This window comes from Myodes glareolus, chromosome 27 (genome assembly GCF_982192425.1).
Source record: "Myodes glareolus chromosome 27, mMyoGla1.1, whole genome shotgun sequence".
In the NCBI taxonomy this organism is placed as follows: Eukaryota; Metazoa; Chordata; class Mammalia; order Rodentia; family Cricetidae; genus Myodes; species Myodes glareolus.
Window position 1 is genome coordinate 22,366,645 of NC_142052.1, and position 72,089 is coordinate 22,438,733.

Here is a 72,089-nt window from a genome sequence, read left to right on the forward strand (position 1 = left end):
CTGTCCAATAATGTGCCATTTACTTTTTTGCCTCTGTGATATAATTTACTGATATCTGGAAATAGAGAATTTCAACATAGAAAAGTCTCCAGTAGATTTCACCTATAAGGGACATTTTATGATTAATGATTTAAGTGGGAACACACAGACCACAGTGAATTATGACACTGTTGGGCAGGCTAAGCAAGACAGCAGGAGCAAGGCACTAAGCAACTTTTCTATTCTTTAGTTAGTGCTATCATTTCCTCAATGATGGATTGTGATTCAGAAATTGAAGTCAAATAAGTCCTTTCCTACTAAAGCTGCTCTGAACATTGTGGCTGATTTACAACAATAGAAAACAAACTGGCACAAGTAGAAGTGAAATCAGAATCACATTCCAAGCAATTTGGCAGCCATAACAGAAATACAGAAGGAAGAAATATGAATAACTTCAATGTTGAATAGTCACATTTTGTTTCCTAAGTGTACTAACTTTGATTACTAGGCTTTGGAGTAAAGAGGGCACACAGAACTCAAAGGATCTCAACTGAATCGAGCTGTTTCCTTGATGATTATGTAGTTAAGAGCTGCAATATTGGGGAACATAAGAAGTTTCTCCTTGACTATCCACTTTTCAACAGTTACCTACTTTTCTTTTAGTTTTCCCTACACTTTCTTTCTTTCTTCCTCATTCTGTCATTTCTTTCATTTTATGTATGCATGAAACTTTTCAAATATAAAAAAAACCTTAAGAGAAATATACAATAAATAGTTGTGTTGGTTCATTCATAGTGACTATGGCTAAGATACCCATGAGAACAACTCAAACATAGAAAGAGACCAATGGATCATTAGGTCCAGTATGATCATGTCAGTGCAGAAATACAACCCCATCATGAAAAAAATAAGAGATGGTTCATTCTAGAGAAAAATATGATCAATTTCCTAGGTACAGGTTTACCACATTCCCTGCTGCAGAAATGTAAGTTTTATGAAGTTTTGTAGAAACAGAATAAAGGATATACATTAAAATACTTTTTAAATACTTTGGTGAAACTGTTGTTATGAGTAATGTGTGCTAGAGAATACTTTGGAGACCTCTGTTATAGGTCATTTGATTGGTAGAAATAAGGGTTTGTAAACTAGTACATTCCAAAGATTTCTATTTACAATTAAAGGATGTTAAGTAAGACATAATGGTGTGTAAAGAATGTCATGGTTGTTTAGGAATTTCTCAATTGGTTTATATATTTGAATACTTAGTTCTACCAGGGATTGGCACTGAATGAAAGGCAATAGATGTGATGTTGTTAGAGTGGGTGTGGCCTTGTTAGAGGAAGTATGTCACTAGTGGTTGGCTTTGAGTTTTAAGAGCTGAAGCCAGACCCAAGCTCTCTATTTTCCTTCTGGCTGAAGATCTGGAAATAGAAATCTCAACAACTTCTGTAGCACCCTGGCTACCTGTGTGCTTCCATTCTTCCCACCATGACAATAATAGACTAAATCTCTGAAACTGTAAACAACTCACAATTAAATGTACTTTCAAAAAATTTTATAAAAGAGTTCCCATGGATCTTGTGTCTCTACACAAAATAGAACACAAAGACAAATGGCTATTAAAGGTGCTAAACAATCAAATAATCAAATGTAAAGATAATCAACTGTAAAGTAGAATTATGGTCTGATCCTATATCATTCACATTGCTCCACAGTTATTGAAGTACTAATAAATTAATTAGTCTTGTGGAAGGCCCAGTACAGGTCTAGATTTCTTCTGGGTACAACTGTTCACAGTTGCTTAGTCCTGTGCCTTGGGACAAAAATCACAGTGGCTGGATCAGGCTGTTGGAAATTGCTTTATGACATGGCAACCAGAAAGCAGAAGGAATACAGAAAAGACCAGGGAAATATATAACTTTCAAGTCACATCTCCAGTGATCTATTCTTCCACCTAGACTAAAATGATCCCACAATCCCCAAATGGTGCCACCATCTGGGAAACCAGTCATTGAACATATAAACTATGAAGAAATTTTATGTTCAAAATGTAACAATGGCAATATACTCCTAAACACCACATATAGACTTCATAATTGATAGGTATTTAAGGTTTGTCTTCTCATATATCTGATTATCTAATATCTAAACATCTGTTCACATTGTTAAAGACCTGTGTGCAAGAATTGGGTACTTGATTTTGTATTCCCAGTATCCATATAAAATATCAAGTTGTGGATGGTTATGCTTGTGATCCCAGCTAAGGTAAGATGTAGAAAAGAATATCCCTGGGATTTGTTGATTAAATAGAGTAGGAGAATCAGAGATCCTGTTAGATCCTGTCTCAAAATAGGATATAGATAAATATATAGAGAGAGACAGAGACAGAACTGACACAGAGAGATAGGCATAGAGAAAGAGACAGATTGAGGAAGCCCATTCATAACAACTTCCGGACTTCACATGTTATACAGCACTTGGGGGCCCAGACTCTAGGTTATATGGAATTATATCAAATACTAAACCACAATCAAACAGTGAGGACAAAAAACCTGAAATTGAGTGGGGCTGAGAAGACAGTCGAACTTGTCTTGTGAGCTTAAGGAACTCAATTTGAGGACCAGAATCCATGCTGAAGAGAAAAAGAAAAAAAAAAAGTATGGTCACAAGGACTTTCAACACAGTCCTGTGACTTGGAGAACAATGGGTATCTAGGGCTTTTTTGGCAGCTAGCCTAGTCTACTTGTAAAGTTATAAAGCAATCACAGACCCCATCTCAAAAAAAAAATAACAAATATGTTTGGGAAAAACAGAGAAATCACACCAGAGTTTCTCCTCTGTTTTCCACACATATATACACACATACACAATTGCACACATACATACATCTTCACAAATATGTATACACACTCATGCACATACACACATAGATATACACTGGCACATACAAATATATACATGCAAATCACTATTAACTTTGCTTGTGTAGCTTTCCAAATGTTTATTTATGCTAGTTTATATTTGTAATATGAACATTCCCAGGTATTGGGTAGGTTTTACATAAAAGTGAAGTCATAGTTTTATGAGTAGCCAGGTTTTGAATATTTGGTAAGCCAAATCCCATTTCCAAGTAATTCTCTTGTATACTCTAGAGATTTGTCACTCATATTGGTTTAATAAAACACTGACTAGCCAGAAGATGGGCATGAGGCAGAGGGAGCATGACATGAATGTCCTATGCTGATAAATGTTCTACCGGTGGAGGATACTAAATGGGGAATATGGGTTAACTTAAAATGTAAGAGCAAGTTACTAATAACTATGATCTTTTGGGTAAGCATTTTCGTTCTTAAAATCTTTAAAGCCTCTGTGTGGTAACTTTGAGCTGGCAGTTAGGAAAAAAATGTCTGTTCACAAATGGCATTCCAATGTGTAGCCAAATTTTCATATAAAATCTGAAATAACTTGGAAAAAAATTCAAAAGACCCAAAAAACATAGTCAAATGCAGCATCTTTGTAACGGCCTTTTCTTTGATGGGCAATGTTTGCTAGCAGTGACCAGAGGCTTGCCTCCTTCATGAAGTCCAACGGCTTCATGACTCAGCATTAGCAACAAATCTAGCAGCTCTCTTAAGAGATCCCAAGTTTACTGTTTGTGTGTCTTCTATCTCTATCTGACCTGAGGGCACAGGTCAGGCACTTGCTGACCACTCTCCCAGTACTTCTGTAAATCTAAGAATGTGTGGAGCCCTGATTTTATTCTCTAGGACAGACACCCACAGGTGTCAAGGTCATTTGTTTGTGGCTCCAGCCCACTTCTTTTCTGTTATTCTACATGGCTGCCTCTTGAGTAGTTTCTGGCAGCATTACTGGGAATTACCTCCAACTCCTTCCCAGAAATGTCCTTTCTTAGTCTGTACACTGATCTACTTGGCTAAGATGCAGTAGACCCTATAGAAATTTGCCACAAACTTCTTGACCCAAATACGATTGCTGACTGGTACTTTGGAATACTATTTTCCTATTTTTAATTCTGTGACAAATTTATTGATAGTTCAGAATGATGCTTTAGTTAAATGCATGATGGTTAATTGTGGTCTATAAACAAAATTCAGAATAAGAGAAATTTCTGATCACAAAAGTGATGTTATTTTTACTATAGCCACTAGGTGGTGCCACCAATAAATTGAAAACAATGTGGTTGTTCTTGCTGTCCTTTGAGGTACATGAATACTGTACAAACATGAGAACAATGTACAACTGTTGAGAATAAGAATCTCATGAACACTGACAAGTTAAAGCTAAAAAATGTAGTTTTAATTTCATTCACATATTCCAAGCCATATGAAACAAATTTTTGCTTAGAACGGGATGGTGGTTGTGGATGGGACAGCAGTGAGTGGAAGGGAGTCTCCAGCTTCTGGCTTATGAATTCGTGAATGTTCTGTGAGGAATCTGACTGCCTGTATAGATATAGCACTTCAACAGAGGTTAAACAAGAAAATCCACAAAATTAGGTCTATATACTTAACTGACACTAAAGCATCATTTCTGTATCTTCTCTTAGAGACTCTTGTACTGATACATCCACAGTGAGGCTGGAGGAACACCATCACCTGCAGTGTATATAGATCCCACAAGTCTGGTTAGAAGACCAGGTCTCTACACTGTGAGGATGAGCTAGTCTGTTTCCTACCAGGCACCCTATTTACCTGGGCACCTTACTGAGGAATTAACACACCTAAATGCCTCAATAACTAACAACCCAGGCTGCAGGACTCACCTGTTCCACCCTTGGAAGTGAGTATGTATGTTATGTTTTGGTCTTGAGAAAGTCTGTATCCTCTCTCTGGCATTCAGTCAGCGTGCATAATTGACTCTACTCAGTCATAGCCTTCTCTTACTTATGAGAGTCTGTCAGTAAAGTGCTCAGAGGCAATGAAGAGGTGTATGAGTCAGCTCCAGCAGGCTTGAGGCTCTCTGTATATGTTAAGCCACCGGAGGATGGGCAGAGACTGACAACTCCTCAACTTCTATCCATCAACACTGTAATACACTAGAGTGCTTCCCCAAGTAAACTCTAGACCCAAATAATTGCATGTCAGCATTAGGTTTTACTACAGTGCAGATTTGTCCCCAAGCCAACTATCTCCACTTCAAGTTGTGTCATTCTCACAAATAGCACACGTGATTTTCATTTTAAAAGATTTATTTTATTTATATGTGTCTGCTTGTTTGTGCATATGTGCAGGTACCAGCAGAACGCAGAAGAGAGTGTTGAAAGTCCCTGCAGCTGGAATTACAAGCAGTTGTAGGCCACCTGATGTGTCTGTAGGGAACCAAAGTCCAGTCCTCTGAAAGAGTAGCAAATATTCTTAACCTCTGAGCCATGTCTCCAGCCACTTATGTTCATTCTGAAACTCAACCTTGGAGGCTACCCTGTGTGGCAAGCCTGGGAGTCTCCGCACAGCTCCTCTGAACCATTCTCACCACTGAGCCCAAAATGAGGGACTCTTCCTGGATTCTGAAATGAAAAGTCATGCCTTTCTCATGAGGTACTACAACTCCTGACAAAATCAAGCATCTAGGTTCTAAGTTTGCTGGGAAAAAAAAGTCTCATTTGTTGATAAAACAGTAGAAAATGCCACCGTCCCATTCTATTTTTTTGTTTATTCAAGTATCTGAAAACACTCTTTCCACTTCCTCCCCTCCTCCCAATACCCTCCTGCTCCCCCCACTCCCTCTCCTCCTCCCTCACCATTCCCAAGAGCAGTCAGGGTTTCCTGTCCTGTGGGGAATCCAAGTTCCTCCCCACTCCCTCCGGGTCCAGGAAGGTGAGCATCAAACAGGCCAGGATCCCAAAAAGCCAGTCCATGCAGATGAAACAAGACCCAGTGCCATTGTCAATGGCTTCTCAGTCTTCATTTGGACCTCGGGGGCTCAGTCAGCCCCCATGTCAGTCACATTCAGAGAATCCGGTTTGATCACATGCTCGTTCAGTCCCAGTCCAGCTGGCCTTGGTGAGCTCTCATTCGATCAGTCCCCTTGTATCAGTGGGTGAACGCACCCTTCGTGGTCCTGACTTCCAGTGCTCCAATGTAGGTCTCCGTCTGTATCGCCATCCATCGTCGGAATAAGGCCCCCTCTGATTTTGCTTTCCTTGCTCACGATCTCCCTCCCTCTGCTTCTCATTTGGACCTAGGGAGTTAAGTCCACTGATCCAATATGTGTCTCTGTCTCTATCTCCATCCATCGCCATAGGAAGGTTCTGTGGTGACATGCAAAATATTCGTCAGTATGGTTATGGGCCGAGGTCAGATCAGGCACCCTCTCCTCTGCTGCCCAGAGTACAATCTGGGGACCTCTCCTTGGGCCTGGGAACCCCTCCAGAATCAAGTCTCGTGCAAACCCTAAAATGGCTCCCTCAGTTGAGATATAAACTTCCCTGCTCCCATAACCATCCTTCCTCCCTCTCCCCTCCCATTTCCCCAAGCCATCCCCAATCCTCCACCTCTCCCCTCTCCCTAACCATCTTCCCCTACTTCCACTCCCACCCCCCCCCCCCCCCCCCCGTGCAGACGAGTTTACCTGGCAATCTTGCCGAGTTCTAATACTCAGGAGGATAACTATATGATTTTCTTCAGGTTCACCTACTTATTTAGCTTCTCTAGGATCACAAATTATAGACTCACAGACCTTTAACTATGGCTAGAATCCACTTATGAGTGAATACATGCCATATTCTCTGGGATATATCTCTGGGATGAAGCCTACTTGATCATAATGGATAATTTTTCTAATGTGTTTTTGGATTCGGTTTGCCAGTACTTTATTGAGAATTTTCGCTTCGATGTTCATGAGTGAGATTGGCCTGTAATTCTCTTTCTTGGTTGTGTCTTTGTGTGGTTTTGGTATCATGGTAACTGTAGCTTCAAAAGAGGAGTTTGGCAATGATTCTTCTGTTTCTATATTGTGGAATACATTAAGGAGTATAGGTGTTAGCTCTTCCTGGAAGTTCTGTTAGAATTCTGCATTGAAACCATCTGGTGCTGGGCTTTTTTTGGTAGGGAGATTTTTGATAACAGCTTCTAATTCTTCACGACTAACAGGTCTATTTAGATTTTTCACCTGATCTTGGATCCACTTTGGTATATGGTACTTATCTAAAAAGATGCCCATTTCTTTTACATTTTCCAGCTTTGTGGCATATAGACTTTTGTAGTAAGATCTAATGATTCTGTGAATTTCCTCTGTGTCTGTGATTATGCCCCCCTTTTCATCTGATCTTATTAATTTGCATGTTCTCTCTCTGCTGTTTGATTAGTTTGGGTAGGGGTTTGTCGATCTTGTTGATTTTCTCCAAGAACCAGCTTTTTGTTTGATTGGTTCCTTGGATTGTTTTCTGTATTTCTATTTTGTTGATTTCAGCCCTCAGTTTGATTATTTCCAGTCTTCTGCTCCTCCTGGGTGAATCAGCTTCTTTTTTTTCTAGTGCTGTTTCAAGTGTGCTGTTAAGTCTCCAGTATGTGCTTTCTCCGTTTTCTTTAATTGGGCACTTAGTGCTATGAACTTTCCTCTTAGCACTGCTTTCATAGTGTCCCATAGGTGGAGTATGTTGTGTCTTTATTTTCATTAAATTCAAGGAAGACTTTAATTTCTTTCTTTATTTCTTCCTTGACCCCTTGGTTATTTAATAGTTGACAGTTCAACTTCCATGAGTTTGATGGCTTCCTGGGGGTAGCATTGTTGTTGAATACTAACTTTAATCCATGGTGATCTGACAAGACACAGGTGGTTACTAATATTTTTTTGTATGTTTGGAAATTTGCTTTGTTACCAAGTATGTGGTCAATTTTTGAGAAGGTTCCATGAGCTGCAGAGAAAAAGGTATATTCTTTCCTATTTGGGTGGAATGTTCTGTAGATATCTGTTAAGTCCATTTGATTCAATACCTCCAATAATTCTCTTAGTTCTTTGTTGGGTTTCTGTCTGATTGATCTGTCCATTGGGGAGAGAGGTGTGTTGAAGTCTCCTACTATTAGTGTGTGTGGTTTGATGACTGCCTTGATTTCTAGAAGTGTTTCTTTTACATAAGTGGGTGCCTTTATATTAGGGGCATAGATATTCAGGATTGAGACTTCCTCCTGATGAATTGTTCCTGTTATGGGTATGAAATATCCATCTCTATCTCTTCTGATAGATTTTAGTTTGAAGTCAACTTTGTTAGATATTAGAATGGCCACACCTGCTTGTTTCTTAGGTGTGTTTGCTTGGAAAACCTTTTCCCAGTCCTTTACTCTGAGTAAAGTATGTCTGTCTTTGTGGTTGAGGTGTGTTTCTTGTAAACAGAAGAATGTTGCATCCTGTTTTCATATCCAATATCTAAGTCTGTGCCTTTTTATAGGTGAATTAAGTCCATTGATATTAAGTGATATTAATGACCAGTGGTTGTTGACTCCGGTCATTTTTTTGGGTAGTAGAGTGTATGTGTTTTCCTTCTTTGAGTTGTACTTGTGAAGGGTCGCTAGATGTCTGAGTTATTGTAGGCAGTATTGGGAACGTTGGATTCCTTGGGTTGTGATTTGCCTTCTAATACTTTCTGTAAGGCTGGATTTGTAGCTACATATTGCTTAAATTTGTTTTTATCCTAGAATATTTTGTTTTCTTTGTTGATAGCGAACGATAGCTTGGCTGGGTATAGTAGTCTGGGCTTGCATTCATGGTCTCTTATTTTCTGCAGTACCTCTATCCAGGACCTTCTGGCTTTCATGGTTTCCATAGAGAAGTCTGGTGTAAGTCTGATAGGTTTACCTTTATAAGTTATTTGATCTTTATCCTTTGCAGCTCTTAATATTTTCTTTAATTTGACTGTTTTGTGTTTTGATTATTATATGGCGAGGTTATGGTTTTTTTTGATCCAGTCTATTTGGTGTTCTGTATGCTTCTTGAACCTTCATAGGGATATCGTTCTTTAGGTTGGGGAAGTTTTCTTCTATAATTTTGTTGAATATGTTTTCTGGACCCTTGATCTGCAATTCTTCTCCTTCTTCAATTCCTATTATTCTTAGATTTGTTTTTTTTATTATGTCCCACAGTTCCTGAATGTTTTGTGGTGAGAATTTGTTGGATTTGCTGTTTTCTTTGGTCAGAGTGTTTAATTTCTCTATGGTGTCTTCAGAGTCTGAGATTCTTTCTGCTATCTCTTGTATTCTGTTGGTTATGCTTGTTTCTGAAGTCTCAGTTCATTTACCTAGATTTTCTATAGCTAGCCGGCCCTCGGTTTGTGATTTCTTCATTGACTCCATTTCAGTTTTCAAATCTTGAACTGTTTCCATTACCTGTTTGATTGTTTTTTCTTGGTTTCCCAGAATTTCATTTACGGATTTACTCATTTCTTCAAACTTTTTGGTAAATTTCTCTTCCATTTCTTTACTCATTTCCTCAATCTTTTTGTTATACTTATCTTCCATTTCTTTATGGCAGATTTTCACCTCCTGTTTAAATTCCTCTATTATTTTCATAAAGATCCGCTTAGAGTCGATTTCTTCTATTTCTTCTGGACTAGGGTGTTCAATTCTTCTAGTTTCGTGCTCCCTGGATTCTGGCGAGATCATGTTGCCTTTCAGGTTGTTGGAGGAATTCTTGCATTGGTGCCTGCCCATCTCCTCCTCTCTGGATGAAACTCCTCAGCACTTTCTGGATAGAACTCCTCAACACTCTCTGGGTAGGACTTCTCAGCACTCTCTGGATAAAGCTCCTCAGCACTCTCTGGGTAGAACTCCTCAGCACTGCAACAGGGCTAGCTGGTCTTCCCAGGACCCAGGAGACTAAAGGGCAGCAGCAGTGGGGGCAGGAAGGGGTCCTGTGGAACACCGAAGACCCTGCCGCAGAAGCTGAGGGGGGAGGGGCTGTGCTCTCTTCCAAGACAGGCTGGCCGCCCAGGCGAGCACCCATTCACCTCTCTGGGTAGAACTCCTCAGCACTGCAACAGGGCTAGCTGGTCTTCCCTGCCACTTTCCCATTCTTGTCCTCAAGAATAATCCTGAGTCATTTAACTTCAGCAAGGACCAGAGTAGGTGTTGAGGCTGAACAGATAAGAACAACCCACAAAAAAAGGCAGCTGCCAGAACTGTTTCCTACAGAGTGGCCTCATGGGAATCTCCTATATCTATGTCAATAGGTATAATGACTAGATCCCATCTCAGACCCTGTCCAGTTCTCTATGATTCCTCAACAAAGGTCCAAGGATCTCCACTTTTCTCTTCTTGTTGCTTGGGATAGCCATCAATTACTCCACCCTTTGTGGAATTCTTCCCGCCTAAAAACAACCCATGGAATGGAATGGAAAGGACAGAAAGAGACTAAAAATTGATGCATTGCCTATTAACTAAAATCATGAATTGTGACAAAATTTTCCCAACCTGCTAAACTACCAAAATACTTAGTAGTATCTTTCCTAGGAATAAAATGAGCCTAAATTTCTTTTTTTAAAAAAATATTTATTTATTTATTTATTATGTATACAATATTCTGTCTGTGTATATGCCTGCAGGCCAGAAGAGGGGACCAGACCCCATTACAGGTGGTTGTGAGCCACTATGTGGTTGCTGGGAATTGAACTCAGAACCTTTGGAAGAACAGGCAGTGCTCTTAACCTCTGAGCCATCTCTCCAGCCCCCAAGCCTAAATTTCTAAGAGCAAAAACTTTCATTCTCACACCCCAAACCCTGCACAAAAGAAACTCTCTAAAATTATGAGCAGTGACTATATACACTGATTATACTTTTAATTTTTTAATAATTATTTTTATTTTGTATGTATGAGTGTTCTTCCTGCATGTATGTATATGCACTATGTGCATGCCTGGTATCCATGGAGATCAAAAATGATGTCAGATCCCCAGAAACTGGAGTTAGAGACAGTTGTAAACTGCCATGTGGGTGCTGATAACTGAATATGGGTCTTCTACAAGGACAACCAGAACTCTGAACTGCTGAGCCATCTCTCTACCCTGAAGCTTACTTTTAAAGCAAATACTATAGAGTTTTATAGAAAGCATGATCTTTGTGAATTGTCCTTTAAATAAATGTTTTTAAAAGAAAATATAATTGCATTTGCTCTCAACTATCTTGATGTATCTAAAGGCTGTCAAATGTCTTAAATGCACAACAGTGGTTCACACAGGCATCAGTTCTAGAAGTCAATTCTGTAATTGACAACTTAATGACAATTTTGTTGGCTGTGAGACAGCAAGTAAATACTTGGAAGGCAGCTGTGCCAAACTCTATATGATGTATGCCTCAAGAAATGCATGTCTGAATGACAATCAGACAGTGGGCTCTACTGTGTGACTACCAATGGTGGTAGAAGGAGCATGGCTTGCTTGTTTGGGATTGGGAAAGATATAGCACCTAACTGAGGTCTCCTATCGGTGAGGATCCATCTAAAGTCTACCTCTTTTCCTCACTGCATACTTCCTGCTGAATGTGCATACATGCTCTTAAGAAAATATGTAACAGGATTATGATATGGCATTTTCACAATTCTTTAAAAAATCTAACCATTGAATCATTGTCCAATGAAGAAAGTTAAAAGTACCTTAATTAATCTCAGTGATTGGATATATCAATTTCTATGTAGGAAATTCTTAACACAATACCAAACCATTTCATAATATCTCTATACTGCCATCTAAAATTTTTTATAGAGTCTCAGAATTTCATAGTATTAGCAAACAGTTATTTTATTGAAACACAGTCAAAATCTAGCCAGGTAGTTCTTAATAACAATCTAAAATTAATTAAATTTAATTAAAAATTAAAAAGTTTTAATCTTATAACTCTAGCAATATATAACTGAACATTTACATTCAAATGTGTAGAAAACAATTCATTTCATACTGAAAAACACTGTAACAAAACTTGGAGTGCACGGTGGCAAGCTAGCCCTCCTTTGCCAATTCTACAGTTGTTGTAAATTCAACTCTGTAAACACACTCAGCAAATCACCACACTGGGGAGAGGTCAGGTGTTCTGACATGCTGTTATAGTTTTTGATAGATGAGGGAACCAATTCTTAGACTATTACATAAAAATAGATCTTAAAGACACTCTTATGTACACACAAACATAATGCTAACCTGTCACAGACAGTGTCAAATCTATACACTGGACTTGTTGGCATCATCCTACACATTGATAACTTACTAGCAAAATAAACAAACAGCTGTCAAACGTACCTGAGATGGTCTGTTCCATCTGTAAGGATAGAGTGCTGCTCTGAGGCAACTAGCTGCTCACTGCTGCTTCTCAAAGGCAAAGACCAAGTAGATACTTGTAGCTTCCCATTTCGACTTTCTTAAAGATCCCAGAGGTAACCTTACATGACTGTTCTTCATATACTCGGCAACATGTGCATAATCTCCGACCTTTTTACAGGCCGGTTTAGAGGTATCATTTGCAGAGTATTGCTCAAGGGCCTGCATTCATTTTAAGAGCAGTGTGTTTTCATTGTTCTTAATCTTTTCTTCACAGAACTCTTGAAATTTTTTAAAAATATATTTATTAGCTTCATATTGTACTTCTTTGCCATTTCAGTTAGCAATGGAAAATAGACCAAGAATTCAGGGACATCCACAACACCTTCCAAGTTGAAGTCGTATTTGCAGCCAAATGAAGAATAACTTCGATTCTTCTGGAATTTCACAGTGTATACTTCATTTCCAAATGATTCTGTTTCTGAAGCTTCAAGGTGTCTTATCAGTTCAAAGCTATTGGGGGTGGTACCAATAAAATAGCCCCCAGGGTTAAGCCTTCCACAAGCATTTCTAAGCATCATATCAGCTTGCTCCAAGGACTCAAAGGAGTAATGGCAAGCAAACTGGCAACTGCAAATGTCAAAACGCATTTCTGGATCATGGAATTTTTCAACCAAAAGTTCCTTTGAGCAGTCAGCAGTTATAAGTTCTGCCTTAAAAATATATTCATTGTCACGACAACGTTTCATGTCTTCATAACGCTGTTGACACTGTTTCATAAAAACATCAGCAATATCAGCACACACCAACCTGCTAATTCTCCCCTCCTCCACTTGATCAAATCTCCTCCTTTTCCACATCCTAGGTCCAAAACAGTAAGTCACAGACAATCCCACACCAGTTTGGAATTATGATTAATAGAATGGTTATTTATTCAAAGGGGAAAAAACTTACAGATTACCGTCCCAGACAACTGCCCCTCCGCGCGAACAGGAAAGGAGTCCAGGAACCGGACGTGGAGCCGGAAGCCAAAGAGGGAGTGGAGGACAGCAGTTGCTTTTTTTTAAAGAGAGAGAGACCACGCCCCAATGGGCTGGTAACTCAGCGGCGATTGGCTGAAGGAGCGGAAGGAACTCCCACAGCATGTCATGATTTTTACTTTGCTGTGCCTTTTCTAAAAATTCCCCAATAAGGATACTTTTAATTCAATTATTAAAGATTCTTAGGTAAAAATTGCAACTCTGACAGCAGTTCTCCAAACTCACATCCTCCAGCTTTTTTGGCTTTTCTGCAATATCTTTGGAGTGTCGTTTTCTCTTTCCCTGGGTGGTCCCTCCAGAGAAAGGCTCGTCTTTAGAAACATTACCCCCTTCTTGTTTCCCTTTTGTTGAAACACCTCCGTCATCCCCAGAGCAATTTACTCGTTTTCAACATCGAGTTTTCTTTTCTTGGATGGGGAGTCCTCCACACAACTCGAATCTTCCTTCATGAGATCACCTTCCAACTCTCCTGAGTTTTGGTTTCTCTACTTGCTGGCACGTAGGAGTCTTCTCAGAAAGCCTTGGCCCAGATGCAGCCATGGTTTCATTAACACTTGAGGAGATTCTGTTTCAGAATCTATGGACACTTTTGCCTTGTCAAAAGACATCTTTTCATTATTTTTCTGTTTTTGCAGAGCTTTCCATTTCAGGTTACTTGAACTGACAGCAAAACCACACAGACATTCTAGGATGTTCATCTTAAATCTATAAAATAGCAGTTCTTTTGTTAGGAAAATACCATTTTATCCAGTTATATTTGGGTCAAATTAGTGTGTCTTCTGTAATTTGGTTCCATAATAAGTTCTATTCTTTATCCAGATTCTGAATTTCCTGGTCTGTGGATGTGAGAAATGATTAGTCGGGACATTTATCAATTACTACATTATTTTTTTTTCTGTTTGTTCCAACAAATAAAACTTACCTGGAGATTAGAGGTGGGGGGGTGTTAACCACTGTCAACCAGAGAATCTGGCAGGAAGGGGCTCATGTCTTTAAATCCAGCATTTGAGAAATGAAGACAGGAATATAAAGTGGGTGGGGACAGAATCTCATCCCCCATTTGGTCCAAGTATTTGGAGAGCTGGAAAGTGAATTTGGCTGATGGATTGCTTCTCTGTTCTGTCAGATTTTCCCCAATATCTTACTCTGGAATTTTATTCATAACACTAATTAAGATCATGCTTCAATCAATGCAGTTAAATGCTTATTTTTAATGTGGCTGCTCGATTACTTCTATGATCTCTCAGTTTTACCCCAATACTTGACTCTGGAATTTTTCTAACAATACTATTTCCAATTACACTTCAATCAATCAACTTAACTACTTATTTCTAATATGGACTACTTTCAAAAGAGGGAAGTTTTTTATGTTTCTTCTTGTCTATGCCTTTTTCTGGTGGGACTACATATGCTTTAAATTTGGCCATTGAACTCAATTTTTACAAAGGAATGCACTCATTTACTGGTCTATTTTCCTTCTCACTGCCCAGTTAAGGCCCAGCCTTGAAGCAGTTGCAGGTCTTTATGTCACTGGACAGCAGAAGCAGGATTATGAGTTCAATGGAATTCTCAGCTGCCTCGTGTAAGACAAACCTAACCTACAGGAGACAGTGTACTAAACAGACATAAATAATCAATATAACTTTGAGAAAACAAGAAAAAATCTTAATGACCTGAAAGCAATGGGGAACAGAAAGAAATAAGAGATTAGAGCAAGGATAAGTTTAAAGAAAATCAAATTTAAAAATTGGAACTCTGTAACATGATGGGGCTGGCTTGTTGGGGTATCTGTACCATCCAGTACCCCACAGCCAGCAAGCCCCAAAGAAAAATCACACACAGGACTCCATAAGATTATAAACTGATTGGCCCATTAGCTCAGGCTTCTAGTTAACTCTTATAGCTTATATTAACCCACTATTCTGATCTATGTTAGCCATATGGCTTGGTACCTTTTTCAGCTGTCAGCTCACATATTGCTTCTTCGGTGATCTGGGCAGGAGTGGAGGAATGGGCCTCTTCCTTCCTAACCTTCTTCTGTTCTCATTGCCTAGCCTCTACTTCCTGTCTGGTTGACCTGCCTATACTTCCTGCCTGGCCAATCAGCGTTTTATTAAAATACATGATTGACAGAATACAGATAATTCTCCTGCACCAAAACTCATAATTGTTTTTTTTTAAAAAAAAAAACAATATAACTGAGAAAAGCACATAGCTATACTGACTTTGCAAAAGAGAAAATCATTCCCTGGCAGAGGGGATGGCAATAATAAGATATTAATTTACTCTGTTCTTATATGTAATGTTAGCTGCTGAGACCTGTCACCAGAAATATTCAGTTACAGCTAATGGATATATCAATGAGAACAAGATTGAACATATCTGCATATGAGAGTACATTCTTAGAAATTCCATATAAATTGGTTCAATTAACCTTCCCACATTTTATACAGAAATCTGCCCTGACTTAATTTACATGACATGCAAAATACACACTGGGAAATAACAGAATCATGTGTCCATCTAAAATCATATATTATTTTATAATGATGACTCCACAACTGTTTGCCAAGGTTTCCTCTATTGTGTACACAGTAAACTGCTTCAACTATTAAGGTTTGAAGGCAGAAACCATGCTTCACACACAAATGCTTTTTCTATTACTAAAAGGGAAAGTTGACTACATGACTCAAATTTTTAATTTTATAACTGAGTAGTGATTGAGTTGTTTAATTTAAGAATTTGGTTGGTTTAATCATGAGAAGAACAAGGTTATTTTCCTGGGGAAGAATGGAGTCGGATCAAGGCTACATGATCCACCATAAGAACTTTTGGTTCAGGGCTGGAGAGATGGCTCAGTGGTTAAGAGCATTGCCTGCTGTTCCAAAGGTCCTGAGTTCAATTCCCAGCAACCCCATGGTGGCTCACAACCATCTGTTATGAGGTCTGGTGCCCTCTTCTGTCCTGCAGGCATACATGCAGAAAGAATATTGTATACATAATAAATAAAAATAAATATAAAAAAACAAAAAAGTTTCAGAATTTAAAAAAAAGAACTTTTGGTTCAGAAACATTTTTCTAGAAACTGGAGTTACTGATGTTTTAGAATTAATATGACTTCCTCTGCATTAATCATTCTATAAACTTAAAAGTTTAATAAACAAAATCTCTGTAATAACAACATGCTTCTGGGGTGGTTAATTTTAAATGAGGAGCCAACCTGGAACAGATTTTTCATTCCACATAGACTGTCATCTTGAAGTTTCTTTTGTGTTTAGTCCCAAGATTATACTGTGAACAATTTAAAAAAAGTTTAGAGAACCCAGGCGGTAGTATTGCATGCCTTAATCCCAGCACTTGGTAGGCAGAGGCAGGTGGATCTTGGTGACTTCAAAGCCAGTCTGGTTTATAAGAGCTAGTTTCAGGACAGGATTCAAAACTACAAAGAAATCCCATCATGAAAAACAAAACAAAACAAAACAAAAACAAGTAAAAAAAAATGGGACAGGAGAAGGCATGTCTAACCACTTAGGTAGATGGAGATTTAAAAAGCAAAACTATCTTGTTGTAATGTCCCTTGAATTTCATGGGACAGATACTGCTTTGCAAACAAATTTCAACTACTTGACTGTCTACTTTCTTCTTTGCTTCTAGATATCTACTATGGAGTTTCATTGAGTACAATGTAAAGTGAATATACTGTCCAAAATTGTTCAAACATGTAGATATACTATTCTATACATTATTCATGTGCTTCAGTTTTAGCTATCACTGTATTTTAAATTAACAACTTTGTACACATGTCGAATCCAATATATGTATTGTTAGGGAGATCAAACAACATCTATGATCTTAAAAAGACACCTGGTGTATTTTAATTGCCCACTAACTCTCCTTGAATATATACCATGGATATTCACTTTTTTTAAGATTCTGTTGGGTTAATCCAAGGTACTCAAAGAAGTGGGTAGATTAAAAGAATATTGTTATTTCTGCAATGAAGTAAGCAGAAAAGCTGAAGCATAGGTTTTCTGGGAGCTATAAGTCTTTCTGAAGATAAATATTGACTTGAACATTCATATTCTAATAAATGTGTTAATTATGAGATTCTACTCCTTCAGGGTTCATATTAGAGTTCATGGTAGGTCACATTTAATAAGGTCCATAAACTCTTAGTGAGTAGAGGGTTCTGGGTAACCAGGTCTTTAATAATTCTTATTTTGGGATAAAAGGGAAAAGCTATGCCTTATGGTTATGGCAAGCACAGGTAGAATAAGAACTGTTTCAAGACATATCAAGAAGATGAGAAACTGTATTTTCAGTGCTTAATTTCTGAGCTTTACTCTTCCATCAATCTTTTCAAACATAAAACACATAATCATATAACCATAAAAATAGCAACAACACACACACACATACAATTCTATAGTCACAAATTGTGCAGAATACCTAATTACAGTGTAGCTAAATAACACAAAAGAACAGCAATGTGTGAAAAGCTTTTGTTTTGCATGAATGTTCATGCTGAATTTAGCTTCTTTATTCAGTTGTTGTAGGAGAGTGAATAGCTGTGTAGATGACTTTAAATGGAATTCTATTTCCATATGTTTCTTAAAGTAAAATTTTCTAAGCATAACTCTATGCTATTTTAAGCCAATATAGCATTGTGGGCAGTTTCCTTTACATTTATATATGTTCCACACTTTTTTCTTATAATATACCTGTACCAGAAGAATGGGAACCTATTTCTATAATAACAGGAAATACAAAGTTTGAGTGAAACCGTGACCTGCTGCATCATGTAATTTGGTCTGACTACCACTATATTTCAGGTAAAATGTTATTTTCAAAAGCAGAAAGAGGATAGAGGGAAATTTATTCTCTCCTACAAGTTTTTTTGTCTCTTTGTAGATGTGCATTCTATCCTTCTTTCTTTCCCCTTTTCTGTCCTTTAAGTACTTCATATGAAATTAAAGATTTAATTACACTTCTAATTCCTAAACATTTAGAGGTTTTTCTCCTACAGTGCTTTGCGGTTTTCAGTTAAGAACTATTTTCTTCACTACATGAATATGAAAGCACATTTATTTACTAAAATAAGGAATAAGACTCTGAGGATATCGCAGATTGGAAGATTATGTGGGCTTGGGTCCATTGACATTTCTTTGAGTGAGAAAATATTTTTAATGCCCTTAAATTAGAGTCTAAACATGGGAACAATAGACTAATTCACTATGAATATCTCTAGTTTCCAGCTGCTCTTGGACAAAGTGAAGTTAATTAAACTATAGTTGAAATAGAACATAGTGTTTAAAAATAATAAAAAGTAAAATAACAAGTGACCAAAAGACCCTTCTCAATAAGATATCTGCTAATGAATTAAAGTAAATAATAATTAGTGTAAGTGTTCAGAAACAACCCTAAATTTATTTGAGTCTCTTGCTAAATCAAAATAATGAGTAAGTTCAGCTAAGTTTATGTGTGTGTGCATGGACTTTTACACAAACAAACATGAACTTAACTCATAAGAATTTGCTGTAATTGATTTAACTTTAATCACACATCAACAGCAATGAACATCTTGGTTACATAGATAGAGTTACTTTAAAGCACATACTTTCAAACAGTTATTTCTTTATCTATGCAGAATGTGTCCTTGGGAGATAATTGAAGTAAAAAATTTCAAAACTAATATTCAGCTATATCCAATAGCCAGAAGCAGTAGGTGCCCTTTCAAGGAAAAGGAAATTGTAATTTATCATCTGTCTGTGTTATATTATGCTACTTAATAATTGTATTTGTCAATACAGAATTTACAGTGCATCATTCTGCATTTCATCCTCCATTAATATAATTTGCGTTTGAGGGATCAGTAATTTTCAGGTAGAGCCAAAGGCATTCTATTTTGTGCACATACAATTTTGCCACCGAACTGTCTTCAAATGATTGGAGCAGCATGAACTTAAGTTAGGTGTCATAGATGCTCCTGCTTTTTCTTTTCCTGTCTTGGAGACTGTAGATTCTATCGTACAGAAGATTAAGTTATTTTACTTAGATCTTAAAAATCACATAATTTATATTAATTTTTAGGCCTTCATAAAAATTGTCATAGGTCTGGGTGACTTAAAAGAATAGTAAATTTTTTGTTACCTAATTGTAGGGGGCAGATACAAAGTTATTTATGAGGCCACACTTTCCTCAAAGGCTCTCAAATCTCATCTGGTGACACTATTATTAATCTTTGGTGGATATTTGTCTGTTTAGTTGTATTGTTTTATTTTTTCAGATGTGACTGAATTCTTTAAAAGACATCCTCTTTCTCTGTATTTATTTATCTTTGGATTATAGCTCTTTTTCCTTTTTGGGGGGGTGCTGTTTTTACTGGGTTTTGACTGTCGCTTATTTTGATGATAAAATAATTACTCTAAAATCAAGGTGAAAAAACCACTTTTGCAGATTATTTTGCTGGTTTAAATCACTATAGTACTAAAATAGTCCTGTGATAGAGGCAATCACAATCTCACTTTGAGAACAATAAAGTAAATCATTTAGAAATATTCACTTATCAATGCAATATACAGAAAATATATACAACCTACATACATATATATACATATGTAGTATACATATATGCCCTCACTGCCAAGATATAATGAATAATCACATTTACAAATTAAAAAGTTTTCTAAGAAGGGTTTTGTTTTTTTTTTATCCCAGAGAAGTCTCTTTCTCATTACTAGCAATGAATAATAAGCTTCACGATAAGTAAAGAATATGTTAAGTAGAGAAAATAGAAAAGTTAACAAACTCTGGGAATAGAATTAGAGTTAGAATTATAAAGTAAAACCTTTCATAGCATTATCCATAGGGAACTTACTCTTCACAGACGAATGGTAGAAATTGGCTAAATCCCTAATAAGCTTTAGTAAGTAGTGCTTTCATATAGTATATAGTTATTCTAAAACTGTGAAAATTTGAATGGTTGTACATGGCACTAAAAAGATGAATACTTAAGTCATTTTGTTTAAAAAAAAAGTAGTCACAAAAACCACAAACTGGGATGGGGGGGGAGGAAGGGTGGATATGGGATCAGGGAAGTATATATCTCAACTAAGGAAGTCATTTTAGGGTTTACAAGAGACTTGTTTATAAATGGGATCCCAGGTCCAAGGAGAGATCCCCAGACTGTTCTCTGGACAGAGGAGAGGGTGCCTGAAGCGGCCTTGGCCCATAACCATACTGATGAATATTTTGTGTATCACCATAGATCCTTCATCTGGCTATGGATGGAGATTGAGACAGAGACCCACATTGGAGCACTGGACTGAGCCCCCAAGGTCTAAATGAGGAGCAGAAGGAGGGAGAACATGAACAACAAAGGCAGGACCATGAGGAGTGCGTTCACCCACTGATACAAGGGGACTGATCTAATGAGAGTTCACCAAGGCCAGTTGGACTGGGTCTGAACGAGCATGTGATCCAACCAGATTCTCTGAATGTGGCCGGATTCTCTGAATGTGGCTGGCACGGGGTCTTTCTGAAAAGTCATTGACAATGGCACTGGGACTTGTTTCCTCTGCATATACTGGATTTTTGGGATTCATTCTGTTTGGAGGCTCACCTTCCTGGACCTGGAGGGAGTGGGGAGGAACTTCCCACAGGGCAGGAAACCCTGACTGCTCTTAGGGATGGAGAGGGAGGAGACGAGGGAGTGGGGGGAGTGGGAGGGTGTTTGGAGGAGGGGTGAAAATTGAAACTTTTATAAATTAATAAACTTTAAAAAAATTATGAAATGATCTTTTGATTTAAAACAAACTAATTTTTTTAAAAAATACTATATTATTTCATTTTTACTGTACCCCTTCACTGAAGTACAAATAACTTATAATAAAATTCTTGAATTTAGAGTTCTTCTTAATTTACTATGTTTTCCTTTTTAGGATTATTATATCAAAAGAACGATGATTCTAAATAAGTCACATTCCCATATCACTATTGCTAAGGCATCTATATACTGGGAGGGGAACCAATCTAATTTCTATCAAATCAGTGTATACTGAAAATACATACATGTGCATATGCACATATGAACACATACACATATTTAATGACAGTAGGTTGTATCAGAAGAAACAAGTGCAGCCTCATAAAGCTAATCTGATTCACTTGAGGTTGTCCTTAATCACTCTTTCTGTCACTTTTGCAATGTCCTCAGGAATTTATTTCTAAAATAGCAATTTAACAATTCATGTAAGCTTTCAAATATTCCTACAACTCAATCAAAACTCTCTATAGACATTGTTATTCTTTATAGGCCTTTTTAATTAAAACCCTAAAAAGAACAAAAATTTTCATAATGCTGTTTAAATGAGGAAGATTCTGTCCATAAAATATAAGTTCAATGGTTAGAATAGAATCCTAGAAATTCTGTCAGTGAAGAACATATATGATTTATTCCATATAGTGAACTCAGCACACACACACACACACACACACACACACACACACACATACACACACACACTACATGCAATCAAATTGCACAGTTTTCATAAGACTAACTGATTGAAAACTATTTCCCAAAGTGGGCAAATAATAATTATCGTCTATTTTTTTTAAATGATGGCTTATTTTGTAATGCATAATGTGTCACTGTTCCCCAGATATAACATAAAAAAATTTCATTCTGGAATTTTTGAAGCTTTTCCTATCATGTTTATTCATGAATGAAACAGCCTGGTGCCTTACCCCTGTGCATCTTGTATAATGTCATCAATGGCACAGAGAGAAGATAAACAGAGGACTTTACAACTAAAGACTGGTTTTGTGTTAGTGGATGGAGATTGCTGCCTTGTTGGATGATATTAACCTATGCAGCATGGCCTTAACATCTTTCCTGAATGCCCTCCATCTGCCTGGATGAATCATTAAAATGTTTGTTTTCTTTGTTTTTTTAAAGGATTTTGGAAGTTTTATTACAGAGCTTAAGTATGGACTGAGGAGAGAGTTTCAATAGTAGGGAGGACCATGTATGAGCTGAAGGAAGAGAAACTATATTTCTCCATCACCAAATATCACCACCTTCACAGAAGAGTCCCAGCATATTAGAGTGGATGCTAATCCCTTAAGGCACAGTTAGGAAATTTGGACTTGTCGTATATAAATAATAAATAAACACACATCTTTGTTTAGCAAAAAAAAGGCAAAACTATCTTTTTGATGATGCACGATGATCAGAAATTCAAAGCGAACCAAGTCTAAGATAGTTTCTGGTGCTATCTATCTTTTATTTCTTCTGGGTCATCAAAGCTGAAGAAAAGATGAACTTATTATATCAGCCTTTCAAACCTCACTATTAATTAATGATGTGTTCATGAGGCTGAATAGAAGACTCAACACTTAGAACATTGATGTCTCATCCACAGGGCCTAATGTTGAGACCCAGCACCCACAACTATCTGTACATCTAATCACAGAGGATTAGACACCATGTTCAGGTCACCACCGGTATCTGTGATAACCTTGGTATATCCACTGGTCAAACTTCTACATCTAAATTAAATTTCACTCTTTTTGAAGATAACAGGCACAGGAAGAATACCTATTTAAAATATAGAGTCAAATATATACCTTTCTTTTCAGCATTTGCAGCTCTGGTACTCAGGGAGGCCAGAAGAATGCAGCAGATCTTCAGGGTCTTCAGTAACAGGAAGTTCTGACCAATCAGATGTGGTGCTATAAATCAAACTTGGGTACTGAAGAAGAGCAGTTCTGCTGAGACATGTCTCCAGGTCCCAGATATGTCATTATAAAGCTGAAGGTATCCCACTGTTCCTCTGTCTCTTAGCACTTGAACGATATAAATGCCCTCTAGATGGTGTTGGAATGATTGATGTACTGAGTGGGAATAAAATTTCTATATTGCTTATTTTTTGTTATCACAGTTCTCTTTATGTGAATACAGATAAAAATGCTTGGTTGAAATCAATTTAGCCCAGTCAGATTTTATTAGGAAAAGTTCCATAATTTAAGATAGGCATTTTCTTTGAAATTTTTGAGATAGGATATGCCAGGAATTTATTATGAGGAACAATCTGTGCTCACTGAGACTGGTCATGCACCCTCCCATGTGCTGTGATTATAGCCATGCATGTCTAAGTTCAGAAGAAATGTGTTTTTAAAGGACTTATCATTGACTCAGAGAAAGAAATGATAAAATAAGTTTTAAAAGAAAGCATCATTGTTTTGATGAATATTAATGTTTCTTTAAATTCTTTAATTTAAATGATCAAATCATTTCATATGTTCTCAATAATGGGTTATTTTTTCCATTATTAACTCCATCCATTTAAAAATTTTTGAAGTTTGTTTGTATAAATACACCTGTGCCATGAAGTGTATGAAACACTGATAAGAAAACTAACAGGGGTCTATTATCTACTTCCTCTTTGTGAGTTCTAATGATTAAACTTAGGGTGTCATTTAGCTGAAAATGACCACAATGGCACTTCTTTAGATTTAAAAATTATTCGTGAATGAGCTATTGGAGGAGTGTGTTTGTGCAACTGCTAAAGTATTGAAATATGAGAAATTTGCAGAAGTATTATGCATAACGGAGAGAGAGAACCCAAGTCATCAGACTTGGCAGCAATGAACTTTAATAAATGAGGTAGTTTCCTGGAGTATAATTTTAGTTCTGAGAAAGTGTTATAAATAAATCTCTCCTTTTCAAAATGAACAAATTTTACCGTTCTGATATTTCTTCAAATTGAATTTGAGCACCAGTGAAATGGCTCAGTGAGAAAGCACTGTTGTGAGCAAGACTAAAAACCTTACCTCAATTCCTATAGAACATCAAGCCATGGTATTACATACACAGTTGTTTGCTGATTCTCATAAATTATTACATCCATATCAGATAAATAAAAATACGTCTTTGCATTCACACATGGGGTATTTAATGTTTCTTATATTTTTTCAGTCATTTTATTGTTAACATTGTTAAATTCTTTTTTTTTGATGAGACAGTAATTTTATTAAATTATAAAAGTTTCCATTTCCGTCCCTCCTCCCTACACTCTCCCACTCCTCCCACTCCCTCTCCTCCTCCCTCTCCATCTCTAAGAGCAGTCAGGGTTTCCTGCCCTGTGGGAAGTTCAAGTTCCTCCCTACTCCCTCCAGATCCAGGAAGATGAGTATCCAAACAGACTGGATCCTCAAAATCCAGTATATGCAGAGGAAACAAGTCCCAGTGTCATTGTCAATGGCTTTTCAGAAAGACTCCGGGCCAGCCACATTCAGAGAATCCGGCCACATTCTGAGAATCTGGTTGGATCACGTCCTCGTTCAGTCACAGTTCAACTGGCCTTGGTGAACTCTCATTAGATCAGTCCCCTTGTATCAGTGGGTGATCGCACCCCTCGCAGTCCTGATTTCCTTTTTCATATTCTTCCTCCTTCTGCTCCTCATTTGGACTTTGGGGGGCTCAGTCCGGTGGTCCAATGTGGGTCTCTGTCTGTATCGCCATTCATTGTCGGATGAAGGTTCCCTCTGGTCTTGCCTTCTTTGCTTACATTCTCTTTCCTTCTGCTTCTCGTTTGGACCTAGGAAGTTAAGTCCAGTGTTCCAATGCGTGTCTCTGTCTCTATCTCCATCCATAGCCAGAAGAAGGTTCTATGGTGATAAGCAAAAAATTCATCAGTATGGTTATGGGCCAAGGCCGGTTCAGGCACCCTCTTCTCTGTCCAGAAAACAATCTGGGGGATCTCTCCTTAGGGCTGGGATCCCATTTATGGTCAAGTCTCTTGTAAACCCTAAAATGACTCCCTTAGTTGAAATATATTCTTCCCTGATCCCGTATCCATCGTTCCTCCCTCCCCTCCATCCCAGTCCACCAAGCATTCCCCATTCCTCCCCTACTACCTTCTCTCTAACCCTCTCGCCTTCCAACAACTCCCCCCCCCCATATACCCGAGGTTACCTGGGACTCTTGTTTATTTCCAATCTCCAGAACGATAACTACATGATTTTCATCAGGTTCACCTCCTTCTTTAGCTTCTCTAGGATCACGAATAATAGGCTCAAAGACCTTTAATTATGGTTAGAATCCACTTATAAGTGAATACATACCACATTCCTCTTTTTGGCTCTGGCTTACCTCATTCAGTAAAGCGTTTTCTGTTTCCATACATTTGCATGTAAAATTCAAGATGTAATTGTTTTTTTACCGCTGAGTAAAACTCTAATGTGTATATGTTCCACACCTTTTTTAATCATTCTTCTATTGAGGGGCACCTAGGTTGTTTCCAGGTTCTGGCTATTACAAATAGTGCTGCTATGAACATAGTTGAACAAATGCTTTTGTAGTATGTTAGGGCCTCTCTTGGGTATATTCCCAAGAGTGGAATTGCTGGATCCTGAGGGAGGTTGATTCCCAGTTTCCTGAGAAACCGCCACACTGATTTCCACAGTAGCTGCACAAGTTTGCATTCCCACCAACAATGGATGAGTGTTCCCCTCCCTCCACATCCTCTCCAGCATAGGCTATCATTGGTGTTTTTGAGTTTAGCTATTCTGACAGGTGTAAGATGATATCTCAAAGTTGTTTTGATTTGCATTTCCCTGATCGCTAAGGAGGTTGAGCATGACCTTAAGTGCTTTTCGCCATTCGAAGTTCATCTGTTGTGAATTCTCTGTTCAGTTCAGTACCCCATTTTTTTAATTGGGTTAACTAGAGTTTTAGTGTCTAGTTTCTTGAGTTCTTTGTATATTCTGGAGATCAGACCATTTTCTGGTGAGGGATTGGTGAAGATCTTCTCCCAGTCGGAAGGTAGCCTTTTTGTCTTACTGACAGTGTCCTTTGCTTTACAGAAGCTTCTCAGTTTCAGTAGGTCCCATTTATTCATTGATTCTCTTATTGTCTGCACTCCTGGGGTTCTACTTAGGAAGTGGTCTACTGTGCCTATATCTTGTAGACTACTTCACACTTTCTCTTCTATCAGGTTCAAAGTGGTCGAATTAATGTTGATATCTTTAATCCATTTGGACCAGAGTTTTGTGCATGGTGATAGATATGGATCTATTTTCATTCTTCTACAGGTTGACATCCAGTTATGCCAGCACCATTTGTTAAAGATGCTATCCTTCTTCCATTGTATACCTTTAGCTCCCTTGTCAAAAATCAGGTGTTCATGAGTTTGTGGATTAATACCCGGGTCTTCTATTGGATTCCATAGGTCGACTTCTCTGTTGTTATGCCAATACCAACCTGTTTTCAATACTGTTGCTCCGTAATAGAGTTTGAAGTCAGGGATGGTAATGCCTCCAGAAGTTCCTTTATTGTATAAGATTGTTTTGGCTATCCTGGGTTTTTTGTTCTTCTGTATAAACTTGATTATGGTTCTCTCAAGGTCTTTGAAGAAGTTTGATGGGATTTTGATGGGAATTGCATTGTATCTATAGATTGCTTTTGATAGAATTGCCATTTTTACTATGTTGATTCTCCCAATCCAAGAGCAGGGGAGGTCTTTCCATTTTCTGGTATCCTCCTTAATTTCTTTCTTCAAAGACTTAAAGTTCTTGTCAAATAAGTCTTTCACTTCCTTGGTTAGAGTTACCCCAAGATATTTTATGCTATTTGTGGCTATCATGAAAGTTGACATTTCTCTGATTTCCCTCTCTGCTTCTTTATCCTTTGTGTATAGGAGGGCAACCGATTTTTTGGAGTTCATCTTGTATCCTGCCACATTACTAAAGGTGTTTATCAACTGTAGGAGTTCTTTGGTAGAGTTTTTGGGGTCGCTTATGTACAATATCATGTCATCTGCAAATAACAAAAGTTTAACTTCATCCTTTCTAATTCGAATCCCCTTGATCTCCTTATGTTGTTTTATTGCTATTGCTAGAAGTACAAGCACTATATTGAAGAGGTATGGAGAAAGTGGAAAGCCTTGTCGTGTTCCTGATTTTAGTGGAAAAACTTTGGGTTTCTCTCCGTTCAATTTGATGTTAGCTGTTGGCTTGCTATATATTGCTTTTACTATATTTAGGTATGATCCTTGTGTCCCCAATCTCTCCAACACCTTTATCATAAAGGGGTGTTGAATTTTGTCAAATGCTTTTTCAGCATCCAATGAAATGATCATATGGTTTTTTTCTTTCAGTTTATTTATATGATGGATTACATTGATAGATTTGCGTATGTTGAACCAGCCCTGCATCTCTGGGATGAAGCCCACTTGATCATAATGGATAATTTTTCTAATGTATTCTTGGATTCGGTTTGCCAGTATTTTATTGAGTATTTTTGCATCAATGTTCATGAGTGAGATTGGTCTGTAATTCTCTTTCTTGGTTGTGTCTTTGTGTGGTTTTGGTATCAGGGTAACTGTAGCTTCATAAAAAGAGTTTGGCAATGATTCTTCTGTTTCTATATTGTGAAATACATTAAGGAGTATAGGTGTTAGCTCTTTCTGGAAGTTCTGGTAGAATTCTGCATTGAAACCATCTGGTCCTGGGCTTTTTTTGGTAGGGAGATTTTTGATAATAGCTTCTAATTCTTCACGACTGACAGGTCTATTTAGATTGTTCACCTGGTCTTGGTTCAACTTTGGTATATGGTATTTATCTAAAAAAATGTCTATTTCTTTAACATTTTCCAACTTTGTGGCATATAAACTTTTGTAGTAAGATCTAATGATTCTCTGAATTTCTTCTGTGTCTGTGGTTATGTTTCCCTTTTCATTTCTGATCTCTTTAATTTGCATGTTCTCTCTCTGCCGTTTGATTAGTTTGGATAGGGATTTGTCAATCTTGTTGATTTTCTCCAAGAACCAGCTTTTTGATTCATTGATTCTTTGGATTGTTTTCTGTGTTTCTATTTTGTTGATTTCAGCTCTCAGTTTGATTATTTCCAGTCTTCTAGACCTCCTGGGTGAATCAGCTTCTTTTTTTCCTAGAGCTTTCAAGTGTGCTGTTAAGTCTCCAATGTGTGCTTTCTCCATTTTCTTTAATTGGGCACTTAGTGCTATGAACTTTCCTCTTAGCACTGCTTTCATAGTGTCCCATAGGTTTGAGTATGTTGTGTCTTTATTTTCATTAAATTCAAGGAAGACTTTAATTTCTTTCTTTATTTCTTCTTTGACCCAGGGGTGATTCAGTAGTTGACTGTTCACCTTCCTTGAGTTTGTAGGCTTTCTGGTGTTTGAATTGTTATTGAATTCTAACTTTATTCCATTGTGATCTCACAAGACACAGGTGGTTACTAATATTTTTTTGTATCTGTGGAAGTTTGCTTTGTTACCCAGTATGTGGTCAATTTTCGAGAAGGTTCCATGCAGAGAAGATGGTAAATTCTGATGGAGGAGGGTTATCTGTCTATTGTGTTATTTTCATTGGTCAATAAAGAGACTGCCTTGGGCCCTTGATAGGACAGAAAATTAGGTAGGCGGAGTAAACAGAACAAAATGCTGGGAAGAGGGCTATGAGCCAGACGCCATGGAGCCAGCCACCAGGTCAGACATGCTGAATCTTTCCCGGTAAGCCACTACCTCGTGGTGCTGCACAGATTAGAAATGGGTTAATATCAAGATATGAGAGTTAGTCAGTAACTAACTTTCTAGAAATAATGGGCCAGGCAGTATTTAAATGAATATAACTTATGTGTTATTATTTCTGGGGCTAAGCTAGCCATGCGGGAGCTGGGCAGGACAAAAAGCAGGCCTGCCTGCAGCTCCTCACTACAAAATTCTTTCCTATTTGGGTGGAATGTTCCTTAGGTGTCTGTTAAGTCCTTTTGATTCAATACCTCCAATAATTCTCTTAATTCTCTGTTAGGTTTCTGTCTGATTGACCTGTCCATTGGTGAGAGAGGAGTGTTGACGTCTCCTACTATTAGTGTCTATGGTTTGATGACTGCCTTGAGTTCTAGAAGTGTTTCTTTTACATAAGTAGGAGGCTTTATATTAGGGACATAGATATTCAGATTGAGATTTCCTCCTGATGAATTGTTCCTGTTATGAGTAACATGTTCATCTCCTTCTCTTCTGATTGATTTTAGTTTGAAGTCAATTTTGTTAGATATTAGAATGGCCACACCTGCTTGTTTCTTAGGTCTGTTTGCTTGGAAAACCTTTTCCCAGCCCTTTACTCTGAGTAGATGTCTGTATTTGTGTTTGAGGTGTGTTTCTTGTAAACAGCAGAATGTTGGATCCTGTTTTCGTATCCAATCTGTGAGTCTGTCCCTTTAGCTGGGATCCACTCCATTCTTAAAGAGAGTTTCCCAGCAGAAATGTCTCTCACTGATCTGCTCTACTCCCCTAACAGAGTGCCTCACAAGAGGTGTCCTGTGGCTTAAATGAGTTTCCAAGTAGAAGTATCAATTATATCTCAATTCAACTCCACTAGGGAGCTTCTGATCCATTCCAGTGAAAGAAGTTCTTCATAGAAATCTCAATCAAGAGATTTCTTAGGGGAGGGAAGAGAAGGACTGCCTCTGCCAGGGTGGAAAGGAACAGCTGCCAGCTGAATGAGCATATGGCACATACAGGGCTTCTTAAAACCACATCTCTTCTTAAGAGATTTAGATGGTGTGAATTGGACAGATTTCAATCTCTGAGCTTGAACGACCAGAGAGATGGGCTGGAATGTGTGCTCAGAGGTTGGTTGGTTTTGTGGTCAGTGAACAAGGGTAGAGTGTGTTTCTTTGCCTCTGGTTTGAGAGCCAAAGTATGTTTCTTTCACTGTGTCTTTTTAAATTTTTGGCTCTGTTTTCAGGGTGATGTTGTCTTTATAACTAACTCTAGATTCATTGATAAAGTGTTTTCCTTTGGATCTCATTTCAGTAACAGGGTGTCATTCTCTGACTGGCCAATTTCCCTGCTTGTAGGACTTCATAACTTCAAAAATTATGTTTTGTCCATTAGTTTGCTGATGCAAACAAAATAAAGTATTATCAGAGTGAAAAGATTATTCACCCTATTAATTGGTTTATACAGAATGAATGCTGTTTTTTTATCTGACTGTATGTGTATTGGCTTTGGATCTTGAAAAATAATTTAGAATAAGCCCTCAAGTTCTACTTCAGGTACCCAAAATCTATTGTAATTTGCAAAAGCTTTATCAGATTGATTGCACACACAAAGTTTTACTTCTGTGTAAATTACAAAACAGCACCACATTGAATTTATTCATACAGTTTCACTGCATGTTTTTGAAGTCTACATTCATCAAATTCACAGTTTCTCTTCTGGATGGCTTACTTAATATATTTGGAGATTATTTTGACAAAGAATTTACCACACAAATTCCATTCATAGTTATTCTCCTGTATGTCTACATTCCTGCATTTGAAGATGAATAAACCATGGAAAGGCTTTATCACACTGATTTTCATTCATACTGTTTCTTATTCTTTTAAATCTTTGAAGATTACTGTGATCTGCAAAGGCTTTACTACACTTTACATCAATGGAGTTTATCATTTTTGTATTTTTTTATGCTTTTGAAGATCACTGTGGTGTGCAAAGCTCTTACCACGATGATCACATTCAAAGAGTTTCTATCTAGGGTGAGATCTTTTATGCCTTTTAAGATTACTTAAAGCTGCAAATGCCTTACCACACTGATTACATTCATAGGGTTTCTCTCCAGTATGTGAACGTTTATGTTTTTTAAGACTACTATGTTGTGCAAAGGCCTTACCACACTGATTACATTCATAGGGTTTCTCTCAAGTATGTGTTCTTCCATGGGATTTAAGAGTATTGTACTGAGCAAAGGACTTACCATACTGATAACATTCATATGGTTTCTCTCCAGTATGTGTTCTTTTATGGTTTCGAAAATTACTCTGATCTACAAATGCCTTACCACGTTGATTACATTCATATGGTTTCTCTCCAGTATGTGTTCCTTTATGTGTTTGAAGATTACTGTGTTGAGCAAAGGTCTTACCACACTGATTACATTCATAGGGTTTCTCTCCAGTATGTGTTCTTTCATGGTATTGAAGAGCACTGTACCATGCAAACGCCTTACCACACTGATTACATTCATAGGGTTTCTCTCCAGTGTGTGTTCATTTATGGTTTTGAAGTTGAATCTGAGCTGCAAAGGCTTTCCCACACTGAATACATTCATAGGGTTTCTCTCCAGTATGTGTTCTTTCATTCCATTTAAGGTGACTGACATGTGTCAAGGCTTCACAACATTGAATATATACTAAAAGTTTTTCTCCAGTTTGAATTCTTTCAATCCTGCAAGAATAATTGGCACATATAAAAGTATACCACATTCAATACACTATTGTCCCTACACATTTGTATGAATTAATTTTATAATATGTTCCAATTATAAAGAGGAATCAGATACTAAGTTTTTATAACTTTGTCTAAACTCAGGTTTTGCTCTTTCATTAAGCACTGTTTTGCCACTTGGAAGATACTTCCAAAGGTAAATTCCTTTATTTTATGGCTTACCTTGTAACCTTCACAGAAACTTTTTTCTATATGATATTTTATACATATGTGAAGAGAACTGGATAAACTCAGAGCTTTAACATTCATAAATTTTCCTATACTGTGAATCATATTGCATATGCTATGTGTACTAGGACACCCAGAAGTATTTGCACAGTTCTAGAACTCATAGGGCTTTTTTACAGTGTGAGTTTGTTCATGTATTAACAATGATGGTGGAAAACCAATTACAATTACTTGTATACTTGAAACAAATTCAACAAGTATACTCAACATGGGGACTCGTGGTTATGTAATCTTTATTAGAGAGTGGTATGCTACATCCCTCTATATCCCTATGCTCATACACTTGTATCAAGAATAACATATGGTATACATAGTAAACAAGAATAACAAGTAAAATATTTCCACATTGAATTTTCGGGGTTTGACTTGTTGTCTCTCATAGACTTGTGGTATAGGTATCAAGGTTTCTCTAGAACAACTGCTTCTTGACTCAACTCTAACTGCTTCTCTTACTAAACTTAGCACAGCCACAAGAAGTGTACGAGTAATACAAGATTTACTATGGGCTATTGGTTTAGTACAAGTTTTGCAGATATACTTATCATCTCTTCAATGTGTATACATTTGTATTATGAGTAGCAAGAAAGAAATTCATTTGCAGATCTACAACAAAGCTCTCAGGGTGCTAGGCCTCAAAAGATGATATCTTTTTAGTCATTGCTTTCTTGATTTCTTTCTTGAAAGAATGTCATTCAAATGCAATTCACATATATGAAATATAGATTTGTGAGAAATTGATAAAATTGTGCTTATTTACAGTGTTGCTTTAGACTAAAACTTTCTGGACAGATGAAAATTTCATCAGAGGAACATTGTTATCAGCTTGCATATGAAAATTTCCTTTCATGTCTTCTAGAACTTGGACAATGTTCTTCAGTATTTTGGTCTTCCCAAATCCATCCTAATATAATGCCAGAAAATGTATGTTATATTACTGAAAACTGTGCAGTGTTTAAGCTGTTAATTTAACGGACCCTTAGAACTATGACTACTTTATTTCTCTCATTCTTATTTTTCTAAATCAAATTATGGAAGAACATCATTAACCATGAAAAATTTGTCCCCTTATTTTGAAACATGAAGGATTTTTTTTACCTATACTAGTGAGGTTCCTGTAGGTCTCCAGCATCACATCTTTGTAGAGATTCTTTTGGAAAGGGTCCAGAAAATCCCATTCTTCCCAAGTGAAGTTGATATGCACATCATCCTAGGTCACTGCCCTCTAAAATATGAATTTCATTCATGTGTATAATAGAAAGCATGATGGTGACATCATTGTAAATATATACTTCTTCGACAGTACAGTCATAAAATTTCTGGTGTTCCCCACTATTATTCTATGACACAGACAGTCACTTTAGAAGGAAACTGAATAGGAGAATCACCTCTGCCATTTCTGTACCCTTTGAATGGGATATCACCTTACAAAAGAACTGTCTATTAATAGAGAGAGACAAGGAAACAGATCAACAGGTCATAGTACACTGAGAAAATTATATGAAAAAATACTAATTACAAAAAACAAAAGTACAGTAGACAAACTGGGTGTATTGACTCATACCTTTAAGCACAGCACTTAGAAAGCACAGGTATGTATATTTGTTTCTGACTTGAATGCCAGCCAAGTCTATGGAATCACATCCAGGACAGGTGGAAGTACACATTAAGATCCTGTCTCCATTGCAAAAAATCAGTGAAATTGTTCTGGAAAGATAGCTTAGCAGTTGGGAGTACTGCTCCTTCTTGCAGAGGTCCTGGATTCATTTTCCAGCAACCATATGGTGGCTCACAACCATCTGTAATGAGATCTGGTGCCCTCTTATGGCCTGCGGGCAGACATATAGGCAGAACATTGTATACATAATAATTAAATAAATCTAAAAAATATCAGTGAAACAAATCAGGTAGAAAGAATTCAGAGACGTTTACTGAAGTTCCTACAAATAAATTATGCATTCATTCCAGTTCTGTATTTTTATTCCAGACATATGAAGTGTCCTATTTGAAACTGCAATACCAAAAACATTTTATGAAAAGGCACTTAATGTTTATAATAATTACAAATGGACAGATGAAAACATCAGTGATATAAATGTTGGGCATAACAAATTAACACAGGTCTGGAAATATGTCTGAGTACTACTGAGCACTTCTTGGTCTTGAAAAGAGGTAAGAACAATTGTCAGTACTTACATGGGGATCACAACTATTATTCCAAGTTCAGGATTTCTGAGAAGCATTAATCAATCTAAGGATCAAGTACCCATGTGGTGCATATCCATGCAGACACACAAAATAGCCAAATTGAGTAAAAAATTAAAAGCAAGCACAACAAGCAGAAAGAAGTTCATGCATCTGCAATACAATGACTCAGAATGCTCAGACAGTATTAATGCCATGAATACATGGCATCCTCGGACTCAGAATGATACCCTTCATCAAATTTAAAATTCAAGATATGTGTGAAGCTGAGCACAGCAGTATATGCTTGACATGTAAAAAGGCTACATTCCAGGGTCATCACCCAACAACATAAAAACATATAAAGCCATGAATGAAGTCCCCCACCCCTTTACTTTCATGAATTTGGAACCACACAGCAAAGGTTACTCAGACAAGCAAACAAAACAATTAAAACTGAAGGCTATCAAACTCATTAGCACTGGACAGCAACTATTTCTTCTATTTTTTATGTGATTTACAGATCAAGCCTATAATAATGGTAAAAGTATTTCAGTATGAGTGGGAAGCTGACTGATTAATTCCAACCACAACACAGTAGACATAAAAGTCAGAAAATTAGTTAAGGATATTGAGACTCATCACATACAATGAGGAATTTCATCTAGAAGGGCCTTTCCTACTAAAGGTTCATAGGTAAATTGAAAGAAAGGCCACCAAGGAGAGAAACTTGTTCAAGTACATGATCTTTTCTGGGAGGTTATTCATTCAATGAACTGCACAGACTGGACCAAGAGAGTGAGTGACCCAGGAGAGCAGACCGAAACAGCAGGCCGAAACAGAGGGCTAAGACAGACCTCACAGGTGTTGCTATCTGAAACACAGAGTAGGCCAAGAACAGATTTTAAAAAACAAAAAAAGCTACTTTAAGGATTGGGCCAAGAGGTGAAAGCAGTGCTGACACCAATTGAAGGATGAAATGGGTAGGCACCAATGCAAGATTTTGTCCAACAACATAGAAAGCAATATGGTAACACCAGAACCCAGTGGTCACACAACAGGAAGATTTGATCATCCTAACTCAGAATAAGCAAAAGCAAATGATTTTCAGTGTAACTTTGTGAGGAAGATGAATAAATGAAAATTCCCTTAAAGATATTGAGGAAAACACAAACAAAAATTGGAAGACATCAATAAATCTCTCTAAGAAACCCAAGAAATCAAGAAAAAACCCAATCAAACAGGTGAAGTGAACAATTTAAGACTTTAAGACTTGGGCCGGGCAGTGGTGGCACACATGCCTTTAATCCCAGCACTTGGGAGGCAGAGGGAGGTGGATCTCTGTGAGTTCAAGTCCAGCCTGGTCTACAAGAGCTAGTTCTAAGACAGACTCTAAAGCTGCAGCAAAACTCTATATAGAAAAAAAAGGACTTGATGACTGAAATAGAGGAAATAAAGAAAATGCAAATGAAGGGAATTCTGTATATGAGAAATCTAGGTAAACAAATGGGAACTATAGTGGGAAGTGTAACCAACAGAATACAAGAGATAGAAGAGAGAATCTCAGGTGCTGAAGATACTATAGAGGAAAGAGATTCATTGGTCAAAAATTTCCTTACACAAAACATCCTGGAAAACAGAGATACCATGAAAAAAAATCCAAACCTAGGAATAAAAGGGAAAGAAGAAAGAGAGGAACACCAACCCAAAGGCACAGAAAATATATTCAACAAAACAATATCTTAGAAGGAAACTTTTCCAATCCAAAGAAGGATATACCTATAAAGATACAAGAAACTTAGAGAACACCAGATAGACTGGACAAAAAATTCCCCCTAACATACAATGATCAAAATGCAAAATATAGAGAAAGAAGAAAGAATATTAAGAGCTTCAAAGCATAATGGTCAAGTACAATATAAAGGCAGACCTATCAGAGTAAAACCCAAATTTTTCATGGAATCTGTGAAAGGAAGAAGGCCCAAGACACCTGTGCTGAAGAAACAAAGAGACTAAGGACTCTAACCAGCAAAGCTTTCAAACACCATCAATAGAGAAAACAAGGTATTCCATGATAAAACCAAATTTAACAATACTTATCCACACAAATCCAGTTAGACAGAAAGTACTAGAGGGAAAATTTTAACCCAACGAAACAAACTGTAAACATAGGCAACAGATAACCTGATATCACAAACCCAAAGAAGAGAAACACACAAACACTACTACTGAAACATAGCAGGAACTAGCAATCACTGGTTATTTACATCTCTTATTATCAATGGACCCAATTCACCTATATGTCCCACGCTACCGTCTTGCCTGCAAGAACCACGCGGGACACAGGATTCTTCTGCAGAAAGGCTTTAATCCTCTCGGGAGCTAGAGCATAAGCCACATGGCGGAGACCCAGATATGATGGAACCCATCCCTTATATAGGAAACAGACTCTGCTTCGGACGTGTCACTCTTGGATTGGTCCGCTGCTCCCAGTCCCAGGTGATGCCTTGGGAGTAGTGGAAAGTTACCAACACGTGTGAGCTTTCTAGCTCACCTGGCGGTGCAGCGCCATCTATGGTGGAGAGTGTGGTTGCGGCCTTCTACACCTATAAAATGTCAAAAGCTTAGAGAATGGATCCAAACACAGGATCCATCCTTTTGCTTAATAAAAGAAATAATTCTAAACCTCAAAGACAAAATTACCTAAGAATAAAGTGTTGGGAAAAGGTTTTCAAATCAATGGACCAAAGAAACACACAAGTATAGGTATCCTAATAGCTAACAAGATATACTTCAAAGTAAAGTCAATTAGAATAGATGAAGGACACTTCATACTCATAAAAGGAACACTCCATTAGGATGAACTCTCAATCCTGAGCATCTATGCTCCAAATATAAGAACACCCACATATGTAAAAGAAACATTACTAAAACTTAAAATGCACATCAAATCCCACACATTACTAGTAGGAGACTTCAACACCCTACTCTCCCCAATGGACAGATCAATTAGACAGAAATTTAACAGAAAAATGAGACAACTAACAGTTGTCTTGACTTAAATGAACTCAACAGACATCCACAGAATGTTCCACCCAAACACAAAAGACTATACCTTCTCAGCACCTCGTGGTATCTTCTCTAAGATGGACTACAAGCGTTGTAACCAGGCAACCCTTGACACACACACACACAAATTTGGAATAACCCCCTATGCTTTATCAGATCACTATGTTTTAAAGTTGGAATTTAACAAAAACAGTAATCACAAAAAGCCTAAAAACTCATTGAGATTGAAGAGTGCTCTATTAAACTACCCCTGGGTCAAGGAAGAAATAAAGACATACTACAGAAAATGCTATTCTCCACAAAATTGGAAAGTTTAAGCACACCTAAACAGAGTTAGTCAGCAAATTAAAATCAACCAAATGACAGCAGACAACATATCCAATTGTTTTTGGCCAATTTTGATGAGACCTGATTTTGAAATTCAGGAGCCTAATTAAAAAGTGAAGGTTTGAACTAACACAGTAAGTCTATATCTACTAAATACAAATACTATATATAATATATACTAGGAAGAATTATATTGATAATGTCAATCCATTTGAATTTGGAAAATTTAGAGAAAATATTTTGTCATCTATCCTATCTCAGTAAACCCAAGATGTTGTATGTAAATTTCTTTTTATCCTAACTTGTATGACCAACCTTACATAATGTTTTTATGACTCTTCACTTTATATATTTTATACATTTTTGAGTTTATTTTCTCAATTCGGTAACATGCATAACTACAATTATTGAGTCTTTAGCTCCATCAGAGAACCCAGAAGGATATAATACTACCTGAGTAAACAGGAAGTGTAAAGTAAACAACATGTAAAATAAAGAAACAACACCACCTGTCTATTTAAAATAACTTTTTGCCAGAGTGTGCTGGTGCATGCCTTTAACCCCAGCACTTTCACAGCAGAGGCAGGTATATCTCTTTAACTTAGAGGCCAGAATGATCTACAAAGTGAGTTCCAGGAAAGCCAGAGCAACACAGAGTAATCTGTCTGTAAAAAAAAGGAAACAAAATGTCTTTTTATTTCCCTTGAAAACATCCCTGACATGATTATAATAAGTGACTGTTAGGCCTAACTATTCTTTTGGAGAGGGACATTTTATTTGGAGGATGTGTTATTTTTTTAGAAGTCTCAGTTGTCCAGTGGTTTTCAGATTCCTTTGTTCAATGTTTTTATGGTTTTGTAAAGATAAAACAAGACTCTGCCCTAACCCTAACCCTAACTTTATGGAGTTTTATTTTTGGAAATTATATTTAAATAAAAGGAAAACATCTGTTAGTCTTACAAATTAGTTAAGATTGAATGGTAATGCTCTCTGATGAACTATTATCTTTTTGCTTGAAACTAATATTTAATGACTTTAATGGTCTCTTTAACTTTATTCCCCAATTTAATTCACATATTGTTTTTTATTCTGAGCTCAGCATAACTTTAAAGCATACAGGTTGATTTAATTTAGCGGGGTTTTTTATTATCTAAAGTCTCCCCATAGTTGTTGTTTTCTTTTCATTAGCACTCAACAATTTTAAAGTTAATAATCTATTCTGTAATCTGTCTCTTTGGGCCTTAACTACCCAATTCTGTTAACTGAGCATATCTTTTAAGATGCCTGATGAAGTGTTAATCTAATTAATCTTTATCTCTAAAAAGTCAGGAATCAGATATGGGGGTCTGAACCTGAGAGATCAGAGAAGCAGCAGAGTACCACCAGTGACTCCGACCTCCTCCATCTATATAAAGAAAAAGATCATCTCTCAGGCACACTTGTCTACTTCCTGTCTCTTATCAGTTCACACTCCTCAAAACCTCTATGATATTTTTGTTTAGCTAATGGCTAGGTCTTATCTCTGATTGCAAACAAAGTAGATTATCAAAATAAGGTAAAACTATTACACAGCTCCCTGCAACTTCTCATATACCTCACTCCATTGCTACTTCCATTCCTTATATGCAGGCTCCATGAAAGACGTCTCAATGCTTGGAAATTTCAACATCCTATGGTCTCAAATGTAACCCAGCTTCATCTTCAACACTTAATGCAATGAATTCCCACAGTCTCTTCACTAGGACTCTGAATCTTCCAATCATAGATGGCTATAATTGTGATTAACTGACCGCAGAAGAAGAATTCATGACCTTTATATTTTGCATCTCTCTTATTTTCAGAATCAGTAAAACATGGGTGATCAGGCCAAGATTTGATGAACCCTACTAAACATTGACTAAATTTGCTGCAGGTTCTGTATGATGTTGCTCCTGTGACTGATGTAGGAATGCCCTCTGTTTGCTGTTATTACCATTAATGAATAAAGAAACTGTCTTGGCCTGTTGATAGGGCAGCACTTAGGCAGACAGAAAGACTAGACTGAATGTTGGGAGAAAGAAGGGCAGAGTCAGGAGATGCCACCGATCCTCCACTGGAGAAAGATGTGCTCAAACTTTGTTGGTAGGCCATAAACTTGTGGTGATACACAGATTAATGGAGATGGGTAAAATTAATATGTAAGAGTTAGCCAATAAGAAGTTAGAGCTAATGGGCCAAACAGTGATTTAATTAATATTGTTTCTGTGTGGTTATTTTGAGGGTCAGTGTGGCCATGAAACAAACAAGTGGCCAAGTGGCATCCCTCCAACAAGAGACAAGAATTACATTGTATATTCCTTCCACAAATTAAGGGCATAGCTAGATAGAATTTTAGACATAGGGCACGTTCATAAACTTTAAATTCAGAGCAAGGGCCTTCCTTTAATGGTGCTGAAAACCATGAAAATCCTTGTTTCTTTTTCATCACTGGACTGCAATCTGAAATTACCTAGTGCTTTTATTCTTGAGACATGGAAAAATCAAGATAGTTTTGGGGCCAAATATCACACAAATGATCTCTAGTTAAATGTTTTTATGAAGTCATCTAAGCCCCAGCACTTACTTACCGGGCCAAGATCACATCATAGAACCACAAGGAATGAAGCCAGAGCAAGATAAATATATGGCTATTTATTGAGAGCAATCAGACATTTGATAAATTTATCAGAAATAGAAGATAAGAGAAATTTCCAAGATCAATACAGTATAGCTGCCAGGATCATGAAGACTGCAAGCTATACAGGGAATACAGGATTGTGGTCTCAGATCAATTGTCCTGTTGAGTTTCCATACTTCCTTGACCACTAAGGGAATACTCAGAGAAACACAGATTAGCCTGAACGCCTCACTCCGCAACTGAAAGACACGCTGTGTCCTAGGAGCCATGGATTTTAACCTGAAAAAAACCAAGACAAACATCTCTCAGGATAGATAGACCAATCCAATACCTTTGTTCCCTGCAGAGCCTTCTTCCCACTAAAATGCTATGATCTTAACCTCCACTGTCCACCAGTACTCTCAACATTCCCATCTTTCAGGTCCTACAAGAACACTCAATTAAGATGTGTAGAGTTTTTCTGTGACTGACTTTTGCCATCTAAAGTCCTGATATCTTGAAAATTCTTCCACAAACAATATTCCCAAGTCCACTGCAGCAACAAAATCACTTTAAGGTACCTCTTTTGTTCCAACTTTCTTCTTTGTTGCTGTGATTAAATTATCTAACCAAAACAAAATAACTCTGGTAAAGAACACATTTATTTGTTTTTTACTCCTAAGTCAGAGTCCACCACTGTGGGAGCTTAGGATAGAAACTCAAGTTAATCATTGAAGACAAAACATGCAGAACCATTGTTTCCTAATTTTCTCTTTTCCTCTGTCACTGTCTTTTGCTCAGCAAGATCTCTTAATCAGCCTAGGCCCACTTGCTTAGAGACACTGCCAACTCAGTGGAAGGGTCTTTCTAACATCAATAATAAATCAACACAGTCTCTTTCAGACAGAGTTCAGACATTCTGATCTAAGCAAAGACTCAATTGATGTTCTCTCAGATGACCCTAGGCTTTGTCATATTGACAACTGAGGCTAATTAGCACACAGAGACAATATTGTATGGAAAGGTTATAAACATCCAAAAATAGTGTATTATTCTTGTCAATCCCTTAAGCAGCAAAGACCTAAACATGAGGATAACAACAGCTGGAAAACAGAAAATTCTGTCTGTTAGGATCACCTAGATACCATTTCAATTCCTCCAAATGGTGATTGCCTCTACATCTGCTTCAGAGTGAGGAAATGAAACCTTTTTAAATAAAATCTTAGGAAAATATTTTTAAGGAATCAGTGTACATGTGAAGTAACTTGCTTTACTTGTTTTAAGTCACAAACTCTTTTGAAAACAAGGTTATTCCTGATTTTTGAGTATACTTGTGCGTGTCACAAAATTCCTTAATATGTGTACATGTCATATATGAAAAAAGAGACTGTCAGTTCCCGTGTATTGGGAATAGTAGAGATTTATTAACCTCCCAACTTGAATGTAGGTTTAAACTCAGACCATCCACAAAAAAAAATTATGTTGGACCACGTGCCAAGAGACATAATACTTTTTATCAAATAAACCAAGTCTTTCTCAGATTAATAGAAACAAGAAAAAGAAAACATAAACAAACAAAGAAATATATAGTCAACTTTTAATCAAAAGACCAAAGTAATTCTAGGCAAGGAAAAGTGTGATCTTGACCAATGTTACCCAGGCAACTTTCATTATATGTGTACACAAATTAAATAAATACAAACTTCACCAATTTCACAAAGGTATCTCATAGTGACCCTTAAACTGTTGTTTCTGACTGCCAGTTGCTAATATGTATTCTGAGACAGCAGCCTCATGATATAGATGTTCTCTTTGCAAATAGAGACAATTGCTTGCTACAGCTCTCCAGATCTTTGTGTTTTTTCCTGGTTTAAAGTAAACATAGTCCCAAAATGTCCAATCCCAAAACAACCAATAAAGTAATTTTTTGGTTGTGTTTCCTACTATATGGCAGAATATGTGGATTGTGCCCAGTCTACCTGTCTAACACAGTACACATCTGAGAAATCTCTGCAAATAAGGAACTCTTTTGTCCCCTGGTAAGCTTCACTGGATTACAACATTGTGTCATGTGGCAGGATCATGTTAAAGGCATTCTACACAACTATTGCTCTACCAGATCCTAAACAATTTGGAATCTCTAGAATAGAAACCTGAAATTGAAATGCAATATTAAAGAACTTCTAGAAACTAGAACTTAAGTTTTCTAATCTCTCTTCCCAGTGTACAACAAAAGCAGTCCCCATGTAGATACTCTGCAAGAGATAAAACCAGCATCATATCCTCCATTTCCAGGGCTGCAGAGTCCCTCATTCCTCAGTAAATCCATACACAAGGAGGCTCAGCGAACAAGGGCTACTGCCACCATGAACCACATGGACCAAGATAACTACAGTCTGGATCATGATCTTTCCAAGTCACAGAAGAAATGACAGTTCAACAAACCTGCTCTGAACACCTCCCACTCATTATGGGATAGCTTATGGTGTACCTTACCACTCCCTACAGCAGAGACAGAAGAGAATCATGAAAAGAATGCACAACTGTCTGCTACTAGGACTCCCCATTTCTAACCCTTCCCAGAATCCCTCACTGGCTAGGACCACCCAGCTGGGACTCACAATATTAGCGGTTCCTCTACTGTAGGATCAGAGATCAAATGACTCAGACAGTTTTTCCATGTCTGCCTTTCCAGCCCAACAGTTTAAAAAGTTTGTATTTAGTATACATTATTCCACTCTCCTAGAGCACATCCTGTTTCTCATCCAAAGTAAAGAGTCCTTTGTGTGCACATTCCATTGCAAACACTCACTTTACAGTGCAACCATCCTATTGCCTCAGAGATGGGAAATCCTGAGGACAAACATGGTCACATTCATAAAGTGATTACTGTTACTGTGTAACCATGGTTACTTTGTAACTGTTGTTAAAGAGAAACACACCATGAATTAGAAAACAATCCAGGAATATCTGGGTTTGGAGGAAGCAAGGAGAATGTAAATATAATATAGTTTTCATCATAAAAATTATTTTGAAAACTTGAAATAGACTTTATGGCCATGTGCTCCAGAGACTAGAAATTTCTATTAGAGCACATCTCATGTATTTTCCCTAAAGATGAATGTCTTAATGCAGAATAGCAACAGTTCTGTTAAGCAGGGTCACAACATTTTACCCAGATATATTTTAGATGAACTACTGTAAATATAGCAATTAGATTTAAAGATAAGGTCAGTTTCTTTCCCAGATTCTTGATTGTCCTGGTCTGTGGACTGTAAACAATGGTCAGTCAGGACATTGATAGAGCATCAACAATGACTACCTGATTCCACATAGCTAATCTCAACTACTGCTGAATGGGAAAGATTTTACCCTAAGTCCAACCTCTCCACTTCTGCACTGTCTTCATCATTTCAAAATGGTCAATGAGTGTTAGCCTCCGCACTTTTCTGTGAATACCCACACCCGATCCAGGTGCGTGCTTTCCCGAACCGAGTCCACGAGAATGGATGACTGTCCTAAGGGTTTAAACATAGGACACAAAGAGACTTGCTCATTCACCAAAGAGTAAATGGCATCTTTATTAAACTCTAGTCGGGTATTTATACTAGTGGGCAACGGGGGCAAAAGGGCATGGCCCCCTCCCATCAGGAGCAGTGAAATAGGATGACAGGTGCCCAGTGCCTCAGTCCAGAAGCAGCTGGGGGAGCCAGGCGTGGCAGGCGTATAGGGCCCACAGCTGGAACCTTGTTCACAGGTGGAATTACCATAACAAAAGAGAGCCAAGTTCTTTTTAAACTATGCCCTCAGGCCAGTGTAGAGCAGAGAGGCCAGGGAGTCAGAGGTCAAACGGCCCTGCAAATCGCCACAAAGAAAAGGGGGAAAGACCTGTGTATCTACAAATGAGCTCAACTTTTACACAGGTTCCTCTTCTTCTAAGTCCCAAATTAAAGCCAGAAAGATCAGCAGACACTCATTAACTATTCTACATTTCTTCTTCATTGACAAGCTAAGGCCATACCTGTAAGAAGTTGCAGGACTGTTTTCCCAGCACTGGGCAGCAGAGGCAAGATTAGGTGTTCAAAATGGTTCTCAAGTATATAGTATGAGGCAAGCCTAAACTATAGAAGACGCTGTTCTATACAGAATTCAAAAATCAACATCGCTTGAGAGAAATAAAATGCTATTAATGACTGAAACATTGGAGAACAGAAACAAATGCAAGAGCAGCAATACACTTAAAGAAAATATCTGAAAATGACACCAATAAGTGATTTTAAAACGATAAAAATACTGCACTCTTAAAATTAAATAAAACTGTTTATAATGACTTTGAAACAGAGTAGGCCTTCTACAGGAGAGGAGAATTAATAAGAGATAGATTGATGGTGCCCATATACAAATTTTGGCTGCTGAGATCTGTAACCTGATACACAGAGTTAGTCAATGGCCTATTTCTCAAAACTCTAAGCAGACACAACTGTGTCAAGCAAGATCAACTGCATCTGCATAGAATTGTTGCCTAATTGACTATCCTGGAACTAGCTCTCATAGACCAGGCTGGCCTTGAACTCACAGAGATCTGTCTCCCTGTGCCTCCCAAATGCTTGGATTAAAGGCATGCACCATCACCGCCTGGCAAATACATAATTTTGAAACTGTGAATTGGCAAGGTCATTTAAAAACTTTGAAGGGGTTAAAGACCTATGCCACCACTACCCAGTCAGGAAATTTTTTCATAATGGTGGCTCCAATTGTTGATTGCATCCACTGTTTCCCCTGCAGTGTACACAATAAACTATTTTTCCTATTGTGGTCTAAAGATAGAAGGATTGCTCCATATGTGAATCCTTTCTCTGCAACTGCAATGCATAGTCAACTACATGACTCAAATGCATAATTTTAAAGCTGTGAGGTGGTAGTATCATTTTTTTTAGGAATTTTGAAAGTCTAATGTACAGGAAAGCAAGGTCATTGCCCTGGACAGCAGCAGACCAAGGCCACCTGATTCAACATAAGAGAACTTGTCTCAGAAACTATTTTTGTAACAGGATGGAAATGCAGCTGTTCTAGAATTAATATGCCTTTCCATTGAGATATCACTTTGCACACCTAGGAGATTAATAAAGAAAAACCTCTTTAATGATGGTAGACATCAGTCTCTGGGTAGAGCTCAAAGAGGAACCAGCTAGACAGATTCCACATTTGCTGTTGTCCTTAAGTGCTCTTTAGGATTAGGCTCTAGGTTACATTTTGAACAATTGAAATAGAAACAGGCAACTTGCCAGGCTAGACATTTAGGCAGATAGGAGAGTTACAGAGCAAAGATATTCCCAGGATAATTTCTTCATTGCACTTGTAACAGGAATCAGCAGGTCATATTCAGTGATATGTTCCTGAGGTGAAGGTCACAGGTGGTAAGAAAGATAGGAAAATTAAAATGCAGAAAAGATAAAAAAAAAAAACCTAGGGTGCGGAGGTCTTGTAGATGCCTAGGAAGCTTCCTAAGAAAAATAGCATCTTGCTGGACATTGGCGGCACACACCTTTGCTGACCAAGTGATCTCTGTGAATTCAAGAACAGCCTGGTCTACCCAGTGAGTTCCAGAATGGTCAGGACACTCTTACAGAGAAACCTTGTCTTAAAAACTTTTTTAAAAAAGGAGAAGAATAGCACCAGGTGGTGGTGGTACACGTCTTTAATCCTAGCACTTGGGAGGCAGAGGCAGGTGGATATCTGTGAGTTTGAGACCAGCCTGGTCTATAAGAGGTAGTTCCAGGACTGGCTCCAAAGCTGAAGAGAAACCCTGTCTTGAAAGTCCAGGAAGAAGAAGAAGAAGAAGAAGAAGAAGAAGAAGAAGAAGAAGAAGAAGAAGAAGAAGAAGAAGAAGAAGAAGAAGAAGAGAAAGAATAGACTGGATCAGAAAAAAACATCCCCTCGTCATATAATAATCAAAACACAAAGCATTCAGACTAAAGAAAGGATATTGAGAGCTGCAAAGGAAAAAGGTCAAGTAACTTATAAAGGTAAACCTATCAAACTTACACCAGACTTCTCGATGGAAACCATGAAAGCCAGAAGGTCCTGGATAGAGGTACTGCAGAAACTAAGAGACCATGGATGCAAGACCAGACTACTTTACCCAGCCAAGCTATTGTTCACTATCAACGGAGAAAACAAAATATTTCAGGATAAAAACAAATTTAAACAATACGTAGCTACTAATCCAGCCTTACAGAGAATATTAGAAGGAAAATCACAACCCAAGGAATCCAACATTCCCAATCAAAAGAGGCAGGCATCTAAGATGAAAAAAAAAAACAGTCTGCACAGGAACTTTCCAGAAACCCAAAACTTAAGAAACTGATGAGGTAAGGAACAGTCTGAATAAAATTAGTGAAGGTCCATCATTTTCAAAAACTGAATAGATTACAGAAAAAATAGTATAGATTTACACCATATGACTTCTTTTATTTCCACAGAGATACATCATTCAAGAACGTGTACAATGCTTGTGAAAGAATCAACTTGTTAAAGAGAAAAAGACCAGAACAAAAGCAGGAAAATATAGTCAACATTTAATGAAAAGACCAAAGTAAACTTACACAAGAAAAAGTGTGATCTTGGCCAATAATCAAAGCTACCTTTGATTATATGTGTACAGAAATTAGATAAACATACACTTCACAACTTTCACAAAAATATCTCAAAGTGACACTTAAACTGTTGTCTCTGACCCCCAGTTACTGATATGTCTTCCAAAGACAGAACCCTCATGGTTTAGATGTTCTTTTTGCAGAGATCTCTTGCTATGTCTCTCCAGACCCTTGGGCTTTCTTGGGTTTCAGATAAATGTAGTTCCACTGATGCCCAATCCAAAAACAACCTAGAAAAATGATTTAAAATCTGCTTCCTGCTACATGGATTAGGGCAGAAGGTGTGAATTGTCTAACACAATGCATGCCTGAGAAATCTCTGCACATCAGAAACTCCTTTTGTCCCCTGGAACTAAGCTTCACTGGATCACACCATTGCAGTTGATGACAGCACCATGCTAAAAGCGTTCTAATCATGCATTGCTCTACCAGTGCCTAAACTGTTTGTAATCTTCATAACACAAACCTGAAATTGGAATGCAATATTTTAGTTTTCTAATCTCTTTTTCCACTGCACAGCAAAAGCAGTGCCCATATGTATACTCTGGACAGTGATACAACCAGCATCATATCATCCATTTCCAGGGTGCAGATTCCCCCCTTCCCCAATAAGTCCGCACATAGAAGGCTCAGAGAACAAGGGCCACTGTGAACATGCAACACATGGACCAACATAACTACAGTCTGCCTCATGGTCCTTAAAAGTCCCAGCAGAAATGACAGTTCAACAGACATGCTCTGGACTCCCTTCACTCACTATGGACTAGCTTGTGGTTCCTTACTGCTCCCTGCAGCAGAGGCAGAAGAGAATCATGGAAAGAACCCACAAACTGCCTGCCACAAGTACTCCTGATTGCTAACCCTTCCCAGAATCCCTCATTGACTAGGGCCACCCAGCTGGGCCTCAGAATATTAACAGCTCCCCTACAGGATGATTAGAGATTAAATGACTCAGACAGCACAGGCCTTTGACTTCTGCCCTCCCAGCCCAGCAGAGAGGGCCTTAGTTACTGTGTATTTTAGTACACATTATTCCACTGGCCTAGAGCACATTCTGTTCCTCATCTAAAGCACAGGGTCCTTTGCGTGGACATCCCATTGCACACTCCCTTTCCACTGCAACCATTCCATTGCCTCAGAGATGGGAAATCCTGCAGACAGGCAGATCACATTCATAAAGTAACTCCTGTTATTGTGTAACTGTGGAAAATTTGTAACTGTTGTTAAAGAAAAACAGACCACGAATTAGAAAACAATTAATGGTCACGTTAGGGGTTGGACGCAGCAAAGAGATTGTAACTATGATGGCATTTTCATCTCTAAAACTATTTTGAAAAGTTAAAACAGACTTTATGGCCCTGTGCTACAGAGACTAGGGATTTGTATTAGAACACATTAAAGATTTCTCATATTTTCTCTAAAGACAAATGTCTTAATCCTGAAAATAACAGTCCTGTTAAGCAGGGCCACAACATTTTACCCCGACCTTCTATTTTAGATGAATTAGGTTTAAAGATAAGGTCGGTTTGTTTCCAAGATTCTTGATTGCCCTGTGCTGTGGAGTGCAAACAATTGGTGCCCTATCATACTACAAAAGCATTTGTTCAACTATGTTCATAGCAGCACTATTTGTAATAGCCAGAACCTTTAAACAACCTAGGTGCCCCTCAATAGAAGAATGGTAAAAGAAGGTGTTTAACATATACTCATTAGAGTTTTACTCAGCGGTAAAAAATGATGACATCTTGAATTTTACATGCAAATGTATGGAAATAGAAAACGCTTTACTGAGTGAGGTAACCCAGACCCAAAAAGAGGAATATGGTATGTACTCATTCATAAGTGGATTCTAGCCATAATTAAAGGACATTGAGCCTATAATTCATGATCCTAGAGAGGCTAAATAAGAAGGTGAACCCTAAGAAAATCATATAGTTATCCTCCTGGATATTGTAAGTAGACAAGATTGCCAGGAAAATGTTGGGTGCACAGGGGTGGGGGTAGATATAAGGGGAGATTGGTAGTGAGAAAGGGAGGATTCGGGAGAGCTTGGGGGAACGGGATAGGTGGGATGGAGGAAGGGTGGATATGGTAGCAGGGAAGTAAATATCTTAATTAAGAGAGCCATTTTAGGGTTTGCAAGAGACTTGACTCCAGAGGGGTTCCCAGGTCCCAGGAGAGGTCCCCAGATTTTTTCTTGGGCAGCAGAGAGAGGGTGCCTGAACTGGCCTTGTCCCATAGCCACACTGATTAATATCTTGCGTATCACCATAGAAATTTCATCTGGCGATGGATGGAGATAGAAACAGAGACCCACATTGGAGCAGTGGACTGAACTCCCAAGGTCCAAATGAGGAACAGAAGGAGGGAGAACTTGAGCAAGGAAGTCAGGGCCACGAGGGGCGTGTCCACCCACTGAGACGGTAGGACTGATCTAATGAGAGCTCACCAAGGCCAGCTGGACTGGAAGTGGTGGAGCATGTGATCAAACTGGACACTCTGAATGTGGCTGGCAATGAAGACTGCCTTACAAGCCAAGGACAATGGCACTGTGTTTTGATTCTACTGCATGTACTGACTTTGTAGGAGCCTGGTTTGTTTGGGTGCTCACCTTTATAGCCTTGGATGTAGGGGGAAGGACCTCGGACTTCCCATGGGGCAGGGAACCCTGACTGCTCTTAGGACTAAAGAGCTAGGGGGAGGTGAGGAGGGGGAGGGAAAAGCGAGGTGGGGATGAGGTGGAAGTTTTTAATAAATAAATAAATAAATAAATAAATAAATAAAAAACTAACGGAATTCCTTCTCTAAAACCAGGGATATGACTTAGAGCTGGTAATAGACTGGTGCTTAGCAGCCCTTTGTGGTGTGGTTGCTTCAGAACCTGAGAACCGAACTCAAGAAGCATATGGAGCTATGGCTAACCTTCCCAAGGCCACTCTACAGTTCCTAAAGTTCTTGAGATAGCCTTCGTTCCCCTTCTGTAGAATTGTTTGACTAACCTCCTCATAAATTTGTCACATTGTTTGATTGTTTTTAGTGACTTCTTTTAATTTCCCTATTTCCATTCATTTCCTCCCTGGATGTATACAAGATACAAGATGCTTTTCTTCTGCTCTTTTATTTGTTTATTTTTGTTTTGTTTTGTCTTTCGAGACATGGTTTCTCTGTAGGTCTGACCTGATTATCCTAGACTGTCCTGACTGTTCTAGAACTCACTCTGTAGGCCCCACTTGCCTCAACCTCTCAGAAATTACTTGCCTCTGCCTCTCAAGTCTTGGAATTAAAGGCATGTGCCTCCACTGACTGGCAAGTGACTGTTTTTCTTAAGAAGCATACAAAGCACAAGGCATATCTTCTCTAAGACCTCCCTACCCTAGACTTTATCTTTTTTACATTTTACTTGTCCTGTATTTCTCATTCCCTGTGACCTTTACCTCAGAACCCTGTCAGTGAAGAAAGGCCTGCTGTTTCAGGTCACCCTTGTACTTAAGAAATTAATCTGAGAATATCTTTGCTGTGAAACTTCCCATCTGCCTAAGTGTCTAGCCTGGCAAGTAGTCTGTTATTATTTTAATTGTTCAAAGTGTAATCTGGAGCCTTACTTAGAGGAATTCTTAAGGATAATAGCATATATAGAATTCAAAATCTGTCCTAGCTGGCTCCTCTTTGAGCATTAGCCAGGTATGGATGTATGGCATCATTAAACAGATTTTTCTTTATTATTTTTCTAAATTAATGAAGTGGTTTCTCAATGGAAAGGCATATCAGTTCTAGAACAGCCACATTTCCATCTTGTTAGAATAATTCTTTCTGAGACAACCTGTCTTATGTTGAATCAGGAGGCCATGGTCTGTTGCTGTCTTCTATATAAAACTTTCAAAATTCTTAAATTAAAAGACTATACCACCTCTAAGTTTTAAAATTATTCATTTGAGTCATGTAGTTGACTATGCAATGCAGTCACAGTAAAGGATTTGCATATGGAGCATTCCTTCTGTCTTCAGACCAGAATAGGAGGCATAGTTTATTGTGCATACTGTAGGGGAAACTGTGCAGACAATCAGCTGTTGGAGCCACCATTATGAAAAATGGCCTGACAGTGGCAGGGGGTGTGAATTTTTAATTTCCCAGCATGTTTTATTTTAATGAATGCCATGTGAAAGAACACAGGCCAGATTGTAGGGGTGAAGGTTTTGGAAGGTTATCATGAGCCAATGACCATTAAGTTTGCAATTAGGCAACAGTCCTAGGCAGTTATGATTGATCTTGTTTGACACAGTTATGTCAGTGCAGAGGTTTGAGAAACAGGCCGTGGACTGTACTTCAAAGTGTACGGTTATAGATCTCAGCAGCCAACATATGCATATGGGCAACACCAATCTGTCTCGTATTAATGACATTTTCTCTCTTAGGGAAGGGCCTACTCTTTTTCAAAATGAACATAGTAAAGTTTTATTTAATCTTATACTTGCAGTGTTTTATCACTTTAGAAATTACTTTTTCATATCATTTCAAATTATTTACTTTAAAATGCTGCTCTTATCTCTATTTGTTCTGCTTTGCAATGTTGCTAAGTTATGAATAGTTGCATTTCATTTCTCTCAAGTGATGTTGAGTATTGATTTCTGTGTAGAACAATGTCTCTTATAGTTTAGGTTTGCCTCATATTAGGTAATTGGGAATCACTTTGAACACCTAATCCTGCCCCTGTTTCCCAGTGCTGGGAAAACACTCCTCCAACTCCTTCCAGGTTTGACCTTGACTAGTCAGTGAGAAAGGAAAATAAAGCAGTTGATGAGTGTCTGCTAATCTTTCTGCCTTTCATTGGGGACTTAGAAAAATGGGAACCTGCTGAAGAATTAGCCCATTGACCAAATTTGAAGCTGGTGGAGACACATTGCAGAAAGGGAGAGGGTGGATGAAGGGTGAAAAGGTTTCCCCCTTCAGCAGTAGTTGAGGTTAGCCATGTGGAATCCGGTAGTCAGATGTAGATGCTCTATGAATGTCCTGGTTGACCATTATGTGCAGTGCACACATCAGGGTAATCAAGAATCTGGGTAAGTTATTAACCTCATTTTGAAACATAATTGCTATATTTACTATTTACTGTAGTTCTACCAAAATAAACAATCTGGCTAAAATGTTTTGGTCCTGCCTAAAAGGACTATTTACTTTTCTGGATTAAGATGATTATCTTTGGAGGAAATATATGATAAATCTTTAATGCGCTTTAGTAAAAATCCCTAGTCTCTGCAGCACATCGCCATAAAGTCTGTTTCAACTTTTCAAAGTGATATTTGAAATGAAAACTACATCATTTTCACATTCTCTTTGCTGGCTCCAAGACCTAACATGACCATGATTGTTCTCTACTTCATGGTTTGTATTCTTTAGCTATAGTTACACAGTAACAGTAGTTACTTTATGAATGTGACACTTGTTTGTCTGCATAATTTGCATCTGTGAAGCAATGGGGTTACTGCACTAGAAAGTGAGTGAACAATGGAATGCACACACAAAGGATCCTGTTCTTTGTATGAGGAATGGGATGTGCTCTAGGAGAATGGAATAATGTGCACTAAAATACAAACTTTCTTAACTAGGGCTCTGTCTGCTGGGCTGGAAGGGTAACACTGAATGGCCTGTGCTGTCTGAGTCATTTCATCTCTGATCATTCTGTAAGGGAGTTGCTAATATTCTGAAGCCCAGCTGGGTGACCCTAGCCAGTGAGGGAGCCTAGGAAGGGTTAGCAGTCAGGAGTACTAGTGGCAGGCAGTTTTTAGGTTCTTTCCACGATTCTCTTCTGCATCTGCTGTAGGGAGTTGTAAGGAAGACCACAAGCTATCCCATGGTGAGTGGGTGGGTATCCAGAGCAGGTCTTTTGAACTCACATTTCTGCTATGACTTGAGTGGACCATGAACCAGACTATAATAACATTGGTCCATGTGGCTCAAGTTGGCAGTGGCTTTTATTCCCTGAGCCTCCTGTGTGTGGATTTACAGGGAGAAGGGAACCTCTGCAGCCCTGGAAATGGAGTATATGATGCTGGGTGTATCACTGTCCATAGTATACAGATGGGCACAGCTTTTATTGTGCTATGGGAACAGAGATTAGAAAACTGAAGGTCTAGTTTCTAGAAGTTATGAATTTCATTTTAATTTTAGGTTTGTTTAATAAAGATTACAAATAATTTAGTTACTGGGAGAAATTTGGTGATATCATTCATCTTACAGCAATATATCTTTAGAATGCTTTTTACGTGATGATACCACTAGCCACAATCTTTGGTCCAATGAAGCTTAGTTCCAGGGGACAAAAGGAGTTTTTGATGTGCAGACATTTCTCCGGTGTGCATTTTGAAAGACAGGTTGATAGGGCACAATCCACACCTTCTGCCATAATCCATGTAGCAGGATGCAAATTTGAAATAATTTTTTGGCTGTTTTACAATTCAGTACCAGTGCCCCTGCATTTACCTGAATCCAGAAAAAACACAGGGGATGGAGAGTATTCCCAAGAGATCTCCTCCATTTGCAAAGAGAATATGTATATCATGAGGTTTCTGCCTTTGGAAGACCTATCAGTAATAGGGGATCAGAAACAACAGTTTAATGGTCATTTTGAGATATCTTTGTGAAAGTTTTGTGGGTTGTGTAATTTAATGTTTGTACACATATAATCAAAGATAGCTGGGTACCATTGGTCAAGATCACATTTTTTCTTACCGAAGGCTTTTTTGTTCTTTTGATTTATAGTTGACTATGTTTCACTGCTTTTGTTATTTTTTTCTTTTCAACCCCTTTATTCTTACACTAATATTGTACACATTCTTCATAGGTGTATCTTTGTGGAAAGTAACAATGTCATATTTTGTGAATTTGTATACTATTTTTTCTGTAATCTATAACTAATCTAGTTATATTATTCGTTTTCTTGAAAATAATGGAAACTTATTAATTTTATTCAGAAAATTTGTTAAGTTATCAGTTCCTTAAGATTTGTTTTTTGGTGTAGTTTCTGTGGAGAGACTGCTTTTTTCTTCTTAGATGCCTGCCTCTTTCCATTTCCTGGCATATTTGTGTTTTCCAGTTGTTGCTATCTTTATATTTGAATCTTTGCTACTTAAGTGTTGGTTTGATTAAAACATAATCTCATGGATCATTCTGAGTGTTTTCACTGTGAAAGTAGGTTTGTAATCAGCTGTCCCGTTATATATTGTTGGCCAAAGTTATTTTTATTTATTTAATGGTAGAAATTTACCATACACAAAATCATAATTTTGATGCATTATCTTCCTATGGATTATTTCATTTTTCTTTATTTACTTAGTTTTGTTTTTTGTTTTTATTAATCTGAGAAAGACTTGACTTATGGAATAAAAGGTTTTATGTGTCTTGGCAGTTGTCTCAGCACACATTGTTTTTGTGGATGACCTGAGTTCAGATACCTTCACTCACATTGGGAGGGTAATAAATCTCTGCTATTCCCAATAGTAGATCTGACAAACTCCTTTTTTAATGTCACCTGTATACATATATAAGACATTCTCTCTCATGCACAAACATACACAAAAAAATGTAGTAACTTTGTTTTCAAAAGTGTTTGTGACTTACAAAGCATTTGGAGCAAAGCAAGTTGGTTTATCTGTACACTGATTCTTTAAAAATCTGGTCTCCTTAAATTTGTTTTAAAAAGTTTTTATTTACTCACTGTGATGCAGACTTTGATTCAATCACCAATTGTAAGAAACAAAATGTTATCTAAGTGATCCTAACAGATGTCATTTTCTTTTTTTTAATTTATAAAAGTTTATTAATTTATAAAAGTTTCCATTTCCGCCCCTCATCCCAACACCCTCCCACTCCCCCCACTCCCTCTCCTCCTCCCTCTCCATCCCTAAGAGCAGTCAGGGTTTCCTGCCCTGTGGGAAGTTCAAGTTCCTCCCCCCTCCCTCCAGGTCCAGGAAGGTGAGCATCCAAACAGACTGGATCCCAAAAATCCAGTATATGCAGAGGAAACAAATCCCAGTGTCATTGTCAATGACTTTTCAGAAAGACCCTGTGCCAACCACATTCAGAGAATCTGGCCACATTCAGAGAATCTGGTTGGATCATGTGCTCATTCAGTCCCAGTCCAACTGGCCTTGGTGAATTCTCATTAGATCAGTCCCCTCGTATCAGTGGGTGAATGCATTCCTCACGGTCCTGTCTTTCTGGATCATGTTCTCCCTCCTTCTGCTCCTCATTTAGGCCTTGGGGGCTCAGTCCAGTGTTCCAGTGTGGGTCTCTGTCTCAATCTCCATCCATCAAAGGGTGAAGGTTCCCTCTGGTCTTGCCTTCATTCTACTTTCATTCTTCTACAGGTTGACATCCAGTTATGCCAGCACCATTTGTTAAAGATGCTTTCCTTCTTCCATTGCATACCTTTAGCTCCCTTGTCAAAAATCAAGTGTTCATAGGTTTGTGGGTTAATATCTGGGTCTTCTATTCGATTCCATAGGTCGGCTTCTCTGTTCTTATGCCCGTACCAAGGTATTATCAATACTGTAGCTGTGTAATAGAGTTTGAAGTCAGGGATGGTTATACCTCCAGAAGTTCCATTATTTTATAAGATTGTTTTGGCTATCCGGGGTTTCTTGTTTTTCCATATAGACTTGATTATTGTTCTCTCAAGGTTTGTGAAGAAGATTGATGGGATTTTGATGGGGATTGCATTGAATCTATAGATTGCTTTTGGTAGAATTGCCATTTTTACTATGTTGATCCTCCCAATCCAAGAGCAGGGGAGATCTTTCCATTTTCTGGTATCTTCCTCAGTTTCTTTCTTCAAAGACTTAAAGTTCTTGTAAAATAGGTATTTCACTTCCTTGATCAGAGTTTAAAATTGTTTAAATCTGTTTTTGTCCTGAAATATCTTGTTTTCTCCATCAATGGTAAATGCAAGCTTTGCTGGGTATAGTAGTCTGGGCTTGCATCCATGGTCTCTTAGTTTCTGCAGTACCTCTATCCAGGACCTTCTGGCTTTCATGGTTTCCATAGAGAAGTCCGGTGTGAGCCTGATAGGTTTACCTTTATAAGTTACTTGACGTTTTTCCTTTGCAGCTCTTAATATTCTTTCTTTAATCTGTATATTTTGTGTTTTGATTATTATATGGCGAGGGGATTTTTTTTTGATCCAGTCTATTCGGTGTTCTGTATGCTTCTTGAACCTTCATAGGGATATCGTTCTTTAGGTTGGGAAAGTTTTCTTCTATAATTTTGTTGAATATATTTTCTGGGCCTTTGATCTGCAATTCTTCTCCTTCTTCAATCCCTATTATTCTTAGATTTGGTTTTTTTATTGTGTCCCAGATTTCTTGAATGTTTTGTGAAGAGAATTTGTTGGATTTGCCATTTTCTTTGATCAGAGCGTTTATTTTCTCTATGGTATCTTCAGAATCTGAGATTCGTTCTTCTATCTCTTGTATTCTATTAGTTATGCTTGATTCTGTAGTCTCCGTTCATTTACGTAGGTTTTCCATATCCAGCCAGTTCTCAGTTTGTGTTTTCCTCATTGCCTCCATTTCAGTTTTCAATTCTTGAACTATTTCCATTACCTGTTTGATTGTTTGTTCTTGGTTTCTTAGGGTATCATTCACAGATTTACTCATTTCTTCAAACTTATTGTTATACTTCTCATCCATTTCTTTACTCATTTCTTCAAACTTTTTGTTATACTTCTCATCCAATCCTGTTTAAGGGACTCTACTGCTTTCATAATGGCACTTTTCCCCACTTCTTCTGGATTAAGGTGTTCAAGTCCTTCTATTGTAGGGTCGTTGGGATCTGGTGTTTTCATGTTGTTTTTCAGATTGTTGGAGTAGGTCTTGACTGGCGTCTGTCCATCTCCTCTTTCAAATGCTCTCTATTGGATCTTCTGGTACCGGGTCAGGTTCCCTTGTTGGTCAGGGACTTCACTGACAGAAGGCCTACTTTTCCTCAGGCAGACTATTGAAACACAGGCACTCCCTCCTTCTGGGTTGTGCCTACAGCCCAGGCCCAGCGCGCAAGGCAGCTGAGCTGGGGTAATTTTATGGCCCCAGGGGGAAGGGAGAAAAATAGGAAGGTGTACCTGGATGGGAGCTGGGATGTCAGGCAGGAGAGCTTAGCAGGGTGTAGCCACCACTGCAGGGTGACCTGGAAGTCTTCGGGGTCGGGGAAAGTCTGAACTCTCCCTTGCCGGGCTCCTGCCATGGGCCAGAAGCAAACTCACCCCTCCGATGACTGTCCCTCCGAATGGCTGTCTGCTAGAAGTCAATGCCCCTTGCTGGTCAGGAATGTCACTGAGCTGACATAGGGCCCACCTGTCCTCAGGCAGGCTTTTAAACACAGGAACTGCCTCCTGCCAGGAAGTGCCTTCAGCCCAGGCCCAGCGCGCAAGGTAGCTGAGCTGGGGAAATTTTATGGCCCCGGGGGAAGGGAGAAAAATAGAAAGGTGTACCTGGATGGAAGCTGGGATGGCAGGCAGGAGAGCTTAGCAGGGTGTAGCCACCACTGCAGGGTGACCTGGAAGTCTAGGGAGTCGGGGAAAGTCTGAACTCTCCCTTGCCGGTCTCCTGCCACGGGCCAAAAGCAAACTCACCCCTCCAATGGCTGTCTGCTAGAAGTCAATCCAGACATCATTTTCTTGATCATAGTAGAATAAAATGCTTTCAGTAATTTAATCTATTTTCTATAAAGTAGAAACATCATAAAACTTCAAGTGAATCCTTCAATTGAATTCTCAGCCAGTGTGTATGCTAAGTACAGTCAGAATTTTTTATAATTTATTTCACTTTATTTTATATGTGACGGTATGTGGGTCTCATATCCCTTGTAACTGGATTTACAGACATTTCGGAGCTGTCATGTGGGTGCTAAGAATTGAACCCAGGTCCTCTCAAATAACAGTCAATACTGTTAACCACTGAGCCATCTCTCAAGTCCAATGCTATTCTTCTTAAGAAACTTATGTGACATGAGATATAGCTTGTGCAAGACTCCCCAAACCAGATTTTACCTTTTCTCTCTCATACTTTTTCTATCCTTCTCATTGCCTGGATCCTCCATCTTTTAACTCTGGATAGAAATTATAAAAATCAGGGCCATCAACTCACTCAAGAGACCAATGAAAAACTTTTAAAAGTAGAAGAAATGTCTAACATCTGAAGACAATTCTGTCACTGAAGATGGTCCTGCTGTTTAAGGTCACTGGTGTATTTAAGAAGTAATTTTTGGAATATTTTGATGTGTAAGTCTCAAGTCTAAGTGGGAAGACTTGTACCATTCTGTCCCTATTTAAATTGTTCAGAGTGTGGAGCCTGAACCTAAAAGACATAAGGATAAGAAAATATGTGAAATGCAAAAAATTATTTTAGCCTGCCTCCTCTTTGAGCATTCGTCAGAGATGTGTGTGAATATTATTAAATGATTTTTTATTTATTCATCTCTCAAACATGTGGAGTGATTTTTCCCTAGGAAGTCATATTTGTTCTAGAACATCTGTACTTTTAGTATTTCAGAAATTTTTTGACACTATCTATTTTATCTTGACATAAGAGGATTTGGTCTCTGTCTTCTCCTCTCCTGAGCAATGACCTTATCCTACATTACACCTTTAAAATCTTAAATTAAATGATTCTACCACCAGTTTCAAAGTTATAAATTTGAGTTATGAAACTGAATATCCATTTCAAGTAAAGGAAAAAGAAATGAATTTGCATGTGGAGAGTGGTTTCTACCTAAGTCCAGAATAGAAGCAACAGTTTTGAGTGTGCACTGCACAGGAAAATAGGACTGCTGGAGTCACAACTATGAAAAAGGAACTGATTGTAGTTGGAGAGCAATTTCATTACTTTCTAGCATTTGTTACTTGGTTTCTTTTTAATGAAGACCGACCAGACTGGTAGGTGCACTATTTGGGAAGGTCAAAGAGATGCCACGTATTCACTGAAGGTGAAAAATTCAAAAACATTGTGTGTAAGCCACAACCTCATGGTGATACATAGATGAATAGAAATGGATGAATTGAACATGTAAAATCTAACTAGGAACATGCCTGAGGCATTTGAAAAATGTTGTTGTAATTATATAGTTTGTGTGTGACTATTTGGGTCTACGCAGCCAAAAGATGAAAGTGTAGTCCTCATTATGACACCAAATGTTAGGCAACTAAGTCCACATAAACCCTAAGAAAGTTTAAAACAAAGGGTTGTAAAAGCACAAAAATGGAAGTCAATTGCAGCTTTCAATTACAAAAGCACTCCTCATCAGATACACAGTAAAAACTCAGATAAAAAGGCCTCCGAGTGGGTGCTATTTTATTTGATAAACGTACATGGGCTTAATACAGAAAAGATAAATATAACGAGTCATAGATTAAAAATAGTTTTTTTAAGGAATTTACACTGAAGTTCTTAAAGAAAAAAATAAGTAAAACAATTCATGGGCCTTGAAAAGATAGAAAATACACACTGAGTCTGGGTTACACATTGTGCTTTCTTTAAATTTTTGGACTGCGTAGAGACATTTGATTTGGGGGCTGCTACGGTAACCCCACATATACTTTAAAGGTATCTTGACTTCAAAATTTGAGTCTAAGGACATGTTACTTTAGAAAAGAGGCTCTGCTTTTGCTGCCACAGACCTTCCAGGCTAATGTTACTTCCTGGGTTTTTTGATTGAGTTGAAAACTATATCAAAGTTTTCCTTAATTATGGTGTGTGTGAATTATATATAAAAGTTTAGACTCACAAAGATAGGATAGATGATAGACTTCACCCTAATTTGCCAGTTTTTCCTTTTCATTTACCTAGATTTTTATCTCCAGAATTCCTTCAGCTTGCATTTTTTTTACTTGTTTCTATTTCAATTTTCAGTTTTTGAACTGATTTATTCATTTCTGTCAACTGTTTGCTTGTTTGGCTTTTTTAAAGTGGTTTATTATTATTCTCCAATATTTCATTTATGTTTTCCTTGCTTATTTTAAAGAATTCATTCACTTCCTCCTTAAGGACATCTAACATCTTTATAAAGTTGATCTAACTTAATTATACTTTGATTGTGTTTGAATATTCAGGGAGTACTGTAGTAGGATAGTTTGAATATGGTAGTGACATATTGCTCTGTATGTTGTTGATCATGTTGTCATGCTGTTGTCTGGGTATCTGAGTTTGAGGTTAAGGCAGGTCTAGGTGCTGGTATCTCTGTTTGTCTTTGTTGGATGCATATTGGTTCCTTGGTTTCTATTTGCTCTTTGGTATTCTGGTCTGTGTTGCCTATGATAGAATTAGCTTTTTTTCCCCCATTTTGGGGTCTGGAAGTCTTTCAGTAGGTGTGGCATTAGTACTGTCTAAGCATTCAGAATCATTGAATTGTAAGTGCATGAACTTCTTCCTGCTTGTTATGCTTACATTACATTTTTAAAAATAATATAACTATTTTATGTATCGGCATGGCTATACATACACCACATGGGTACCTGGTCCTCAGCATGATCAAAGGACCTCAGAATTTGTGAACTTGGAATAATGGATAGTTATGAGATTCAAATAAGTACTGACAATTCTGCCTCATCTATTCAAGACCATCAAAAGCTAGGTACTTCTCAGTCATCTCTCTCCCAGCCTGTGTTTATTATTTATGCCCAAGATTTATATTGCTAATGTTTTTATCTGTCCATTTGTAACTGTTTCAAACATAAAGCTCTATTTGTAAAATGTTATTGGTATTACAGTTTAAATGAGGGCACTTCAGATGTTTGGAAGATAAATAGAGAACTGCAGTGAGCACATACTTCTTTGTAGGAACTTCAGTAAAAACCTCTGAGTTCTTCTATTCTTCTTGCTTGATTCAGTGATTTTTGCAGTGGAGACAGTGTCTTTTTGTTTGTTTGTTGTTTTTTTATTGTTTATTTAATTTTGGGGACAGGGTTTCTCTGTAGCTTCAGAGCCTGTCCTAGAACTAGCTCTCATAGAACAGGCTGGCCTCAAACTCACAGAGACCCACCTACCTCTGCCTCCTGATTGCTGGGATTAAAGGCATGTACCACCACTTCCTGGCTGACAGGGTTTTACTGTGTACTTACATCTGTCCTAGAACTGATTCCATAGACTTGTCTGGCATTTAACTCAGAGAAAAATATACCTGCCTCTGCTTTTGAAGTTATAAGCTTAAAGGCATGAGTCAATACACCCAGTTTGTCCAACTTATTTTTCTATTTGTAGTTAGTTAATCTTCATAAAATTTTCTCATGTATACTATGTACTGTTGATCTGTTTCCTTGTTTCTATCTGCTAATAGATATTTCTCTTGTAAGGTGATATCCCATTCAGAGTACAGAAATGACAGAGATGACTCTCCTATTCAATTTCCTTCTAAAGTGACTGTCTATGTCTTGGAATATGATTAGAGAACACGAGAATTATATGACTATACTATCAAAGAAGTATGCATTTACAATGTTGTCACCATCATGTCACTATCATCTATGGCATATTTTAGAAGGCAGTGACTGATGATGATGTGCATATCAACTTCACTCAGGAAGAGTGGAATTTGCTGGATCCTTCCCAGAAAAATCTCTACAAATATATGATGCTGGAGATCTACTGCAATCTCACTACTCTAAGTAAAAATAAATTTCCTTCATGTTTCAAAATAAAGGGACAACTTTTCCTTGGTTAATGATGTTCTTCAATAATTTGATTTCGAAAGGAGAAGAATGAGGTGAATAAAGCAGACATGGTTCTAAGGTTTACTTAAAAGTTACTTAAATGCTGCACAATATTCAATATTATAACATACATTTTCTGGTATTGCATTTTAGAATGCATTTGGTAAGAACATAATAGTAAAAAACATTGTCAATATTCTAGAAGACATGAAAGGTAATTTTCTTGTGCATGCTGCAAACAATGATCTTCTGATCAAATGGTAATGTGTCCTAGAAGATTTAAATGAAAGCAACAGTGTGAATAAACACAGACTTAAGTTCATTTATGATTCTTAACTTCTGAAAAATCCATATATAATTTCAGGTAGGTGAATTGCATTTTCAAAGCGTTCTTTTAATTAAAAAGACAAGTGAGAAATGTCTAAACAGATATCACTATTTGAATCTTAGCACCATGAGAGCCATGCTGTAGATCTGCCAATCCATTTATTTCTTGCTACTCATAATATAAAATGTGTACACACTGAAGTGATGATAAGTATATCTGCAAGACTTTCTACTAACCCGAGAGCCAATAGAAAATTTTGTATTACTCATATACTTTTTATTACTATATTAAGATTGGTGACAGAAGCAGTTAGAGTTAAGTGGCAGTTGTTGTGAAGAAACTTTAATACCTATACCACACATCTATGAGGAACAGAAAGTCACACTGTGATAATACAGTGTGGAAATTTTTTGTTTGTGATTCTTCCTTTACTGTGTATACCACATATTACTCTTGATCCAAGCCTATGAGCATAGGAATATAGAAAAATGCAGCATACTTCTTTCTAAAAACAATTATAAGGTAAGCATTAGTCTCCATGTTGAGTACCCTTGCTCAAATTGATTCAACTATATAAATAATTGGTTGTCTCACATCACTGTTAATACATAAACAAACACACATTGCAGAGAAGCCACATGAGTTCTAGAAATTTGCAAATACTTCTGATTGTCCTAGTTTGTAGAGAGCTGCTTTGTTTCGCACCTTAAAGATGGTGCTGGCTGCTGTCTTCCACCCCCCCGGGTGGTGTATGCTCTCGGTTGTAAATAACTCCATACATGGCTAAAGCTAAGGATCTGGCTTGCTTCTGGGTAACTGGGCCTACCCGCATTTCCCACGTGGCTTGCTGGAGTTGGCTACCCAGAGGCTATTTTAGCTGTGGGCTGGCTTTCCCCGGGGTCAGAAGATTATTCAAGGTTCCTGATTAAACTGCATTGAGAAGAGTCCGGTGTGGTGTTTTCTTTGCAGGACAAAGCAGATGCTACAGGCTCTTATTAGCCCCTAGAATGGGGGTCCAGCTTGTAGAATCGGACTTTAAGGGGCATCTTCATCCAGGAACAGTAGGGTTACTTATAGGGAAGTCTTCCACAACATTGAGGGGACTAAGAGTTCATCCTGGAATTATAGATCCAGATTACACTGGAATAGTCAAAATTATGGTGGAGTTACCTAAAGGCACTTCTGCAATTTCTCCTGGATATCAGATTGCTCAGCTTGTACTCCTTCCCAATTTTCATGACAGGTTTGAAGCCTGCCCAGCAGAAAGAGGAAATAAACATTTTGGCTCCTCAGGCACAGATTTAAACTTTTGGTCCCTTGACTTGGACCAACGCCCTGTTTTAATGCTTAAAGTAGATAGAAAATGCATTCTTGGCCTGTTGGATACAGGTGCTGATAAAAGCATCATAGTCAAGAAGGATTGGCCATCAGGATGGCCAATTCAAGCTTCCTCTCAAACCTTACAAGGCCTGAGTTATGCAAAAGCCCCAGATATGAGTGCTAGACAGTTGCAATTGAGTGATGATGAAAGTCATTCAGGGAGTATTCAGCCTTATGTTCTAGAGCTCCCCATTTCCCTGTGGGGGAGGGATCTGCTGAAAGACATGGGATCTAAACTCAGGAATGAGTATTCCCCAGCTTCAAAACAGATGATGACAAAATGGGCTATCATCCAGGTTTCAGATTGGGAAAAAGACTGCAGGGACAGAGAGACCCTATATCAGTACAGCAACACCCTTCTAAGCAGGGGCTGGGTTTTTCCTAGGGGCCACTGGGGAGGGAATTCCCATCACTTGGAAAATGGAGGAGTCAGTATGGGTTCCTCAGTGGTCTCTCTCCTCTGAAAAATTAGCAGTCGCAAATAAGTTGGTAATAGAACCGTTGGCCCTGGGCCACATCAAGCCATCCATCTCCCCTTGGAACACCCATATTTTTGAAATTAAGAAAAAATCAGGGAAGTGGCAGCTATTGCATGACTTACAGGCCGTTAATAGTCAAATGCAGCTTATGGGACCAGTACAACATGGGCTGCCTCTGCTGTCTTCCCTACCTCCTTCCTGGCCTGTAATTGTGATTAATTTAAAAGATTGTTTTTTCTCCATTTCCTTGTTTCACAAGGATAATGAAAGATTTACCTTTACTGTTCCATCCTGTAATCATGAAGAACCAGATAAAAGATGAGTGGGCCGTCTTGCCACAGGGTCTGAGCAATAGCGCTGCTATGTGCCAGCTGTATGTAGGAGAGGCTATTGCACTGTTGAGAGAGATATTCCCCACTCTGAGATGCGTTCATTATATGGACGACATATTGTTGGCTGCTAAAGGTGAAAAGATGCTGGACCAGGCCTATGTGGAGTTAGTTAAATTGCTTGAAAAGAAGGGATTGTCTATAGCCCCTGAAAAAGTACAAAAAGATAAAATTGTCAATTATCTCAGAGCACGAGTTTGAAGAAGCAAATTATTCCACAAAAGGTAGAATTGAGAAAAGATAATTTAAAGACCTTGAATGATTGCCAAAAATTGTTAGGCAATATAAATTGGCTTAGATGTTATTTGAAGTTGCCAAATTATGAATTAAAACCCTTATATAATGTTTTAAATGGAGATTCCTCCTTGAATTGTCCAAGGCAACTGAATAATGAAGCACAAGAGGCATTGAGGAAGGTGGAAAGTAGATTACAAGATGCCTTTTTACAAAGGATTCAAGAGGGCCAAGACATTGTTTTGTGCATTCTTCCTTCATATCATCAGCCTACAGGGTTGTTATGGCAAAACAGGTTATTGCTTTGAATTTATCCCAAGATATCTCCAGCCAATCTCTTGAGCATTATCCTACTGCTGTGGCAACTTTATCCCTGACTGAAATTCAACAGTGTTTACAATATTTTGGGACTGCCCCCCCACCATTATAGTGCTTTATTCCAGCCATCAAGTTAAGATCTTGTCTGCTACGATAGATGATTGGGCTATTTTGCAGTGTGGTTTTGATGACAACATAGATAATCATTATCTCAAACATCCATTGTTGAGATTTTTAAGGAGCATCCTGTGATATTTCCTAAAATAACATCATCGCAGCCTATTTCCATGGCCCCAAATATATTTACAGACGGATCTAAGACAGGCTGTGGGGTATATATGATAGATAAACAAGAACCTGTGATGCATCAGTTTCAACCTGGCTCCCCTCAGATTGTAGAATTACAAATTGTAGTTGAAGTTTTTAAAGTTTGCCCTTTTGCATTTAATCTAATATCAGATTCTGTGTTTATTGTTAATGCCCTTAGAATTTTAGAAGTAGCTGGAGCTATTAAAAGTTTCAGTCCAGTGTGCCTTTTATTTCAACAATTGCAACATTTAATTTGGCAGAGAAGAAATTGTTTTTACATCCAGCATGTGAGAGCCCATATAGGTCTGCCAGGATCCTTGAGTGAAGGAAATGATATAGTTGATTAGTGGACTAGGATGGAATGTATATTCATGAGTTCTACCTTGGAGGAGGCGAGAGATTTTCATAAAACTTTTCATATTAATGCTAAAGCATTGCAACAAAAATTTCATCACTCTCAAGCAGATACTCGGCAAGTGATTTTAGATTGCTCTCAAGGTGTGACTCATCAACATCCACCCAGTATTGGAGTAAATCCACGGGGTCTACTCCCTCTAAAAATCTGGCAAATGAATGTGACACATATATCTGAGTTTGGAAATATAAAGTATGTACATATATCTGTAGACACTTGTTCAGGCATAATACACGCCACACCTCAGACTGGAGAAAAGGCACGCAATGTCATTGCCCATTTCCTGGAAGCTTGGGCTGCTTGGGGCAAGCCTCAACAATTAAAGATTGACAATGGACCAGCTTATGCAGGTCAAATGTTTGCTTCCTTTTGTCTACAAACGGAGGTGCAGCTTATTCATGGATTGCCTTATATTCCTCAAGGACAAGGCATTGTGAAGCATGCTCACTGCACACTAAAAGAAAGTCTGCAAAAACAAAAAGGGGGAATAGGTCATGGCCAGACCCCGAAAGATATTTGCTTACTATAATTTTTTTAAATATGGACGTTCAAGGTCATTCTGCAGGTGATAGACATCAGGACCCCCATGGCCCTGCTAAAGGGATGGTCAAGTGGAAGGATATTTTGACAGGGCTCTGGTACAGGCCCGATCCCGTGCTGACATGGACACGAGGTTCTGTTTGTGTTTTTCCCCAGGATCGGCAGAATCCAGTGTGGGTCCCTGAGCCACTGATCAGGCGGGTCCTGGACCATGAAGACCATGAAGTTGGTGCTGACAGTACTATGGCCCATTCTGCTGATGATTCCGAATGGATGGATGGAACTAAGATGGGGGATCCTTCCTGCGTTCCCATGACTGATGCCAATTTGTCACGATGCTAAGTTGTTTCCCTGACTGTTTAGCAGTAATGGGAGTCTTAATATTCCTTATTTGCCAATGGAAGTGGATTTAGGATTTAGCACCAATAGGAGAGAATAGATCTTTTAGTTTGAAGGGAACCTTATGTTTTTACATAGTTCACAACATTTCTGAAGCATCCTCCTGCATTCCCTTAAAAAATCAAACAGCTGGTTGGTTTGATTTGCCCTCAAGCTCTAGTGGCCCCTGTCACTCAGTGAATGCCACTTGGGCATCAGGATGCTGGTCTGAAAAAATGGATGATAGTACTCCTCCATACCAACCAAAATGGGCTCCCTATTGTTGGGGAATGAACTGGGGAGAGGTCTGGCCCTGGACTGGTTGTCAGTTTCATACAGTGACTTGGGCTGATAAGGCACAGTATTTTACCTTTTCCCCAGGGATTAGCACAGGCTTTAATAAAAGTTTTGCAGGCTTTAATTTTAGTGATCAAAATCCTCTCCAAAGCTGTGTATCTAACCCCTTTGATAATTGGGTGCTATGTGGTATTAATGGTAGTTGCATGAACTTAGAACCCATGATTAAGATTGGCGGAGGAGTTCATGGAATTAGCCAATTTACCTGGAGCACATCTCACGCGTGGGGATATTGGGGCTCTAAACCATCATTTGTTACTGTTACTTCCCTCCATGGCACCACTCATAGGATTTTAACCAATACTGGCTGTTCTGGTGAAGGAAGCAAGGCAATTTATAATATTACCTATAAATCCACCCCGGTGTGTGTTTATCCTCCTTTTATATTTGTTGTAAGTAATATGGAACCAAGTAGTTGTAGTAATGATACTTGCTTTTATGCCCAATGCTAGAATGCCTGTCAATTTGAATATGCGGTTGTCACCTGCATGCCATGGTGGATACCCATCCCTGTGAATGCTCCTCATGCCATGACTTTGTTTAGACAGAAAAGAGATTTTGAAATTACCACTGCCATCATTACTGCCATTTCATTGGCAGCAGTTGGAGCTACCACTGCAGCAATTGCCATGAGCCACACTGTGCAGACTGCACAGACTTTGAATAATGTCCCGCGCTACGGTCTCGCCAGCAAGAACGACGCGGGGCACTTAGGATACTTCTGTAGTAAAGCTTTAATGCCTCTTGAGAGGGAGAGCATCAGCTTCCAAAGCGGAGACCCCGAATGAGGGGAACCCAGCCCTTATAAAGGAAACAGTCCTCTCTTCTGACGTGTCACTCTTGGATTGGTCCACTGCCCATTATCCCAGATGATGCCTCGGGAGTAGGCAGGGATGCAGCGGTAGAGAGTTACAAAGCACGTGCGCTGGGATTAAAGGCGTGTGCTACATCACCTTGAACTCACAGAGATCTGCTTGTCTCTGCCTCCCAGGCATTGGGACCAAAGGCGTATACTACCACGCCTTGAGGTCACAGAGGTCAATCTGCCTCTGCCGCCCAGGCATCAGGACTAAAGGCGTGTGCCGCCACACCTTGGGGTCACAGAGGTCAATCTCTACCTTTGTTCCTAGAAGCAATGGAGAATGTGGTCCGGCCCTCCACAGAATAACCTTTCAGCCAATGTGGCATTGGCTTTGAATGTTCAGAAAGGAATCAATGCACAGCTGAAAGGAGGACTAATGGTGACTAATCAAAGAATTGACTTGGTACAGGAACAAATTGATGTCCTCTGGCAGTTGGCTCAGCTAGGATGCCAATGGAAATTTGCTGGACTTTGTGTGACTAGCATACAATACGAGAATTTTAACCATGCTGCAAATTTGTCTAAACAGTTGTCTAGTTATCTTCTAGGTAATTGGACTAGAGAATTTGAAACCATGATGGAGCAGCCGAGAGTGGCCATTGTTACTGTGCATTCTACTCGAGTGGATGCTGGAATGGCCGAAGGACTCTCGTCCTGGATCTCCACAGCCATGAATCATCTGAAGGAGTGGGCAGGCTTGGGAGTGTTAGCTGGCCTTCTGGTGTTGGTCTCTCTAGCCTGTCTGTGGTGTATCTGTCAGATTAGAGATTCTCAGCGTTGCATTGCAGCCATGATAATACAAGCCTTTACAGCTATAGAGGCTGGCCAATTCCCCCAAGCATGGTTAGCCACCATGAAAGGATAATTTGACACATTCAGGGTGCAAGGCAAGGCACTGCACTCAAGAACGGCTTTTGCTGACTGAGAAGAGCACACCTAGCTGCATGTGGGTTGATGCCCAAGATCCCACCTCTGGAAAATGGCATCGAGCCAGTCTGGCACTCTTTGTGTGAAAGGCACCTAAGGAGGATCAGTACAAGGCTCTTGTTTTCACAGAGAGCAGGCCTCTACTCTTACCTGTGGCATCTAAAACAAAAAGGGGGGAACTGTAGAGAGCTGCTTTGTGCCACACCTTAAAAATGGCACTGGCTGCTGCCTTCCACCTCCTGGGTGGTGTGTTCTCTTGGTTTTAAATAACTCCATACATGGCTAAAGCTAAGGATCTGGCTTGCTTCTGTGTACCTGGGCCTATCTGTATTTCCCACGTGGCTTGCTGGAGTTGGCTACCCAGAGGCTATATTAGCTGTGGGTTGGCTTTCTCTGGGGTCAGAAGATTATTCAAGGTTCCTGATTAAACTGCATTGAGAAGAGTCCAGTGTGGCATTTTCTTTGTGGGACAAAGCAGATACTACACTAGTTCACTTAGCAAATGTAGTATAAGGCAGTTTTTGAATGCAATAAAGTTATTTTGAGATTATCCAGTTCTCTTCAAATATGTGAAAGATGTTAAATAGAAAAATGTTTCTGTAAAGGTGAAAAGGTAAACCACGTAATAAAGGAATTTACCATGACAGGCATCTTAAAAGATGCAAAACAACCTTTCATTAAAGAAGAAAACATGAGTTTAAACACAGTTATAAAACCTTAATATCTGATTTCAATTTACAATTGGATAAAATTATAAAAATAATACATACAGATATGTTGGTTCAAGAGTGTATTGAATGTGGTAAAGCTTTTATATGTTTCGATTATGCTTGCAGGATTGAAAGAAATAATTCTGGAAAGAAACTCTTAGTACATCCTCAATGTGTTAAAACCTTGGCATATGATAGTCAGCTTCAGAGGAATGAAAGAACACATGATAGTGAGAAACCCTATAAATCTAATCAGTGGCATAAAACCTTTGCTCCTAACAATTGTCGTCAAATGCACAAAAGAACACATACTGAAGAGAAACCCTGTGAATATAATCAGTGTTGTAAAGCCTTTGCACAACCCTGTAATCTTTGATTGCATAAAAGAACACATAGTGAAGAGAAATCCTATGCATGTAGTCAGTGTGCTAAGGCCTTTGGAGAGCCCCATACCCTTCAATTGCATAAAAGAACACATACTGGAGAGAAACCCTATGAATGTAATCAGTGTGGTAAGGCCTTTGCAGCTCACAGTAATCTTCAAAAGCATCAAAGAACAAATACTGGTGAAAACCATACAAATGTAATCAGTGTGATAAGGCCTTTACAAGTCATAGTAATCTTCAGTTACATAAAAGAACACATACTGGTGAGAAACCCTCTGAATGTAATCAGTGTGGTAAGGCCTTTGGTCAAAACAATGCTCTTCAAAGGCATCGAAGAACACACATGGGTTCAAAACAGTATGCATGAAATCAGTTTGGAAAAGTCTTTTCATGTCTTATTCATCTTCAAATGCCGAAAAGAACACAGATTGGAGAGAAACTAGTGAATGGATTTGTTTGGCAAATCCTTTGTCACAATAATCTCCAAATACATAAAACAAACCATCCTGAAGAGAAACGGTAAACTTAATGAGTGTAGTCTTCAAAACATGAGAATAATCATACTGTAGTGAAAAAATAAACTTAGTGTGCTAAATGTTTTTCACTTTTTACAGGAGTAAAACTTTTTGTGTGTAATCAATCTGATAAAGCTTTTGGGTGCCTGAAGGAAACACTGAGGGCTTCTTATTACAAATTATTTTTTAAGCCATCACACTTACAGTCTATTAACCAACAGTATTTATTCTGTAGAAAAAAAAATGATAGTGTCAACAATCTGTTCAAGCATTATGATACTAGCTTTTGTTTTATTTTTGCCAGGAAACTGATGGACAAAACCTAATTTGTGATTTTATGAAGTCTTATGGGAAGGATATAGAGCCAGGATAAGAGTCACAATATGGTACTGAAATGAGATACAAAGGAAAACACTTTGTCCCTAAATCCAAACCTAGTGAAAGATACAACACCACCCTGAAAACACAGTCAAAAATCAAAAATGGACAGTGAAAGACATATGTTTTGGCTCTCAAACCAGAGCCAAAGAAATGCAGTCTACCCTTGTCTCTCTGAGCTCAAAACCAACCAATCCCAGAGCACAAAGTCCAGCCCATCTCTGAGCTTGTTCAAACCCAGGGATGTAAATCTGACCAATTTCCACTTTCTAAATCTCCTTAGAAGTGTTCTGGCTCCAAGAAGCCCTATATGACTCATTTTATCATTCAGTTGGCAGTTGCCCCTTCCCAGCCTTGCAGAGGAAGTCACACTCTGGATTGTTCCCTCCCAAATAAATCTCTTGACTGAGATTTGAATGAACACCTTCTTTCACTGGAATCAGGTTAATCACTAGTGGAGTTGAATCGAGATACAGTTGACACTATTGTTTGGAAACTCACTTAGCCCAGAAGAACAGAGAAGAAATGGACACCTCTTATGGGAAACTCCCTTAGGAGAGTGGAGTAAATCAGCAACAAACATTTCTGCTGGGAGCTTTCATAGAAGAATGGAGAAGAACCAAGATGTAATGACTCTCTCAGAGAGGAACAGAATTTCTACATCTAGTGGGGCAAACTTCTTTTCACAGCTGTTGGTATTGCCTAACTTTTGGTAGTCAGCATATCCTTCCTTCCAGAATTTTAAGACTTGCAAGATGAATTTGAACAATATTGTAACTCTTTTAGATTTTATACTTCTCTTCAACTGCATGGGATATGATATTCAGGTGCAAATATTTATGGATGTGTACTGGCTCCTTTTCGGTTGTGATATGATGTCTCTTTCAATATATAAAAGCATCTAATTCAGGCCATGGTTGTAGAGGATAACAGGATCACCATTAAAAAGTGTCAGACTTGGCACTAAAGCTCGAACTTAAGAACTCACAGCTGTAATCTGCCACATGAAGCAGAGTGTTGGAACTGAAACTGGTGTATGGATGTAAATTCTCATAGCCTACCCTCAGTGACATATTTCCTTCAGCATGGCATCATGTCCTAAATCTCCCCACATGATATCACCAACTTATAAGGATTAATTTCTCTTACTTCAAGTTTAAAGTTGCTTTCTGTTTACATGAAGCAATTCTTCATGAAGAAAAACTCTATAAGTGAGCTGTAAGATGCCTGGACTCCTCTTTTACAGTAATAAATGCTCACAGCAGAAAAATTTTCATGAGTGAAAAATTGTTTAAAAATTTGCTTTTATTGTAATGATGTGGTGTGTGTGTGTGTGTGTGTGTGTGTGTGTGTGTGTGTGTGTGTGTTGGAATGTAAATGTGCATTCTGTATCCTGAAAAAGTTAACACCTTGGATCTTCTTGTAGCAGAAATTACAGATAGCAGTTAAAAATCTAACCTGAATTCATGGAATGAAGATTTATTAGTCACATAGTCATGACTCTAGTACTATAAATATTTTAATGTTTATTTATATCACATTGAATTTTGGAAACAGGAACAAACTCATAAAGCAGAAAGTCCTTTTTATAAGAACAATTTTTAGTGACTTTAGCCATCAAAGTTGTCTTCAGCTTGAAGAAAAATTATTTTTCATCAAAGCCTTGGAGGAACATTATGTAACATGTTCACTGAAGATTGATGGAAATCATTGCATTTTGGGTTCTATTTTGAAACATTTGTGGTAGATACTAAACTGTTCTATATTGTGATTTCATTTACTGAAATTTATTTTGTGGTCATATTCA

At 38.2% G+C, this 72,089-nt stretch overlaps 1 pseudogene; it reads right to left on the reverse strand.

The window, feature by feature from the left end:
* Positions 1 to 12,274: 12,274 nt before the first annotated feature.
* On the reverse strand, positions 12,275 to 13,884 carry LOC125401645 (mRNA cap guanine-N(7) methyltransferase-like; annotated as a pseudogene).
* Positions 13,885 to 72,089: the final 58,205 nt, after the last annotated feature.